General features: G+C 40.9%; 2 protein-coding genes across 2 annotated transcripts; both read left to right on the forward strand.

Moving 5' to 3' along the window:
- Positions 1-5,949: 5,949 nt before the first annotated feature.
- Positions 5,950-10,496, forward strand: LYZ (lysozyme). The gene is made up of 4 exons (XM_037132145.2): positions 5,950-6,133; positions 7,088-7,252; positions 8,965-9,043; positions 9,585-10,496. The coding sequence occupies exons 1-4, from the start codon at positions 5,998-6,000 to the stop codon at positions 9,649-9,651; spliced, it is 447 nt and encodes a 148-aa protein (XP_036988040.2). The 5' UTR covers positions 5,950-5,997; the 3' UTR covers positions 9,652-10,496.
- Positions 10,497-22,176: 11,680 nt separating this feature from the next.
- YEATS4 (YEATS domain containing 4) lies at positions 22,177-54,208 on the forward strand. The gene is made up of 7 exons (XM_037132165.2): positions 22,177-22,477; positions 25,917-26,036; positions 28,508-28,574; positions 28,670-28,764; positions 36,296-36,388; positions 36,478-36,565; positions 53,563-54,208. The coding sequence occupies exons 1-7, from the start codon at positions 22,427-22,429 to the stop codon at positions 53,730-53,732; spliced, it is 684 nt and encodes a 227-aa protein (XP_036988060.1). The 5' UTR covers positions 22,177-22,426; the 3' UTR covers positions 53,733-54,208.
- The last annotated feature ends 17,881 nt before the right edge of the window (positions 54,209-72,089 follow it).

Below are 72,089 nucleotides of genomic sequence, written 5' to 3' on the forward strand. Positions count from 1 at the left end.
GTCTCCTTCTGCCTCCATTTCCCCTTCTGCCCGTCACTGCCTACACCTCACCCCTTTCCATCTGGCTACCACTGCTCTGCTGTCTATATGTTATGTGTATGTGCTTTGAGTTAATCCCTTCATCTTCTTTCATCCAGTTCCCCCAATCCTCCTCCCCTCTAACAGCTGCCAGTCTGTTCCATGCTTCTATGCCTCTATTTCCGGTTTGTGTATCAGTTTATTTGGTTCATTAGATTCCACATATAGGTGAGATCATATGGTATTTGGTTTTCTCTGACTGGCTTACTTTCCTTGGCATAATAATCTCCAGGTCCATCCATGCTGTCACAAAAAGTAAGATTCCATTTTCATTTTATGGCTGAGTAGTATTCCACTGTGTAAATGCACCATAGTTTTTCTATTCACTCATCTACTGATGGGCACTTAGGCTGTTTCCAGATTGTGGCTATTGTAAATAACACTGCCATGAATGTAGGGTGCATATTTTTTTTGGATTAGTGGTTCGGATTTCTTAGGGTATTTTTGCAGAAGCGGAATCACTGAGTCAAAAGGCAGTTTCATTTTTAATTTTTTGAGGGAACTCCATACTTTTAGATGTGGAAGGACAGATATTCAAAGACATACACATTTCAATTGTGACTGCTCGCCAATAAGCCTTTTAATGGCTTAAACGTGGACACAAGAGCTGTCTCCAAAGAGCATGTGAAAAATGCAGCTTTCTCAATACGCAGGGCCACTCCAAAGATAACCGAAGAAAGCAAAGACCTCATTGTCACAGATAGTAAAGGAACTACTTTTTCTCACAAAGTGACACACTTTAATCACAGGCCCATTAATGTGTGTTCAGAAAGGTGATGTAGATAGAGATGGGAATTCTTCCAGCACAAACAAAGGAACAAAGGTAGAGATGACAATGGCCCTTTATATACTGGGACTCTTTATTAAGACAAATGCCCCTGAAAGTTGGCATGGTTGGACAAGGAGAATGCTGCTTGTCCCATGTCTTAGGCTCCTAGCAAGGTAGTTATTTGCCCTGTGCAAACTTGATCATCTAAGACCCTCCCCGACCCTCAAGTGGTAGAAACCAGAGAATATTCTCACTGGTTACAAAGCCAGGTTTTTTGTACATAAAATAAGATAAATGGAGATGCACACATTATGATTTTTACCCTCACGAAAAATGACGCAAAAGACAAACAAAAGAAAACACAACTATTTTTGGCAGACTAAGAATCAATAACTTACGGGTACCCCCAACCAAATTTACAGGAGTCATAACTCAAGATCTATTTTTACAAATGTTTTTCTCCTGCCATTATAAATATGGAAAGGAGGGAAAAAGGAGAAATTTTTATCCTCCTCTCTTTACATCAGACGTGGGACATTGACATGGGGAGAGCTCCTTACCTTCTGCCGTCTGTCATCAGTTACCCCATGTCTCACCTGCAGTCTCTAGAGACGATGGGGTATCCCAGTCTTTTACTGCCCCATCCTCATTGCCAGAAACTGTACAGGAGGAAAAGAATCTCTCCCCTTCTACCCTTTCAGGGTTTCATCTGGGTCTCTGTAACAAAAGATAGATTAACAAGAGAAAACAAGCATGTTTATTTTTTTGTTATGTTTTTCTTATTATGCTATTATAGTTGTCCTGATTTTCCCCCCTTTGACCCCCTTCACCCAGCATGCTCCACTCCCTCAAGCAATCCCCACACCACTGGGTCAGGTGTGTAAGTTCTTTGGCTACTCCATTTCCTAGACTGTACTTTACATCCCCATGGCTATTCTGTAACTACCTATTTCTACTTCTTTTTTTAAATAATTTTATTTAGTTATTTTTCAAGTACAGTTTTTTGTCTATTTCTCCCATCCCAGCCCCACCCCCGCCCCGTGCTCCCCACCTCCCTCCCATTTCCACCCCCCTTAGTTCTCGTCCCTGTGTCCTTCCTATTTGTTCCTCCCTATTTCTACTTCTTAATCCACTTCTTCACCATTTCTCTCCCTTGCTCCCTTGCCTCCCATCTAGCAACCATCAAGTAACTAACTTCTTTTTTCTTGCAGCTTTTAAGAGTCTCTCTTTGTCTTTAACCTTTGTCCTTTTAATTATGATGTGCCTTGGAGTGGGCCTCTTTGTATCTTTCATAATTGGGACTCTGTGCTTCCTGGACTTTCACGTCTATTTCCTTCACCAAATTAGGGAAGTTTTCTTTCACTATTTTTTCAAATAGATTTCCAATTTATTGGCCTTTCTCTTCTCCTTCTGGCACCCCTATGATACAAATGTTGGACCTCTTGAATTTGTCCCCGAGGCTGTTTATACTATCCTCATTTTTTTGGATTGTTTTTTCTTCCTTTTGTTCTGATTGGTTGTTTTTTTGGTTCCTTATGTTCCAAATCATCGATTTGATTCTTGGCTTCATCCACTCTACTGTTGTTTCCCTGTAAATTGTTATTTACTTCAATTAGTGTATCCTTTGTTTCTGACCGGATCTTTTTTATGCTGCTGAGGTCCTCCCTAATTTCCTTGAGGATCCTCATAACCAGTGTTTTGAACTCTGCATCTGAAGATTGCTTATCTCCATTTCATTTAGCTCTTTCTCTGGAGTTTTGATCTGTTCTTTCATTTGGGCCACTTTTCTTTGTCTCCTCATTTTGGCAGCCTCCCTGTGTTTGTTTCTGTGTCTTAGGTAGAGCTGCTATGACTCCCTGTCTGGGTGGTGTGGCCTAGTGTAGTAGGTGTCCCATAGGGCCCAGTAGCACAGCCTCCCCTATCGCTTGAGCTGGGTACCCAAGGTGCATCTTTTGTGTGGGCTGAGTACACCCTCCTCTTGTAGTTGAGCCTTGACTGCTGTTGGCATGTCAATGGGAGGGATTTACCTAGGCCAGTCAGCTGCAGGTGTTACCAAACAGAGGTCCAGGAGGCAGCGATATTTGGCTCGCCTCCCGGGATGCCAAAAACTGGTACAGAACAGGGGTCCCTCCCAAGGACAGAATACTAATATCTACTGGGCTCTTCTGTCCGCCGCCAATTGGAAAGACATCTCTCAATGCCAGAGATTTGTGAAAAGGAAACAAAATGTTTATTTAATGCTATTCAGGCCTAATGCCTCCACTAAAATATCAAAGTTTTTTAGGGTATACACCTACACCCACAAAGCGCTCCCTTCTCCCACTGTCCCAACTCCGGGTACCGGAAATCAGGAAAAGAGCACACGTCTGTGTTGCAGGCCGCTGGCACCGTCAGCTGTGTCAGGCAGGATCTCTACTTAATCCAAAGTACTGTGGTACCCTCTCATGGTCCACTGGCAAGAGTTCTTTGTACCCAGTTCCAGTCAAAGTCTCTTCTGCTTTCCAGGCCACGTGGCCAAAGGGGGCACCCCAAAGCCGCGTGGGCCTCTTCTACCAAAGCTGCAGGAGTCCGTACTCCACCAAAAGCCTGTGGCTTTCTTCTTCACCTGGCTGCAGGGATCTCCATTCTGGCAAAGCCGAGTGGTACTCTCACTCTGCTGAAAAACCGTGTTGCTCTCCCTTCTACATGACTGCAGGGGTCCTCACTCTGCCCCAAACCATGTGGCTCTCTCCTCACCTGGGCAGTTATCCCCTCGTGTCCCAGAGCCAATCTTTTCCAAGCTCTCACACAGGCCGGTTGTAACTCAGGGGATCAGCCCCTCGTTACATCCTGGGTAGAAGCCACTCCCTTCTCCCTGGCTCAAAAAATGGCCACAGCTATTTAACATATCTATGAAACCAGTTAAAGGTTATAGATATGTTAAATAATCATTCCAGAGGTTAGCTGCAAAACTGTTGCTATTAAAAACAGCTCTCAATGGCCCTGGCTCTATTTGTCCCTTCCCCCTGGGTGGGGGGTGGTGGTGAGGACATCTTAATATGTCTCTCTAATATTCCTATACACTTTGAATTCTGGACCTCATCCCAAACCCTTTTCTGGGGCCCCCCCTTGGCTGCACCCTGTATCACAAGGACTAGCTATGACCACTGACCACCAACCTCTGCCCTCTGTAAGAGGATCAGCCATGCAGGGGGCAGGGTGGTGGTGCTCTGCTGTGGTCTATAGCTATCCACTGGATGGGCTGGCCCTGGGGTTTCCTGTGTTTTTTCTGGGCTACCCTGCATCAGTTGGAAAGCAATTTGAGATGGCTGCTATTTGTGCTGGACTTGGAGATTCCTAGGTGAAGCCAAGCTATGATTCTAATCTGGCTGCTACTAGGGCTCACTGAAGCCAGCCACTGCTTGCTTGATAGGATTTAGGAGCCTCAACCAGCCATTCATATTGAAAAGCACCTTGGGTAGGCCCAAAGGTTGGGTAGGGCAAAGCCTGTGGGAATCTCCAAGGCAGGTCACACAGTGTTAGCCAGGTTGTTGGAATTTCAGATATGGGAGCCAGCTTACTGGCTCTGTGGGGGGAGGGTTTAGCAAGGGGACAATGACCTCTGCTTGCCTGGATGCCAGACACTTAAGTTTCTCCCTGTATGCCTTTAAATTGCTACCATGGTGCTGGAGCTCAGAGGGAATGAGTCTGAGTAGATGAGTCTGTGTGTGGGTTCTTTAAGAGGAACTGCTTGGGGCTCCAGCAGTTTCTTTCCCTGATTCAATCTCTGTTGGTTTTTGCAGTCAGAACTTGTGGGGACTTATCATCCTGGCACTGGGATCCAAGGACCAGGGGCCTGGTGTGAGATGGGACTCCTTGCTCCAAGACGTCCCTCCCGAATTTTTATTCACGTGGGTGTGGGACCAGCCTGTCCTTTGTCTGTGCCCCTCCTACCAGTTTGGATGGATATGGTTTCTTTGACTCCATAGTTGTCAGACTTCATTCAGCTCAATTTCTGATGTCCCTGCGTGACGGTTGTTCTATATTTAAGTTGTAATTTTGATTTGGTTTTGTGAAGAGGTGAGCCATGTCTGCCTACACCTTTGTCTTGACCGGAAGTTCAGAGATATGTCTATTAATATGCACATCTCATATATATTCAAAGATGTGGCTAAAACTTGGACTTACGTAGCATCTTCACCAAGAACAATACATTTTAGAGAAATGACAAGATAGAGGAAATGAGTCTCAGACTTTAAAGTGCAACATAACCATGGGCGCTAAATTTACAAGGGGCTAATGGAAAATAGTGGCTGTCAGTAAAGTTTGTTATGTAGCACCCTCAACACTGCCTTGGGGTTGATAAGCATCTAGGATTGTAGGTGGTTAATTGCTGTATGGATTTATGATCTGCTTTCAGGCAAATAGCACAGAGAGGTTTTCATGAATATGAAGAACTCAGTTGCCTTCAGCTCAACATATTGCTTATGGTAAAGGGGCATATTCTGCTATTCTGCAGATTTCGTTATAATGCTCTTCTACATTATGATGACCCCTATGTTGTAAGGTGAAAATCTGAGGTAAGTCATTGTTGAAAAGGAGTTAGGAATGTTGTTCACATGAGGCTTATTTATAAACAAAAAAATTATCACAGTAACAAAAAAAAGTAAAACTAGAAATCTGGCTGAACAGCATGGTGTTGGGCTATATACCCATTAAAATGACAGACAGTGTGGCATATTCTTTTGTGCAAAGAATATATAAAATAATGTCAAGTGAAAAAGATTAGACAACATAGTGCACACGGAACAATTTAATGAAATGAGTGTCAATCAAAAATCAGAGCTCATTTTCAGTTGTGTAAAGTAATTCATTTGTTTTTCTTTTCTTTCTAGTTGCTTAAACGATAATAGGAGGAAGTTCCTGTTTGGGAAACAGTGCTTATACCAATTCTTCCTGAGCCAAGTCTTTAAACCATCTCATTTCTTCATTTTCCTCTAGGTTAATTCTTTTAACCTTTTAAAGTCAGTGAACCAAAAACCGATTCCTGTTTTCCACATATCTACGAGGGCGGGACCTCCAAACCATTAGGAGAAGAAGGAAGTTAAGAGGCGTTAAATACTGGGGCCAGACTACGCTGGCCAGGCTAGAGGTCTAGCTTTCCAGTCAACATGAAGGCTCTCCTTGTTCTGGGGCTTGTCCTGCTTTCTGTCACCGTCCAGGGCAAGGTCTTTGAAAGGTGCGAGCTGGCCAGGACTCTAAAAAGGCTTGGAATGGATGGCTACAGGGGAATCAGCCTGGCCAACTGTAAGTTAACTCTTTTTCAGATGTCCAAGTAGTCAGCCAGGTGTGGAACAGATTCTAATAGATTCTAATAAAATCTAATAGAATCTAATAGAGTCTAACAGATTCTAATAAAAAAAGGGGTTTTGAGCGAATGGACTCTAAAAAAATTTCTTTGAGGGTTTGTAGTCTTAAAATGGTTAAAAATAGAAACTTGTTCCTTTAGAATCAGATACACCAATAAAGGAATGAGGGCATGGGTGGGGAGGTGCAAAATTCCATGCCGTTCTAAAGAAACCACAGCCCATTGGACCTTTTGAGTGCCACTAAATTTGCCATTTGACTCAGACTCAGTGGCACATGACCGATGCATCTGAGCACCTGAGGAATCTCTGTGAAGTCTTTGGTACTCGATTCCAGCCATTTTTCATGTGGAACTGGGGTTCTGTGAGTGTAGAGTAATGCAGCATTTTTCTTTTTTTTTTTTTAATTCCCCTGCATGACACAGGGCTTTTAATAGCAAAGTTTAAAAAAAATTATGTTGAACTCTCAACACAGAAACAGTAGGAACCTGTCTCCCTTCAGTCATTGTTTAAAGAAGGGTCCTGGAAATGCAGCATGAAATGACATTTTGTTATTCTTACTCACTCTAGTTGATTAACTGTTTTCATTTTCTTTCATGCAATCCAACAGGCACCTGTGTAAAAGCTACTTTATGTGTTAGTCCACATTTTACAATGTAATCGCTGTATTTTTAGATTGAATTCAGACATTTTCCCTTAATAACTATTTTCAAATGAATGAGTGAATAGTCTGATGTATATATGGATGGATGGACAGATGAAATAGTCTTTCTGCTGTACATTTTTATACTAATAAAGTCGCTAATAAAAAAGAAATTAGCCATATAGAACTGATTATTGTATGCAGTATGTCATGTGATGTTGCTCTTTGTTACTAAAAATCAGTTCTTTTCAGGGATGTGCTTGGCCAGATGGGAAAGCAGCTACAACACACGAGCTACAAACTACAATCCTTCAAGCCGAAGCACCGACTACGGGATATTTCAGATCAATAGCCGCTACTGGTGTAATGACGGCAAAACCCCACGAGCAGTGAACGCCTGCGGCATATCCTGCAACGGTAAGACAGAGTCTCGTCTGAGTGATGACCCAGGACCCGGCAGGTTACACTCACAGGACACATTCAATACAAATGAAAAGTTTTGAAAAATTCATCAGAGACCTAGACTCTATCAAAACTTCTAGAAACTCTTTATTCTCCTCCTCATAATTTCCTAAGTCAGAAATTAGGAGCTGGTATCATAAAAGTTTTCTGTTTTCTCATACACAAAAGTCCTGGAATGACCCACACTTATTTGAGGATGTTTAGGGATAATTTGGTTGCGTGGTCCTTTTTTAAAAAGTTGCTTTTGCTTTTTAAATACGAAATGTTCTAAATACATAGAAAATTCGAGACATTTGTGTAATAAGATGTCACGTGCCCATCACATACTTTAACAGTTGTTAACATCTTGCCATATTTATTTATGTGCACATATGTACATTTTTTTGCTGAGTGATTTTGAAGTAAATTAGAAACATGATATTTCATTAGTAAATTCTTTAGCTTTCATCTCCAAAAAATACAGTGCCTATATAATTATTGTCATATCGAACAAGGTAATGAACTAATTTGTTTAATGGGGTGAAACAAATGTTCTATTAAACTCATAAAAATGAATAATCTGTGGAATCTTTAGTGCATAAAATATTGGAGCAGTATTGTAAAATTGATGTTAAATTTCTAAATCTTAAAAATTCCTCATAGAGAAGGTTATTCTTAGAATATTCTTTTGAAACCAGTTAATTTATTTAAAAATATTTCTGTGGTCACTGAATAAAGATTCTCACAGCCAAAAGACATATGACCACCTGTAACTTTTGGTATACATTCTTCTGGCTCATATATCAATCATGCATATGAATGTAAAGCTGTATCACACACATGTATATATACAAACAGGCAATCAATGTGTGTTTTAACAAGAATGAATGAGACTGTATATGCTGTTTTACAGTTTGCTCTTTCATACACAATTATTTCTATTTTAACAAGTACCAATCTTTATTATTTTAAAAGGATGAATAGAACTCCACTATATAAATAGTCTCCAATTCATTTTTTATTTTTTATTTTAATAATGTATTTTATTTATCCCACTAGATTAAAATCTCATTATTTAACATAATATAAAATTATTAATTTATGTTCATAATAGGTCTTTTAAATCCAGTTTGTAGTCTAAGTTTGTAACACTCAATCTGGACTAGCCACATTTCGAGTACTCAGCACATCCTGGTGATGAAATAAATATTTAAATACCATATCCCACCTAACGAGGCTTAGTCTCTACTTTATTGATTCAACCTTTTGCTGTTAAGCACTCAGGCTGCTTTCCATGTTCTGCTTTTATTAATCGCAATGAAAGAAACGCCTTGTGAGCACTTCTTATTGTTGCTTTAGGGGAAATTTCTAGTAGTAGAATTGCTCATTTAAAAATTGCTAGGTTGGTTCCTGTTTTTTTTTTTAATTTTATTTTTTATAGTGCCTATTACAAAGCAAAGCATCATATTGGTTAATAATTCCGGAGCTTCCAATGACTTTGGTAAATGAGAAACAGAATGGTTTAGGTCATGCCAAATGGGACAGAATGAAGAAAACATTTCCCCCCACCATTCACAGATACATGGACTCATGAAAAATAATTATAGTGTCCATTTAGCTTAAGGGAATAAAACTTACAATGAAATTTCTGTGACAGTTGTTTTCATTCCTCACCACCTCTTTTTCAGTTTTGCTGCAAGACGACATCACTCAAGCCGTAGACTGTGCAAAGAGGGTTGTCAGGGATCCACAAGGCATCAGAGCCTGGTACGTTTTAAGCATTTAAGGGGAAAAAGCTATTTCACCCTACTGTTAGGAGAGAAGCCAGAGAAGGTTTTCAGAGGCCACGGTCTGCTGCTGAGAACTGAAAGTCGTAGCTTTAGATTTAATGCTAAATAAACAAAGTGTCACTTAGGCGCAACAACTTCCAACTAATTCAGAATCTTTTTCTTTTACTTCTCAATTAATTTTAGGGGATTCTAGAATTTTTAAGATACTCTACATTCTACCAGTTCCTTCTGATATTTTGAAAACTTTGGGAGTGAGGTAAATGTGGAATGCACTTTGCAGTCGCTGTCAGGGAATGCCCATGCCTGTTGGGTTCCGCATTCCACGTTAGCGAGGGCTCGGGGAGAAGGGAAGTACTTGGTGTGCGTTGCTCCATTTAGTATGGCAACATCTGCATCTACCAGTCGTCTGTATGTCATACATTGATAAAATGTTTTGTTCTCCCAAAGCATGGGGCATGTGTGTATTATCATAAGACATGCTTTAACCTGGTCACCGATTGCTTTGCCTTTCCCCACAGGGTGGCGTGGAGAAATCGTTGTCAGAACCAAGATGTCTCTTCGTATGTTCAGGGTTGTAGATTGTAACTGGAATTGTCCTTCTGCAGCTCATTTTGTCTCTTTTTTATATTAAGAGAGTAGTTGAGTGAAACAAACTGTCCTTTCAAACAAATCATGTTTTTACAGAAGCAGGAGCAAAATGCAGTCTTTCTTCTAAGAGGCTAATGTTTTCCAATGTGTTTATTATGGGGTAGTAAGCCTAGAATACTTCTCGGTTTGCTAAGAACTAATGCTGGTGAAAATTTATCTAAAATATTGATTATCAAATACCTCTCCAGTATGTTCAGTTCTTAATCAAAGAAATAACCCAGACTTCATCTTGAATGATATAGGTATGCCTCAATATTTGATAAATATGTAGCAAAAGACTGTTGTAAAACACACTGATCTTAGGCAAAATCTCAGTTGTGTAGGCATTTGATGTCTTCATCTGTTTGGTCACCTCTCCAAATAGCGAACGATAAATAATCATTCTTTGTTGCGCAATATATAATTTACAAAGAGCAGAGTGCCAAATGCCTTGAAATGGAAACAGCCTGAATCAAGAGTTTTGTTTTCACAAAGCATGACCTTTGGTTTAAATGTTTTCTTAGAAATGTTGCTTTTATACAGCTTTAAAAATGAACTCAATTTATATATCCATCTATTTTAGCCCTTTAAAGTACTCTTTTATGCATCTTGCTAATCATGAAGGAATTTGAAGAAGGATTAGATGTACTGTTCCTGTTTCTTAATTTTATAAGCTTAGATTCAAGCATTATGACTAAACTGGAGGCAGATGAGTTTGCAAGCATTTAAGTAATTGCTAATCAATCGCCAGTGTGATATTATCATGTAAAAAAAAGCATTATCAATAAAGTCTTTGCAACTCATACCTTGTCTGTCTTTGTTTAGAGCCCTCTAGTGTCTGAAGAAAAAAATATATATATTCGAAATAAATGACTTGGACCTCTTAATATTTTCTTATATCCTCATCTGTACCCAAACAGCTGGGTATTGCCAGGAAAAAATCCACGAGCATGCTGACATATCTCACTTCAAATTCACAACCACAAGTCCCATGGGGCCCTCAAGTCTGCCGGGCCATCTGAGTCACTTCCCCGGTCCTTCACTGTCAGTGTCCCCGCTCTCCAAAATAGCTATCACTGTTTGACTTTCCTTCTCTCTCCAAAGCCCCGACACACATATCCAACCGCTCACCTTGGCCTCATCTCTGCTCTCAGCATTGGCCTCATATTGAGACAGGATAGTGAGAATTTGGCAAGCGGCACAGGAAACAGACAGGGAGCTGGACACAACGGCGGAGCAATTTACAGCCGGGCGCAGATGGTAACCTCCCTGGACTTAGTTGTATTTCAGCTTTGGGCCCAGAAAATCAGCAAAACCGGGTGGGTGACACCAGGACCAACTGCAATGACTAAAGACGCCCTGCGCTGCCACTGGCCAATCAGAGGAGACCATGATCTTGAAAGGGCACTCCTGGAAAAATGAATATTCTACTGAAATCCTCTCATGAAGACTCCCCTAAGGCTTCTGCCTGCAAGAGAGGGATGAAAGCCTCAAGACAAAGGACGCAGGGATGCTCTCCACGTTCTTCCTTTGGGGAGCAGCCTGTGCCATTGCCTTTCCCTTCTCCCCACTTCCCCTTCCCTTGTTTCCCCACAGGCACTCGCCTCCTAAACTCTAAGGCAGTAGGCAGTTGGCAGCTTGTCCCAGGCTCATCCCCGACCCTGTTCCCAGAGCCCCCTTTGCTCTGACTTCCCAGTGAACCAAGGCAGCCCAGACTAGGCTCTCCTATTGCTTCCTCTATGCTAAGCCCTTCCTTGTTTCACTGTCCCGGCTTTAATAAATGCATCCTCACAGTCACCTGGACTCTGTTCTGAAATCTTTCCTACACGAAGTCAAAGACCCACGCACTGTAGCTGGCCTTAGGCAGACCCATGCAGGGCCAGGCCCCTGTCCTGTGAGAGAATAGAAGCAGTCTCATACAAAAACTCTCCCCTCCTTGTCACCATAACGGGTAACACTGCCACAGGAGAAACTCCCAGACATTTGGTTCTTCTTGCCAAGGCAGTAAAGAATTTAAGATTGGGAAGCCAATTAGCGTGCAAGCAGGGCTTATTGGTGACCAGTCCACATGGAAGAGAATGGGCCTAGCTAAGGTGCGATCGGAGGCCGAAAGGCAGGTAGCAGGATAAGGGTGGCGAAGGTAATGGTGGCCAAAGGCCAGGGTGGTACGGGAATGTACACACGGCCAGCGGCCAGGTGATGTGGGGCCATGCAGCCTGGCCAGGCAGCCAGAGAGTCAGGAGCGCCAAGCCCGAGTCCTTCGTTCTAAGGACCTATATATAGTTGGCAGGGCATGGGGTGAGGTGGTTGCATACTGACTGCCAGTAAAGGTGGTGCCAGCTTTTTCCAAGTCAGGGCGGAACTACCCAAAGGTATTAATGGGCTTCTTCCTTTAGGCCCTACGGGCCCTTTCAGGCCTTTGAGGCCCTGGGACGAAAGCACAGTTTCAAAGGCTTTCTTTCCCAGATAATGGAAAAGCTACAGAAAATTTCAAAAACTGCTGAGTCAGTGGGTGGGCTATGTATCCCTCCTCCTCCCTGCCTTTGTTTCCCCTCTGGCTGCTCATTCCAAGAAGGTGGTACCTTGGGAGCTCTGTCCATAGCCACCGCACGGGAGAAGGCAGCCACGCCGCACCGCCCGCCCTGCACAGCCGGCACAGAGGCCTGCAGGTTTCGGTGTGGCCCAGCACCCACCTGCAGCCACAGATGTGGAGCAGCCTGATAAACACCCTTCGGACACAAGCGAAGGTAAAAAAAAACGAAGGCACCATTTAAAAAGGCAAAAAGACTATTTCGTTGGTTCAGAAGCTGTAGATGTCATTTTTTCTCACCCAATTCAGAATAAATATTGTGGTGATGTAGACATTCCTCAGGTCAAAGTGGTAAGAATGTGTCAAGCGCTTACGAACTACAAAGTATTTGAAGCAGTTCCTACCAAAGTTTTTAGAAAAGACAAAAACCCTGCGTTTGAAGATAGTAGTTGCAGCCCTTATGGATTCACAACAATACCTAATGAAGACAGTCAGTTTGGCAAAGAGAGGTAACTACATTCACGTTCCAGGTAAACAGATACATTATTTAAGTCATCTGATATCAGATCGGCAAGTTTAGAGGATCTCTGGGGAAATCTGAGTTTAAAGCCTGCTAACTGCCCTCCTGTAAACTGGAACAACACTTTCCCTAGGTCCACTCTTCCTTCCTTCCCTGCTGTTACTGGGAGGAAGGCTTCGGGTCCTGCCAAAGGCAGCGTCTCCACATGCAATCTCCATCACCTCCCTCTCAGGGCCCTCAAGTTAGTCTGAGTGTGTCCTGCATCCTGAGTTTCTCCCTCTTTGCTGAGTCACCCCGTCATTGTCCAAACTGCCCCAGTAACCTCCATTACAAAGAACTTTCCGTTGACCCCACACAACCCTCCAACTGCTACACCATTCTCTGCTCTGTTTACAGCAACCCTTCGAAAGTGCGATGTCTCTCCTCACCAATTCCACATCTTCACCTCCCAGCCTCTTTTCACCCTTTCTTAATCCACCTGTTATTCCGACTGTGCTAAACTGCGACTCCATGACTTCTCTCATGGCTCCCTGTGGCCAATGTCAGTGACCACCTGTTCTCTGTTCATCTGCAAAGTGAGCCATTTTATGCTTCTAGAAAACTGTTCCTCCTTTCGCTTCTCCCCGTTCACATCCTGCCTCCCTGGTTGCTCCTTCTCACTCCCTGGTTGGCTCTTCCTCTGCCGCTTAATTTCTAACTGTGGGAGTGTGTCCCAAGGCCCAAGCTTCTAACCATTTGGTAGACTAATATTTTACTTATTTTCTAATTTGTCTCTTCTTGCTGAAATATAACTTTCAAAAGAAACATTTTCCCATTTTTCAAAGACATTGAAATAATCTAAATCTTTCCTAAACCGTGCAAGCACAGTACTGAGTCCTTTTATTTATTAATAATTTGAGAGCAAATTATCAACACAGTGTCCAGTGGCCCTGAATCATTCAGCGTGTAATTCCTAAAAATCTCAAAACATCATATAAATCAGGAACTTAACGTTGATACACTACTGCCACCTAATCATCATCAGATCCCATTCATTTCATAATTGTCCCCATAAGTACTTTTTGTAATAAAAAGGTCTAATTCAGAATTATGTGTTGTATTTGGTTGGCATGTTTCTCTTTTGTTTTTGTTTTTTTTTTAGTTGTCTTTAATCTGGATCATTTCTTCAGTTTCCTTCTTACTTTTTTTTTTAATCTTAAAAGATTTTATTTATTTATCTTTAGAGGGGAAGGGAGGGAGAGAGGGAGAGAAACATCAATGTGTGGTTGCCTCTCATGCGTCCCCTGCTGGGAACTGGTCTGCAACCCAGGCATGTGCCCTGACTGGGAATCAATTGCGATCCCTTAGTTCGCAGGCCTGCACTCAATCCACTGAGCTATACCAGCTAGGGCTCTTCAGTTTAAGACTTTCACACTTTTTAAAAAAGATTTTACTTATTTATTTTTAGAGAGAGGGAGAGAAAGATCAGTATGTGGTTGCCTCTCACGTGGCCCCCAGTGGGGACCTGGCCCACAACCCTGGCATGTGCCCTGACTAGGAATCCAACCGGCAACCCTTTGGTTCACAGGCCAGCACTCAATCCCCTGAGCCACACCAGCCAGGGCAAGACTTTCACACTTTCGACGGCTATAGGCCTGTGATGTTGTAAAATGTCCTAAGTTTTTTTCTGATGCTCCCTTGATTAGATTAGGTTATGGGTCTTTGGCAGGAATAGCACAGAAGTAATGCTGTGCTCTCCTCATTGCATCCTCTCAGGTGGCATGTAGTTTTGAACATGCTCTGTTACGGATAATGTTCACTCTGATCACTTGATTAAGGTGATATTCACAAGTTACCTCCACTGTAAAGTATTTGAGGGGGTTAAGGTACTTTGAGACTGTTCCTTATTAAAATTTAAATTTATATATTATTTATTATATCAGTATGGCCAAATGATTTCCTACTTGACTCAGATTATAATGGGCTATAATCCATTACTATCATTTATTTTGATGGTCACACTGTCCCTGATTTGGCCAGTGGAAACCCTGCAAGATAGATTCTGTGTCATTTTGCAATGTCTCCATAATTCTCTGAGCACTCTCTTATTTTTCAGCACGAGATATTCCAAGGCTCACCTCGTTCTGTTCCCATTCCAGCCCTGAAATCAGCCATTTCTCTAACAAGCCTTGATTCCTCAGAGTGGATAATGGTATTTAAAAAAACAAGATCTGGGCACTGGCGTTTCACTGGCCCCACCAATGGACAGAGCTAGAAGATACATGTATTTATACAACATTTATCTCTGTATCCACCTATTTATGTTGAACTCACATCAATATCTCCAATTCTGATCCCACATCACAGCGCGTTACTCAAGTTTTCTCCTTTTCCATGTTGGTAACTCCTTTCTCTGACACTGACAAACCTGGCTTCCATTGTCCTTAGCATCCGTAAAATGTAGTCTTCGTACGTGTATGTATTTGATTAGTTTGCCTGTTGGCAACCTGTCTCCCAACACTGCCACATCATGGAATAGACGGGTTCCAATACCCATCATTGGGCTTCCTCTTCTCCCACTGGGCACCGTATTTGCTATGTTACATCTTTCACATGTCACGCTGGGCCACTGTTCTTTCCCATGTTGAAATCATTGTTTGTTTTTGCTCATATTTCAGACACCTGGAGCAGTGCCTGGTGATGAGGTCACCAGCCAGCAGTGTCCACAGCACTATGGGTGAGACAGGACAAATTCACACGGACTACTGAGTTCTGTGGAGGAAAAGGGATGGCACAGCCACTCTCTCAAGGGGAGAGTGCACTGACCCTGGCCTTGACAAACCTTTATTGCTTTTCTGGGCACATTACATTGAGGGTGGTCCTCATTTACTATGCACAGGTTGGTTTTAGGTGGTTGCTTTTATAGAAAATAAAGGAAAGGATCTTGCTAATTACATCAATAAAGAAGGATATTTTCAAATGTAAAGGGAAAAGTGGTTGAACTGGTTACACTTCTCCTTGGAAGGTTTAACATTGATTTTAGGAAGTTACTTTAAAGATATGCAGTAAATGTTTGCTGCCTCAATTCCGGGTGACGGAGTTTTAGCAAAAAGCAAGTCTCATAGCAGTCTAGGTACAATGCAGGCCTGATTCCCCATGGGAGAACCTATCTGTGGGCATGCGCCCTGTGTATCAGACCTCACTTTCCACTGGCCTTGCCGAGTGGGAGCTGGGCCCATCCCATGCAGAACAGTCTCCTATAGCCTAGAACATGATACACAAGCAGTAAATATCAGCTGACTTCATCTTTTTTTGATTATTTAGTATATCCCCCAATGTTAAGCAATCTAAGATTTTTTCTAATTTATCAAGTCCATATGAACCCAGTACAACAGCTTCTGGGATTCCTAGGTTCAAGCCCCAAGTCTATGTGACTGCAGTGACTAGACCAACCATGGGAGGGCAGCAGAGGGACCCAATACAGGTGCCACCTTATGCTTCAAGATTCTGGGACCATTCAGATATGTGAAGAAACCCAGAAAGAATATAGGTTTATTCATATCAGGATATCCAGAGGTGTGTGAAGAATGGGTCAATGTAGGGGAGAGAGACTTGAAGACTGATAAGTCAGTTGCAGAGATGGAAGGTGTTCAAGAAGCACCAGGATGGCCCAGCAGCACAGGCTGACCGGAGAAACCACCAGAGATTAGCAAAAGTTGGCTGAAGAAAGTGATGTTCGTTGGAGATTTTGCTTAGAGTTTTTGATAACACACTATTTTTTAGCTATACCTGTTGTTTTAGTACAATCAACTTCTCAAAACAAATTCTGTTTTTATTACGGAAGTGGAATAAAAATCAATATCAATGTTAGATCATTTTTAAAAGAAACTCAGTTCTTGTGTTGTTTAGCTCCACCCCAGTATAGTATTTCAAATGGAGAGTGATATTCCAGATAACTGAGCTCTTCATGTGGCTATAATTGTTTTTTAAGTGTATTTTATTGATTATGCTATTCTAGTCATCCTTTTTTCCTCCCTACTATGCCTCTTCCCCTGCACCCCCTACGCACCAGCGTACCCCTCCTTTAGTTCACATCCATGGGTCGTACATATAGTTCTTTTGCTTCTCCATTTCCTATACTATTCTTAATTTTTCCCTGTCTATTTGTACCTACCATTCATGCTTCTTATTCCCTGTACCTTTTCCCCTATCCTCCCCTCACCCCCTTGACACTGATAACCTTTCCTGTGTTCTCTATTTCTGTGATTCTGTTCCTGTTCTAATTGTTTAGTTTGTTTTTGTTTTATTTAGGTCCAGTTGTTGATAACTGTCAGTTTATCATTTTACTGTTCATAGTTCTGAGCTTCTTTTTTTGGATAAATCTCTTTAACATTTCATATAGTAAGGCCTTGGTGATGACAAACTCCTTTAATTTGACCTTATCTGGGAAGCACTTTATCTGCCCTGCCATTCTAAATGAAAGCTTTGTTGGATAGAGTAATCTTGGATATAGGTCTCTGGCTTTCATGACTCCGTATGCTTTTTTCCAGCCCCTTCTTGCCTGCAAGGTTTCTTTTGAGAAATCAGCTGAGAGTCTTCTGGGAACTCCTTGCTAGGTAACTGTCTCCTTTTCTCTTGCTGCTTTTAAGATTCTCTCCTTATGTTTCATTGTGGGTAATGTAATTATTATGTGCCTTGGTGTGTGTTTCCTTAGGTCCAACTTCTTTGGGACTCTCTGAGCTTCCTAGACTTCCTGGAAGTCTATTTTTTTTTTTTTTGCCAGATTAGGGAAGTTCTCTTTTATTATGTTTTCAAATAAGTTTTCAATTTCTTGGTGTTCCTCTTCTCCTTCTGGCACCCCTATGGTTCGGATGTTGGAACATTTAAAGTTCTCCCAGAGGTTCCTAAACCTCTCCTCATTTTTTGAATTCTTGTTTCTTCATTCTGTTCTAGTTGAATGTTTATTTCTTCCTTCTACTTCGAATCGTTGATTTGAGTCCTGATTTGAGTCCTGGTTCCTTTATTCTCACTATTGGTTTCTTGTATATTTTTATTTCACTTTTCCCTTTATTTTTGTGACCATTCTAAACCATTTCTGTGAGCATCCTTCTTACCAGTGTTCTGAACTCCTCATCCTATAGGTTGGCTATCTCTTTGTTGCTTAGTTGTTTTTGTGGAGTTTTGATCTCTTCTTTCATATGGGCCATAGTTTTTTGTCTTAGCACACCTGTTACATTGTAAGGGGTGGAGCCCTAGGTATTCACTAGCACAAGGCAACCCACTTCTGTATGTGAGGAATGGTCTGTGAGGGAACAATGCTGCTTGCTTGGCTTTCAGCTTTCAGTCACTTCCTCCGCTACCCACAAGCAAATTGGACCCTTGTGGTGCTGATTCCCAGGTGGGTGGGTTTGTACATTCTAGGACCCCGTGGGTGTCTCCAATGAACAGACCACAAGGGTGGGAGTTTCTCCTGCTGCTGCAACCCCTATAAGTTTTTACAGCCAGAGGTTTTGAGGCTTTCTTTTCCCATCCTGGAACCCTGGGTTGCATGGTCTGTCTCACTCTCTAGTTGTTCCTCTCGGTTTATCTGCACACAAATGTGGGACTGCCTGGTCCATCGGGTCCTCCAACTGCCAACTCACACACACCTTCTCCACCCTGGTGGCCCATCTCTGCCTCTCCTACCAGTCTGGATGAATGTTTCTTCTTTAACTCCTTGATTGTTGGACTTCCACACAATTTGATTTTCTGGCAGTTCTGGTTGTTTTTTGTTTTTAAATTTGTTGTTCTTCTTTTGGTTGTGCAAGGAGGCAAAATGTATCTACCTATGCTTCCATCTTGGCCAGAAGTCTTCATGTGGCTTTAATTGTAAGGAAGCCCTAAGAGCACATTTCTTACATTTCTATTTATCAGACTCAATTAAAAAAATATTTTCTTAGAAGTTACTAAAGGGAATTACTAAAAATTATAATCAGAAATGACTAGTATCATTGATAGACATGTTTTTTAATTAAAGATATGTCCATTATGCAAATTATCTTAAAATCATTTTTTAAAAATTTTCCTTACCCAAGGACTTGCTTATTGATTTTAGAGGGAGAAAGAAAAGGGAGGGAGAAAAACCGGGAGGGAAGAGAAACATTGATGCAAAAGAGAAACATCGATCAGTTGCCTTTTATAGGTCCTTTGACCTGGGACTGAACCTGCAACCCAGGCATGAGCCCTGACCAGGAATCAAACCTCCAATCTCTTGGTTTGCAGGACGACACCCAAACAACTGAGTCACAATGTACAGAGCTAAATCATTTTTAATTTTAACAAGGTTATGAATTCTCAGTCTTTACAGAGAAGATAGTTCTGCAAGATTTGTTATGAAAGATCTACCTCCCCATTCTCCCCGTCACATGCAGCCACTTTCTACTCTTTTAGCTTAATATTAATAATTTCATATTTAGTTGCATGCTTTAAGTATTAGGCTTGTATTTCTCCTTCTTGTTTTTTTTTTATTTTAGGATATTGACTTATCACTACAAAAGTTAAGGATTAAGTTCTATTTCCTCCTTCCCCATGTCCATCACGCATGTCACCCTTCCCCAAAGCCCATTCTTTTATGTTATTATTTTATTTCCAATGTATATTATTTTGTTAAATACTCAGCATTTACATAGCCATAAATAAAATTACTTTCTCATATTATACAAGATTTTATTTATCCTAAGGCTAATAACTGCATATTACTTTAATTGGATAGTTTTCTATGTATCTGTCATTAGTCCGACCCCCCAAATCTAGTTATAATGTTTAACTCTCAAGGCTTCAGATGCTGCTAGAATTTTGTCAATATTGTCTTTCTAAAGTAGTAATTCCCAAAGATTTCTGACCAGCTCTAATTAGGACTGGTCGCTGTCTATGCCTAATACATAACTGCTATCCTGGGCTCTTTCTTTCAACATCATCTTGTGATTTTCTTCTTTTTCTCTCATATTTGATATTTATTGTGTTTTCTGTGTTTCATAATCCCCTTCTTTTTGGTTTATTCTCTCATTTTGTGGATCATGTATCCAGAATCTTCCTGCAAAAGAGTGCATGAGAGGTATTTTTTTTTTGAGACTTGACATGTCTGAAATTGTCTTTATTCTATTCACACCATTTGTTGAGAATTGGCTAAGTATGGAATACTAAGTTGGAATCAATTTTCCCTCAGAATTTTGAAGGTGATCCATTGCAATGGACCACCTATGCAACTGAATTTAAGGAAGTCCATTGCTCCTTAGATTCCAATGTTACTAGAAGCTAATCTGAAGCTAATCTGATCTTGGCGCTTTTATAACCTGGAGGCATGTGGGATCTTCTCTTTATTTCCGATGTTCTAAAAGTTCACAATGATGTGCTTTCATGTGGACCTGTCTTCATCTTTCTTCTGAGTGCTTGGTAGGATCTTTCAGTTTGGAAGTGATATATTATAAGATAAATAAGATATGGTTATTGTCTTTATGGAGTTCACAAATAATTAATATATAACATGGTAAGTGTTATAATCCCTTAGGCACTATGGAAATATAGAGTGACTCCACCTGGAAATCAGCTGCCAGGTAAATAGGAGAAGAACTAAGAGCATGTAGCACCAGGAAAGGAGGCAGTGGATAGATAGCACTGTCAGATCCTGCCAAGAAGTCAAGTGAATTAAGGGGACGTGGCTAATGGATTTTTGGGTAGAGAAGTCAGTAACTGGTCAGAGAGGTTTCATTGAGGGTGAAATTCAGAAGGTGATGGATTGAGGAGCAAATAGAAACAGATGGGAAATGTTGACAGCCTTTGACAATACAGAGGTAGAAATATGCAGGATTAAAGATGTATTTGGTTGGAAAGGTGGGTGGAGGGAGAAAGGAGAGAGTAAAGGGGGATAAATGGTGATGGAAAGAGACATGACTTGGGGTGGTGAACACACAATACAATATATAGATGATGTATTATAGAATTGTATACCTCAAATCTATATGATTTTATTAATCAATATAACCCCAATAAATTCAAATTTTAAAAATGTATTTTATATTTTTTACCATTTTAAAGTTCAATTAAGTAATTTATTTTCATTATCATTGACATAAAACATTTTATTACTTACAGGTGCACAACATAGTGACTCAACCTTTATATAGTTTATGATGTGATCACCACAATAAGTCTAGTAACTATCAGTTCACTGTACAAAGTTATTACAATATTACTGACTACATTCCCTGGACTGTACGTTACATCCCCATGACTTATTTTATAGCTACAAGTTTGTATCTCTTGTTCTCCGTCATCTTTTTCACCTATCCCCCACCTCTTACCCCCCCTCACCTCTGGCAACCATCAGGTTGTTCTTCTTATGAGTCTGTTTCTGTTTTGTTTGTTTTGTATTTTTAGATTCCACATATAAGTGAATTTTAGATTCCACATACAGTATTTGACTTATTTTACTCAGCATAATATCCTCTGGGTCTATCCATGTTGTTGCAAATTGGAAGATTTTATTCTTTTTCATTCCTCAGTAATGAATATCAGATGTGATATATGTGTATATATATATATATATATATATGATATCAGATACACACACATATCACATCTTCGTTACCCATTCATCTGTAAATAATACTGCAATGGACCTGGGGTGAAATATCTTTTCAAATGAGTGTTTTTGTTTTCTTCAGGTAAGTACCCAGATGTGGAATTGCTGGGTCCCAAGGTAGTTATATTTTTTTGAAGAGTCTCCATATTGTTGTCCAATTTACAATCCCTCCAACAGTGTGCAAAATTCCTTTTCTCCACATCCTTGTTAACACTTGTTTTTTGACTTTTTGATACCAGCCCTTCTGACAGGTGAGATTTAAGTTTGTTTAACTCTCCTCATGGGAGAGCCAAAAAAGGAAAGTTGAAGATATAGGACGGATTGGGGGTGGCTGATGGGGCAAAATCCTTGAAAAAGCCAAAAAGAATAAGATCAGGTACACAGAATGAAGGATTGATTTTAAACTGGAAGGAGATTCCATTTGATTAAACAGTACAAATTGCCAGTTATAAAAACAGTCAGAGGGACGTAAAGTACAGTATAGGGAATATAGTCAATAATATTGTAACTGTATGGTGTCAGATGGGTACTGAAAAGGAAGAAGTTACATAAGGAATATCGGTTCAAGCACTGAGGTCTGAATGAAGACAACGAAAAGCTGTTCGTTGAACAGCTGGGCGAGATTTCGGAACTTGATTTCAGAATTACAATGCTTTGGCGATGACAAGGTATTGCCTCCTGGGGCCATTTCCTCAAACTTTAAGAAGCTAAGGCATCAGGGCTGATGGCAGACGAACAGAAGGGACTCCAGCGTCTCCCGACACCCAGACGACGAAAGGCCCGCCCGGGCGCTGCGCGCTGCGCGCGCGCGTGCGCGGGGTACTCGTCGCGCCTGCGCACCGCGTCCCTGGCGCCCTTCCCGTTCCGCTCTCGGCCCGCGCGCTGGCTAAATGGGCTTCTGATAGCCGCCCCCTGCGAGTAGTTGGCGGGTCCTCCTCTTTGCGAGCTCCAGTGAGTTGTCCTCCCTCGCCCAGAAACTCTCCGCCTGGGCCCGCGCAGGAGGAGCGGGGCCTCTGAAGGGAGCGGCGACCCCGCCGGCCTCGGTCTCTTTCCCTGGCGGCGGCGGCTTCTTCCGTAGGACAATATGTTCAAGAGAATGGCCGAATTTGGGCCTGACTCCGGCGGGAGAGTGAAGGTCAGTGCCCGGCCCGCGCCTTCTGTCCGGGAGTGGCTCTCTCGCCCCAACCTCTCTGCGGGGCGGGGAGAGGGCCCGCGCGTTTCCGTCTCGCGCCTTCTCGCCCCGGGTTTGAACCGTGGTTTCTAGGCGGAGAGCGAGCCATTGGGCCCCAAGTTCCTGGCGTCACCTCCTCCCTCCCATTCCCGCCAAAAAACAAACGTAGTAGTGGCTTGCGGAAAGCTGGACATTGATGCCTAGGAAACAAGCCATTCTGAGGGCTGAGATATTCTGGCTTGGTGCTGGCAGCTCAGGTCACCTGTAAGCAGGGGATGCCACCCACCTGATTGTGAGGGTTAAGAACAGTAGTAAATGTTTACTAAGCGCTTCCCGCTTGCCGAGCACAGGGCTGAAAGCTTTACCTGCCTCTCTGAGTCAGTTCCTAAGGCAATTGTTACCCACCGTGTTTACAAGTGTAACAAAGGCAGTTGTTACCCACCGTGTTTACAAGTGCGATAACTGAAGAACTGGGGGTGGGTGTGTGTGCGAGGCGGGGCGGAGGGGGGGAGCGGGCGGGTGGTGGGTAGAAAGGTCAGAAAACGTGCCCAACTTCATGGTGGTTACGAAGCCCCAAAGCTACAGCCAGGATGTATTTACTACTCAAGGCATGCAAAGAACATGCCTGGCACCCGGGGAACCTAGTATTAGCTTCTTCTGTTTTTAATTAAAGTTAGTATCATAGAGCCTAACATAATGTTTGATGCGGTGACACATTTCCCTCCCACTTTCTCACATCTCCTGGCACATTAATTTTTTAAGGCAGGACCCACCGGTTCCCGATATAACGCCTATTTTTACCCCTTAATGATTTTTATTTATCCTAGAAAGAAAATTTTTCTTTAAAAAGAAATCACCCACTTTTGCACCTGTCTAGTTAGTATAGATTTTTTAAAGACTCTTTATCTGTCATTGTTTTCACATAATTTTGATCATACACTGTGTATGCAACTATCGTACACAGTGCTTTAATAAGACATAAAGTGAGAGTTCTTCGAAAATTTCAAAAGCTGAAATTTAATATAAGGGTAAAAAGATGCCAGGTAAAATTCACAGACCCACGTATATTGCCTAGGTTTTGGGGCAGGTTTTGGACTGATAGGAAAGTTCTACCAAACAAAGGGTTAAAACACTTTGGAGAACATACAGAACTTATCCCTGTGACGTCCCTCTGATACCATACATAGTACTTGTTATGTTAGTACTAATCATGTTAGGCTCCAAAAGTTTGTAAGCTTACGTCCTAGGTGACTTGAGGGGATTAAGCCCGTTGTTTTCAAATGCTTTTAACAAAAATCGGATGTGAGATAGTCATGTAAAGCTTTAAAATTAGAGTTGTCTTCTCCTCCTCAGTAATTGTTATGTGGTCTTGTAGGCATCTTTTTCCAATTTAGGTAAATTTTATCCAGGTAGAAAGTCTGTTGACAGATGAGCCCCCTTTTTATAACTGAGGAACTCTGCAAGTTTCTGCCACACCATAGCAGACACAGGGTCTCTTACCCACTCACCAGGTCAGTGCTCCTTGTACTCATTCATTCCAAGGCCTTGAATGTGAGGCCCCATTTGGATAACAGACCCTGTTAAAGTGTCAGTAGCACTTTGATTATTTAAGTTCTCATACAAACTGTTTGCCTTCTACATTAACTTTAGGCTAACGGGTATTGGGTTTATTTATTAATTATTCATCTTCATTTAAAAGTTTTTCCATCTGTTTACTGCTTTTCCTTATTATTGATTATTGATTACACTGGCACAGCGCTTATCACATGTGGTTTATCTTGCTCTTTGACCTTTAGGTACATTCTTACTATTAAACAGTTGGTGTGAAGTTCATGTACAACATTCAGCACTTTGTCTTCATTTGAATTTTTTCCTCCTCTCCATCATAATCTGTCAACACTCACTGCCTTTACATTCACCAGATGTGATGAGAAACATGTATGTACATCTCGGAATTGAACACAAATGTAGCAAACAAGTGTCAGTCATCCAAGTGCCACTTCAGCATTCATGATCTGAATCCATTTGTAATATTTAACATGTTTATTTAGTTCAATTCTTAAAAGCCCATTTCTAAGCATTAATATTTTTGAAATTATGGGTTTGACTTGCTAGTTGTAGTTATGGTTTTTCTAATACTGATTAAAGTAAACCTACAAATAATAGCATGGAAAATCTTTGACCCTATTCCACTTAAAATCCTCTCCCAAGCTGCCTTTAATGTTTGTACTGTGCTTTGGAAAACACTGCCATAAGCTAGTGACAAAGGACATTACCATCAGATAATTGCAGTCGAAGTTGGCTGGCTATCTTTGTTCCAGAGCTTCACTTTAAAGTTTGTGAATAAAGAGTCTTTTGTGTCTCTTTTCTGGAAAACTCTCAAAGTACTTTACATGTTTTAAATAGACATTTTCAAAGAGGGAACATTGTAATTAATCTGGTATTTAGTTATTTGTATTAATATGAAATGAGGATAATTCTCTAAAGTTGATTTATTGAGAGAAGTCCATGTTATAAGCAAAATCTAGGTTTTTTTAATTTTTATTTTTCACTTACAGTTGACATACAATGTTATATTAGTTTCAATTGTATGACAGAGCAATTAGACATTTTTATAACTGAGAAGTGATCATCTTGATAAATCTCATATCCCTCTGACACCATACATAGTACAGTATTGTTGACTCTATTCCCTATGCTGCACTTTACATCCCTGTGGTTATTGATACATCTTTTGTAACTTATAGTTTGTACTTAAACCCTTCCCCCTTTCACCAGTTCCCCCATACTCCCTGCAGTCTGCCAACCATCAAAATATTCTCTCTGTCTGTGACTTTGTTTCCTGTTTTGTTTGTTTGTTTTGGTTTTTGGATTCCACATATAGGTGAAGTCATATGGTATATGTCTCCCTCCGTCTGATTTCACATAGCAAGTACCCTCTGACGTCCATCCATGTTATTGCAGATGACAAGGTTTCGTTCTTTTTTATGGCTGAATAATATTCCATTTATCTATTGATGGGCACATAGGTAGGTTCCATATCTTGGCTATTTTTAATAATGCTGCAGTGAACATGTGGATACATATCTCTTTTTCATATTAGAGTTTTTTATTTCCTCAAGTAAATACCCAGAGGTGGAATTGCTGGGTCCTTCTTTGTCTCTTGTTATATAGACTTTGTTTTAAAGTCTATTTTGTCTGATATTAATATTGTTGCCCAGCTCTTTTTGCTTGTTTCCATTTTCATGAGTATCATATCCCTTTACTTTCAGTCTGTGTATCTTGTTCTGAAGTGAGTCCATTGTGTGCCTGCCATTTCTTAAAACGGGCTTTCAGAACTCTTATTCTCTTTGTTTGGATAATGATACAATATTAATTGGTGTTTAAATTATTTTTCCTTAAGGGGGTTACTATCGTTAAACCAATAGTTTATGGCAATGTTGCTCGATATTTTGGAAAGAAAAGAGAAGAGGACGGCCATACCCACCAGTGGACAGTATATGTGAAACCGTACAGAAATGAGGTATACATTGTGTTTTCCTATAACTTTTTTGAAGCTACAGTTTGTTTTGCTTGAGGATAAATTGTAATGTTATTTTGTAGTGACTTTTTTAATGTAAAGTTGGTTCTTAATAGAAATGATATGCCCCCAAATTTGAAAGAATAAAGTGAGAAGCTGTCATCTTAATGCAATTGTTCAGTAGAAGTCAATTTCCCAAAAATGTTTTCTAATTAAAATTAAGTTACACTAACAAGAATTATGCTATAAATACAGCACACCTTCTAATCACCATGTCTTAAATCAGCCTAGTGTTCACTCAGATGTTTCAGGAATAGTAGTTACAGTATTTTGCCAAGTAAAATGTGCATACATGCTTTAGTGCTAATTCCCATGTATAATGGGTATCCTTATTTTTCCCTCAAAAATTTGGGCAAAAAACAGTGCACATTATACACAGTGGAATATAGTAATTTTCAAGCGGTAATTTGGTAATAAGACCATAAGAAGAGATGGAAGACAAAACTGTCAGTTATAACCTGACAGCTGGTAATGTTGTTTTGTTACTGAATTTCTAATGCCTGGAATGCAGCCAGTACCTAGTAGGTCTTCAACAGATATTTATTGAATGAATAAACTGTTCCTCTATTTAAACCTTTCAAAGTTCACACAGAGACTTCTCTATGAATGTTCATAGTAGCCAAAAGAATGGAAACAACTCAATGTCTCTCAGCTGATGAATGAATAAACAAAATGTGGTATAGCCATACAGTGAACTACTATTAGGCAATAAAATGAAATGAAGTATTGGTACATGCTACTACCACATGTAGAACTTTAAAACATTATGGTAAGAGAAAGAGGCCAGACACAAAGGCCACATATTGTATGATTAAAAATGTTTTGAAAATGATTATGGTGATGGTTGTACAACTCAATATACTAAAAATCAATGAATGGTACATTTTAAATGGATGAATTATATGGTATGTGAATATCTCAATAAAGCTGTATTTTAAAGAAAAACAAACCTTCAGTGACTATCTGTTGCCTTAATAAAGTTAAAACTGTCTTATGGGGACTGGGTGAAAGAAGGTGAAGAGATTAGCCAAAGAACATATCTGTATAACCCACGGACACAGACAATAGTGTGGTGATGGCCTGAGGGAAGGGGGAGTAGAGGCTGAGAGGAGGGGTCAAAGTGGACGGAAATGAGGACATCTGCAGTAGTGTCAAAATAAAAATAGAGAAAAAAAATACCATGTTTTAGAAGGCACGCCATGGTCTTTCCTTATCCTGTCTCTGAAGTGTACAGCTTATTTCTGTTTGCCTCATCATTCCCTTACACCCTACATTCTGCCAATACTAAATTACTGTCAATTTCCCAAAGAAGCACTCTTAAACCCCCTCATTCTCATTCTTTCCCACCCACTCTATTCTTACTGTTCCCTTAGTCTTAGTTCAACAGTATTTTCTTTAGAACTACTTTCTTGATCTGTAGACTGCTATGTTAGCCCCTCCTACAGTCTTGTACCTCGTACCTTTATAACACAGATTACACTGAAATGCTGTTCTTGGCTGCCCCTTAATCCACACAGAGGTCCTGAGGGCAAGACTCATTATTAGTTACCATTATAGCATCTGGTACTCCATATTGGTAGTCACACACATTTGTAGGAAAAAAATGAATGAAGTATTTCCAAGAGAGTCTTCAAAAATACTTTTAAAAATCTGCCTCAAAAAATGTTCATAATATAATGTTAAGTAATGAAAACCAATACTGTATATCATTACAGTATGATTGTAATTTAGAAATACATATGTAAAAATAAATAAAATTCAAAAATATATATGTAGGTAATAAAAAGTTCCTGAAAGAAAAAAAAAAAGATTAATAAACATTACTGTCGAGTGCCTCTTACTCTGTTTTGCATTTTTCTATTTTTCTTTAATGAAGTATTTTTGAAAAAGCCATGTTCTCTAGGAGAATCCCTTTTATGTGTCAGAGCTTATGAATATGTTTATGTGCTTCAAAATAAAGAAAAGTTTTATATCCAACAGTTTTAGGTCACTTAGTTTAGTTGAATTTAGTTTTACATAACATAATTTTGTTCTTTGAAGTTGCTTAGTTCTTAAATTTGCTTTGGTTTATATGGTTATTTCTATAAAAAATATTGATAGTGTACTATTGTTTTTATGGAAAAAGCAATTGGTTTAGAGTATTATCTAGATAAATATATAAAAATGATTTGTAAAACAAGTGAATTGATGTGTATATTTCTATATATTATGAATTATGAAAGAATTCAGCACAGGCTTCCTTGTTTAAAATAAAAAACAAACCTCCCAAGTATAATGCATGTTTTTTAGAAAATTGGATTCCATAATACTTGAGGGGAAGTGTATTTTATAAAATTATATATGCATGCTCAGTGAATTGCCCTCCTAGTTTTTATATGTAGATGGCAGAACTAATTAATTCCTCTATATTTTAGGATATGTCAGCATACGTGAAGAAAATTCAATTTAAATTACATGAGAGCTATGGCAATCCTTTAAGAGGTACAGTGTAGTTTTTTTATTTGTACAAATTTAAAAAAAGGAAACTGCATCAGTAATTTACACTTAATAATTGCTTTATTCTTTTTCTTTTTCAGTTGTTACTAAGCCTCCATATGAAATTACTGAAACAGGATGGGGTGAATTCGAAATAATCATCAAAATATTTTTCATTGATCCTAATGAAAGGCCTGTGAGTAATGGTAATTTTTGTAAATATAAAATAAATTATTTAGTAATTGTGAAAATGTAACAATACTTAATGAAGAGCTTATTATATGTTGACATTTTTATTTATTATATGTTGACACTTAAGTATGGTGTATCTTGCCATGAGTAAAGATTTTTCATTTTTAAATGATGTGCTTTCCAAAATTTGTATTTTTCTATATCGAAATAAGGAATACAATGTGAACATGTATTGGAAATGAACCATGAAAATTTTATGGTTACAGCAAAAATTTTAAATTCATTAGTATCGTTTGGTTATTAGTAATAAACAGGTTGAGGCCATATGTTGTCCGAATTGGGAGTATCCAGTTTTTTATAGTTAGAAGCCCTAAAAGCCATCTTTCTGCTTTTTCAAGCTGCCATCAGTACTAGCAGCTTTACTTTATATCTTTTTCGTGAGTTGGTGATCACTGACTTTTTCATCTTTTGGTCTCTTCTTATCAGATTATTGCTTGACATTGTAAAAAGTCCCTCAAAGCTTTCACTTTTTATTCCTTAGCAAGTTTGTGAATTGGAGATGTCCTCATTTTAGATATGAGGGCACTGAGGCTCAGAGTTCAAGGCACAGGCTCAAAAACACAGTTAGTGGTGGCAGAGCTAGTTTTGCACCCAAGTATTTGCATTTAGACCCCACACTCTTTCAATTACACTTTCTTTAGACTAAAACCACTATGCCTCTTTCATTTTTAACCCACAGAGTCAGAACTCAGTTACAGCTCTCTGATTTCTCATTGGTGTGCCTGGTATTTAACTAATTTCAGGTCTTTTACCAGTCATCACCATTAATTTTCATCTTGATAGATTCAGGCTCATTCCTTTAGCACCAAACATTTACACTTCAGTTATCAGATTACATTTTTAAAACTGTATGTGCTTTTAAAGGACTTGAATATCACCTGGGCCAGGGGTTCAGAGACTTAGTGTCTAACTGGCTGCATCAGACGTACCTGGGGTGTTTTTTAAAAATTCAAACAAATAGTCCTACTTTCCTGGAGAATCTGATTCAGTGGGTATGGAGAGGGGGCAGCACCCCAAGTGATTTTAATTCATGGTAAGATCTAGAACCCAGTGATGTAGGCCGTACTCTGAGCTGTAGGACTGCCAGTAGGCCATCTCTCAAATGAGAATCTCTGGATTTGTCAACTTCAGTATGGAGGGTATTGACTTCTCTCTTAAGTGAAACATCCTGTTCAGGTTTGAGGTAGTTCTAGTTTTAAGAGAGCTCTACTTTATTTTAAGTTTCTTCGAACTTTTTATTGATAACTGTTTATACATCAGTTTTATTTTCTCCCAAATAAAACATCTGTAGCTCATTTAAATATTTTCCATGGGATAAAGGTTCCAGCATTCATACCATTCTTACTGTCTTTCTAGAATACTCTCACAACCTTTATATTTTGTTTGGTAAGAAATTCTTAAATGTTTATTATTTGTTAGATATTGTTCAAATGTCTTGACACAAAGTTCAGTCGTTAATGAAAATAGTCTGCAAGGGAGAATAGAGCACTGAATTTAGCAGATACCATATTTTGCTGTGTATAATGCTCACTTTTTTGCCCAAATTTTTGAGGGAAAAATAAGGATGTGCATTATACATGGGCCGTACTAATTCTGTATCTATATAAATGTTTTTAATTCTTTTATTTATGCTTATGTGTTAAAAGTGTAACTCTAGAAAGCAATAATGATATCTGTATGCAAAATAATACCCTGGAATACAATAATCAGATTGTTTCTAAATACAAAAAATAAATAATTAAATTGAAAATTAAAATGAAAGATTTTTTTTCCCTAAAAGTTTGGGCCAAAAACGTGGGTGTGCATTATACACAGGAGCACATTATACACAGTAAAATATGGTATTGAGAGAGAGGGTAATGTTGCAAGAGCAGAAGATCTTTTTAATTTTGTAGGATTGCTTTGAATTGATTCTTATTTTGAGAACTGTGGCCTTACTTGTCTATCTCTTCATCTGTCATTCCCTCCTATCCCAGTTGGGAAGTACATTTCTGAAAAAAGTCTTCATATCATGTAATTTTATTATGAGCTGACTCTCAAAGTCCACTCTTGGAAAAGTAAGGCAATATGATCTTTTACACCTTTGCAATGATTAATTTATTAAATAGGTTTCTATGTAGACCTACATGGGCATGAATTTTATTTCCCCAAAACTATTGTAGTGTTCTTTTAGTAAAATGAAACCATTATATTTTTTAATAGTTGGCTCTTGCAGAAAATAAGTCATGTGAAGGTTTATTTAAAGTGTAAAAGAAAGACATAGATAGCTTGTGATTTACTTCTGTTATCCAATAACCTGTTATAGGCCAAGCCATTGTAAAAAGAATGGTTGTTTTTTTTTTTTTTAAATTAAATAAATTTATTTATTTTTTTGAATTGTTTATGCTGTTACAGTTGTTCTATTCCCCCCTTCATTCCCCTCCACCCTGCCCCCCCAACCCCCCCATTACCCCCCCTTTAGCTTATGTCCATGTGTCTCAAGTCCTTTAGGTTCTGTATTTCCCATACTATTCTTGCCCCCCCATCTATTTTCTATCTACTGTCTATGCTACTTGTTTTCTGTACCTTCTCTCCCCGTCTTCTCCTCCCACTCCCTGTTGCTAACCCTACTTGAGATCTTCATTTCTATGTTTCCACTCCTGATCTAGCTGTCCTTTTAGTTTGCTTTCGTTTTAGGTGTGGTTGTTAATAACTGTGAGCTTGTTGTCCTTTCACTGTTCATGTTTCTTTAACTTCTTTTTCTTAGATAAGTCCCTTTAACATTTCATATAATAAGGGCTTGGTGATGATGAACTCCTTGAATTTGGTCTTATCTGAGAAGCACCTTATCTGTCCTTCCGTTCTAAATGAAAGTTTTGCTGGGTAGAGCAATCTTGGTTGTAGGTCTTTAGTTTTCATGACTTGGAATATTTCTTTCCAGCCCCTTCTTGCCTGTAAGGTCTCTTTTGAGAAATCTGCTGACAGCCTGATGGGGACTCCTTTGTAGGTGATTGTCCCCTTAGCTCTTGCTGCTTCCAGGATTCTCTCCTTCGTTTTAATTTTGGCTAATGTAATTATGATATGCCTTGGTGTGTTTCTTCTTGAGTCCAACTTTTTTGGTACTCTCTGGGCTTCTTGGATTTCTTGGAAGTCTGTTTCCTTTGCCAGATTGGGGAAATTTTCTTTTATTATTTGTTCAAATAGTTCTTCCACTGGTGGTTGTGTCTTTCCCCCTTCTGGTACCCCTATAATTCGGATATTGGAGCGTTTATAGATGTCCTGGAAGTTCCTAAGCTTCTCCTCATTTTTCTGAATTCTTATTTCTTCATTCCTTTCTGTTTGATCATTTTTTTCTTCCTTCTGGTTCACTCCATTGAGTTGAGTCCCAGTTTTTTTTTCATCTCTATGGGTTTCCTGTGGAATTCCATTCATTTCCCTTAATTTAGCCTTCATATGTTTCTCTAATTTGTGGCTATAGTCCACCAGATCTGTGAGGAAGCTGACGACCAGTGTTTTAAACTGTGCGTCTGAGAGATTTGCTATTTCTTCGTCACTTAGATTTATCTCCGGGACTTTGAGGTCCCCCTGCGACATTTTTGGTCTGTTCTGGCCCTTTAAGTGAGAGAAGCGGCGCCTTGGAGTCCCAGGTCGCTGGGTTGTGACGCTGTATGTGGGGGCGTGGTCAGAGCGGGGAAAATGGCGCCGCCGCAGCCGGTCCCCCGCTCACTCCCTCACCCGCGCGTAACCGGGCACCCACAGTCAACTCGCTGCCACCGCCTCCCCACTGACTCCTCCGTAGTCGCTCACCCGGTGGGCTGCTCACTAGGTCCAATCCTGGGTTTGGAACCCGTGCGTCTGGATTCGCGCGTCTGGATTCCGCGCCCGCGCCCGGGTCGATCGAGTTCTCCTTTGTAACTCAAAGAATGGTTGTTTCTAAACACAAAATGCTAAAATTGGGTTTTTATGCCTAGAAATATTGATACTGGACAGCCTTGTTCTGTTCTAGAACAGTCAGTGAGGTTCTATTGCTTGCCGCCTAGAGACATAATTCTGGAGACAGGAGTCTGGTGAAAAGGAAAGGGGTCCTTTATTTAAAGGTTACATAGTTTTGGAATGATGGTAGGTTTCTGCCAAAGGGCCCCACCCCCTTTAAAATATCGGGAGACAAACAGCCCTGCCACACTCTGCCAGCTTGAGAATGCCCCTGAATCCCTTTTCCCACTCCTGAAAGTACCGTCCTTTATGAAATGCAGCTAACTGCAGCAGGATTATGCAGGTGGCTTGGCAGGTTCTCCGTCGCAATTCAGCTAGTGCTGCCACTTTCTGTGTGGGAGAAGTGCAGGGCCTTGGAGCGCGGCCAGGACATCTCCAGGGACCTCTGGTCTCAGGAATCCAGGCTCCCTGTGGCCAACCAGGCTCGCCAGGGAGGGGAAAGAGAGGACCCATTTTGGCACATTCTATTTTAAAGACTTGGCCCAGAAATCCCTGTGTGTTATAACACCTGGCTTTTTAACCATGTGTGTTAATATTTGCCATGTTTGCCTTTTCCCCTCATCTGGCCGCCATTTTGCACAAGGGGACAGAAGCCTTGAACCATGTGTGCTCTGTATGAGCTTCTTTCTACTGAGTCCTGAGCTGCTTGGTTGCTGGCAGCCACACACACAGACGTGGCCAGGCTGATTGAAGTTGCTTTCAGTTTATAGTTGCTTTGAGCAATATTCATTCTCTGGCAGCCCCTCCCTTGGAAGGGAAGGCTTCAATCTTCAATTCTGCCTTCGGGTTTTCTCACCACCCCTTGCCTTCTCCCAGGATCTGGTCTGACCACTCCATTACACTATCTCTGTAGCAAGTATAGGCATTTTCATTGCTCTAACAATCAGCAAACACAGCTTAGAATTGGAGACATCTGTCTTGAAATATTTCATTGCCTATATATGCATGAATGCCCCTGGTAGTCTAATAAATTTAGGGGAGGGGCAGTTTTATGATGTAGTTTTAAATTTTTCTTAAATTATAAAAGTCAAACATGCACATGCCTTTTTTTTTTAAATCCTCAGTGGTGATATGTTCATTGATTCCAGACAGAGGAAGGGAGATAGAGAGATAAACATCAATCCATTGCCTTCTAAACGTGCCCTGCCAAGGACACCTAACCTACAACCTAGGCATGTGCCCTGATTGGGAGTTGAACCTATAACCTTCAGCTTTATTGAACAGTGCTCCAACCAACTGAGCCACACCAGCCAGGGCAAACAAGCACATGATTTTTTTTTTAAGTCTTTAAAAATAAAAAGTACAAGTCTTCTGTATTAGTTTTCTTGGGCTGCCATAACAAAGTACCACAAACTGAGTGGCTAGACCACAAAAATTTATTCTCACAGTTCCAGAAGCTACAAGTTCAAAATCAAGGTGTTGGACATGCTCTCTCCAGAGCCAGTAGGGGAGATTCTTCCTTGCCTTTCCTAGTTCCTAGTAGCCCCAGGCATCCCCATTTTGTGGCAGCATAACTTCATTCTCCATCTTTATTGTCACATGGCCTTTCTCCGTGTCTCCTCTTATGAGGACACTAGTCATATTGGATCAGGGCACACCCTAAGGACTTCATCTTGATTTGATTACATCTGCGAAGGCCCTATTTCCAGGTAAGGTAACATCCACAGGCACTGAGGGTTAGGACTTCAACATCTTTTGGGGGGACACAACTCAACCCATAACATCCTCTTTTTCCCCATATCTGGCCCTTTTCCCAGGAAAACCATAGTTACTATTTTCTGTTTCTCCAGAAATAATTCCCATGCATCTCATATATTTAAATCTCTGGATTTGAGTTTTTTGATTTTTAGGTAGTACTTGTCAACTCCTAAAGATGACAGGTGACCCTTTACCATTTCAGGGTTGTCGTTGTTGTTTTCATTTTACTGGAGGAATTTCTTCAGAAAGGATGTCTGAGAAATAAACTTTCAGAGCCATTACTCTCAGAAAATATCTTGATTTTTACGTAGTACTTGATTGTTTGGGTGAAAATTTCTAGATTCCACAGGAGGATATGCCCTCTTGTCTTTGAACAAAGGGAGATTAACAGGCTGAGCCAGCGACAGCATTCTTGATTCCTGCACCTGCCAACTGAGCATAGAACCGCTCTGGGGCTGTACTGGGAGTGCTGGCTCCTACCCGTGATGCAGTTCTCTTCCTTACGTTTTCAGGTTGGGGGTTTCTCTGTTCTAGAGTATCCATCATGTAGTCTCATCTACTTTCTGTCTGTTTCATGAATTTGTTGTATTATCTGCTTGAAATATGGCCTGTGATTAATGTGTGCTCTTTGGAATGATATTTGCTAAGTTTTGGGACATTTTTTGAGGCCTCTGAATTGGTTTCTCCAACATGAACTGTGATGTTTTTCCAGCTGGATTTTCTTTTCTTTTTTTAAAGAAGATTTTCTTTATTTTTAGAGAGATGTGCAGGAAGGGAGAAAGAGAGTGAGAAAAGCAGCTATGTGTGAGAGATAGATTGACTAGTTGCCTTTCACACGCCCCCAACCAGGGACCTGGCCTGCAACCCAGGCATGTGCCCTGACTGGGAATCGAACCAGCAGCCGTTGGTTTTCATGCCAGTGCTCGATCCACTGAGCCATACCAGCTAGGGCTGCCAACTGAGCTTTATTTCGCTGAAGTAATCACACATCGTGTCGCACAACTTTTCCCTTGATACCTTACTGCACCTGTTTTTAAGTATTTTGAAGACATGTTGCTCTTGCCAAAGTGAGTTATCTTTGACTTTTTTTACTTATATAATAATCTTATAGATCACAAAAGAAATGATCTTACCCTCACTGAGCATTTGAAAGTATCAAACCTTTTTTCCCATAATAAATTTGTAAACTTGAATCTTCACAGTAAAACTGTTTCATAATCTAATATCACTTGTGTTAGTAAAAGAATTTGTCTTTTTTAGAAAAAGAACGTATGTTTTAGTGATTTCCCAGTTTAATTTACATAGCCGCATCTTATGTTATTTTTATATATAGTTACTCTCTAGAAATGCTTTGTAACAGACTCCTACTTACCTTCAAAACATCCATGTTTCCTTGTCCCTTTACAGGCCACGCCCATGCCTTTTCCCACCACCTCCCCCTGGTGCGTTTTCTGCGCATCCCTCTCTTCTGAGCTCCAGGGGCCCTTCTTTTGCTTCTGTAACTTGTTCCCTGAGGCCTTTTTTCCTTGAAGTTCACTTCTACCCCCGTGTCTTTCTAAATAGACTTTCTCTTATTTTAAAAAGAATTCATGTTTAGAGTAAATGGATGGTGATGCCTAGTAGGAAAATGAAAGTACACAGAGTTTGAGTAATTCACCACCGAAAATTGTAATTGTAACAGATAAGGTCGTGAATTTGGTATGTTTACTAATTCCAGTCTTTAATTCAGTTACGGAAATGACAGTGTTTCACTGTGATGAAGGTAACCATTGCACAGATGTGTTACGTCTGTTTTTATCTCACAGGTGACCCTGTATCATTTATTAAAGCTGTTTCAATCAGACACCAATGCAATGCTGGGAAAAAAGACAGTGGTTTCAGAGTTCTATGATGAAATGGTAAGAAGATTTTATAACAAGAGCTTTAAAAGCATTCTGAATTATAGAACTTTGAAGTTATTGGGCCTTTTTCCATTTTATCCCATTAGATATTTCAAGACCCAACAGCAATGATGCAGCAATTATTAACAACATCTCGTCAGCTAACATTAGGAGCTTATAAGCATGAAACAGAATGTAAGTGCCATGAGTTCATAATTAATACTGAAAAATAATGTGTTATGTGATGATGAGATGATTGATTAGTAACTTTTAAGTTTTTTCTAATGCTATATATACATAAATTTTTCGGGAGTTAAAAAAATGAGTTGTACATTACTGTAGAACATGTAAGCAGGATATTATAAATTGTTCCCAAAGTAGGCCTACTTTCAAAAAGGTAACAAGCTTCTCATAGTCTCTGAAATACTGTTTGTCTTTTATTCTCTAATTACACTTCTGAGTTCTGTGATCTTGTTTGTTTGTTTTTCAACCTATGTCATTTTATATAATTTCAGATTAATACTGAGGTGAAAAATGCCAGAATGCCACATTGATTTCAGTCACAGTGTATTTCCCTCTAACCCGGCAGTGCCCCAGAATACCCTGCCCATCACTCTGTGCAGCTGTTGTCCATTGTTTGCAGTTGCCACTCAAGATGACAGTTATTTGCCATCCTGTGTTAACATTTATGTCACTGTTCATTTGCCCACAGGATAAGGGGGGACCCCCCCCAAAATGGAATTTATTTTAAAAAAATGTGTATTTATTCTTACATGTTTAAACTTCAGTCACCTTCAAAGTACTCTCCATTTGATGCAGTACACCTGTCAAGACTTTTTCACTGCTCAGAAGAGCTTTGGAACATGTTGATTTTGATGCCTCTTAGTGCTCCTGCTGTGTTTTTGTTTTACCTCTTCCACATCAGCAAAATGTTTCCCTTTGAGAACTTTTTTCTTCTGTGGAACAAAAATAAAGTCACTCAGGGTACAGTCAGGTGAATAGGGAGACTGGGGCTGGGGTGGTCATACCATTTTTGGTCAAAAACTGCTGGACATTCAGCACGGTGTAGGCAGGTGCACTCAAAAATCACCCATTATGAAATGGGAAAACACATTGAAAGAGTCTCCCAAAATAGTCACAGAAGCCCAACTCAGCTCTCACCACAGCGCCAGCTGGTAGGTACATTGATATAGATGGGTTCCTAGAGCACTCACCTAGTGGGGGAAGCCTGTACTATAAGGGGTCTGCCCTCCAGAAGATAATTGTTTTGTTTTAGGTTTTTGCATCCCGTCTCATAGGTATTGATTACTAGTTTTATGCTGGGCATTGTTCAAGGTTCTAAGGATAGAGCAGTGTCCAAACCAGACAAAAAGGCCTGTTCTCATGGAGCTCACATTCTAGTGGTAGAAAGACAGATTTTATAAAGTGTAATGTAGTGATTGGATGGCATGGAGACAAGTAAAGCAGGGAAGGAAGCGCCTTTGGTGGGAGGAGATGATGATGGGCAGTTTTTAAAGATCAGGTCACAAAAGGCTTTCTGAGGTTGTAGGATTTGAGTGAATACCTAAAGGAGTAAAGAATGTGATCCTTGGAGCTGAGATAAGAATGTTATGTGTAGAGGGAGCAGCAAGGACAAAAGTCCCGAGGCAGGAGCGGGCTAGGCTTGTCAGAAACAGTAAGGAGCCAGTAAGATTGGAGTAAAGTAAACAAGGGGACAAGAAGTCAGGGGTGAGGCCAGAGAAGTTAATAGGGGACCAGATCATGTAGAAATCTGGGGATAACTGAGGAATTCAAGGGGGGGTAAAGGACATGTAAAGTCATTTGTGGGTTTTGAGCCAAAGAATGAAAATACAGGACTAACATTAAAAGGTCAATCAGCCTGGCTGCTGTGTTGAGAATAGACTATAAGGCAGAAAAGGAAGAAGCAGAGAGGCCATTAAAATAACCTAGATGTGATAGAATGGTGGGTGGTAGCAGAGTGATAGCAGTGTAGGGTAGTGAGGAAGGGTCATATTCTGGATCTATTTTGAAGATAGACACAATGGGATTTGCTGATGGTTTGAATAAAAAGATAGAAGAACAACAGCCAAGAATGACTCTTAAGGTTTGGGGCCTAAGAAACCAAAAAATTGTCATTGCTTTCTCTAGGGAATGGGGGAAGTCTGGGAGGGGCAGGCTTTGGGGAAAGATTAGTTAATACAGTTTTGGACATGTTGGCTCTAAGACATCTAAGTGGTTACATTGAGAAGGCAGCTGCACCCAAAAGTCTAGTATTCAAGGAGAGGCTGAAGACAAAAATTTAGAAGGTAATAAATAGATGGATTTGTAATTTGCGAGACCCAACAATCAAAGGAGTGAGTGAAATAGAAGAGGTCCAAGGACTGAGCCATGATCACTGCAACATTTAGAGATTTAAGGGGGTGATTAGCAAAGGAAATGAAAAAAACGAGTATGGAGGAAGAAAAACCAGATGCCTATAATGTCCTACAGCCAAGGGTAGAAAGTACATCAAGAAATCATCAGCCACGTCCAGTACTGCTGAGAGGTTAAGTTAGATGAGGGCCGAGAAATGGGCTATAGCAAGTTAGAGGTCCTTGATTGCCTTAATAGGAGCAGTCGAAGGAGAATAGTGAGGACAGAAGATAGTTGAAGTGGATCGAGAGAAACTGGAGACACTTGCAGTGGTAGCAGAAGCAGGATACAGGGTGAGGGCAGTGTTTTCAGGGGAAATAAACCAGTATATTTATAGGTTGAAAGAAGTGATCCAGTAAAAGAACAGGTGGGGGATGAGTACAGGGGAGAAAGCAGTTGCTATTTAACCACGATTTGTTATAGTAGTGTTACATTTTTATGAAACCTATGACTAGAAGCTAAAAGATCTGAATACTAATTTTAATTTTTCCACTTGATAGTCATTTAAGGTTTAAAATCATATTTAAAATTTTTATGCTTCACTTTCTGATTTGCTTACTTTATAATGAACATAAAACATATATGTATATGATTACTTTGAAAAGGTAAAAAAGTACCTAATATGCTATTTTTAATAATGTCCTATTCTGTTAACATTTATCCCAATTTTCACCCCTTCATCCCACTTACCAGCCCATCCCCCTACTTCCATAGTCCATCCCCACACCATTGCCCCAGTCCAGGGGTCCTTCATATATTCTGACTAATCCCTTTACTTTCTTTCAAACTGTCCCTACCTGTCCCCTCCCCTCTCACAGCTGTCAGTCTATTCTGTGATTCAATGCCTCTGGTTCTCTTCTGCTCATTAGTTTATTTTGTTCATTAGATCCTCTTATAAGTGAAATCATGTGGTAAATGTCTATCACTGACTGGCTTATTTCATTTAGCATAATAGTTTCCAGTTCCATCTGTGCTGTTGGAAAGGTCAGAATTCCTTATTTTATTTTGCTGCATAGTATTCTACTGTGTAAATATAGTTTTTTACTCTACTCATCTGCTGATGGGCACTTAGGCTGTTTCCAACTCTTGGCTATTGTAAATAGCACTATTCTGAACATAGGGGTGCATAAATTTTTTTGAATTGGTGTTTTGGGAATCTTAGGGTATAATCCCACCAGTAGAATTGCTGGGTCAAAAGGTAGCCCAATTTTTTATTTTTTGAGGAAATTCCATACTGTTTTCCACAGTGGTTGCACCAGTCTGCATTCCTACCAACAGTGCACTAGGGTTCCCTTTTCTCCAAATGCTCACCAGCACTTGTTTGTTGATTTATTAATAATAGCCATTTTGGCAGATGTGAAGTGATACCTCATTGTGGTTTTAATTTACATCTCTCTGATGGCTAGTGATGTTGAGCATTTTTTTTCATATGTCTATGGGCCTCTGTATGTCCTCCTTAAAAAAGTGTCTATTCAGGTCCTTTGCTCATTTTTTAAAAAGATTTTATTTATCTGTAGAGGGTAAGGGAAGGAGAGAGGGAGAGAAATATCAGTGTATGGTTGCCTCTCGTGCGTCCCCTGCTGGGAACTGGCCTGCAACCCAGGCACGTGCCCTGACTGGGAACTGAACTGCAGTTTGGTTCGCAGGCCCACACTCGATCCACTGAGCTACACCTTTGCTCGTTTTTTAATTGGATTGTTTGTCTTCCTGGTGTTGAATGATATGAGTTCTTGATATATTTTGGAGATTAAAGCCTTGTGTATATTCTCCCATACAGTCAGTTCCCTTTTCATTTTGTTGATGGTTTCTTTAGCCGTGCAGAAGCTTTATAATTTGACGTAGACACATTTGTTTATTTTTTCTTTATTTCCTTGCCCTAGGAGATATATCAGCAAAATACAGCTATGTGAGATATTTGAAATTTTACTGCCTCTCTATTCTGCAAAGCTCTTTATGGTATCATGACTTATATTTAAGTCTTTTATGCATTTTGAGTTTATTTTGGTATATGGTGTAAGCCGGTGGTCTAGTTTCTTTTTTTGCATGTTCTAGTCCAGTTTTCCCAAAACTGTTTTTACTCCATTGTATACTTCTTACCCCTTTGTCAAATATTAATTGACCATAGAGACATGGGTTTACTTCTGGGCTCTCTGTTCTGTTCCATTGATCTATGTGTCTGTTCTTATGCCAGTACCATAATGTTTTGGTTACAGTGGCCTTGTAATATAATTTGATATCAGGTATTGTGATCCTTCTGACTTTGTTCTTCCTCAAGTTTGCTGAGGTTATTTGGGTTTTTTTTTTTTTGGTTCCATATAAATTTGTGGAATTTCTTTGGTAGCAGTTGTTATTTCTCTTTCATTTCTGACTTTATTTATTTGGGTCCTCTCTCTTTTTTTTTCTTAATGAGTCTGGTTAAAGGTTTGTCAATTTTGTTTATCTTTTCAAAGAACCAGCACCGGGATTCATTGAGATTTTTAATTGTTTTTTTAGTCTCTATGTCAGTTAATTCTGCTCCTGATTTTGATTATTTCCTTCCTTCTATTCACTCTGGGCTCTGTTTATTGTGTTCCTCTAGTTCTTTTAGATACGGGATTAGGTTGTTTACTTGACATTTTTCTATATTCTCTAGGTAGGCCTTTAATGCTATGAACTTCCCTCTCAGGACTGCTTTCACTGTGTCCCATAGACTTGGGTTGTTGCGTGTTCATTTTAATTTGTTTTGAGCTACTTTTTAATTTCTTTCTTGATGCCGTTATTAACCCACTCATTATTTAATAACATGATATTTAGCTTTCGTGTATTTGAATGTTTTTGAGTTTTTTTCTTGAGGTTGGTTTCTAGTTTCAAGCCATTGTGATCTGAGAAGAAACTTGATAGGACTTCACTTTTCTTGAATTTGTTAAGGTTTGTTATGTGTGCTGCAGTGTTGTCTGCCTTTGAAAATAATCCATGTGCATTTGAGAAGAATGTGTATTTTGTATCTTTGGGGTGAAATGTTCTGTACATGTCAATTAAGTCCATTTAGTTTAGAGTATCATTTAATGCTGCAATAGTCTTGTTGATTTTTTGTTTGGAAATTCTGTCCATTGTTAACAGTGGGGGGTTAAAATTCCTTACAATGACTTTATTACTGTCAATCACTTTCTTAAAGTCCTCCATGATTTTCTTTATATATTTAGGTGCTCTTATATTGGGTTCATATATGTTTACAAGTGTTACATTCTCTTGTTGGACTACTCCCTTAAATATTATGTAGTGACCTTCTTTGTTTCTCATTATTGCCTTTGTTTTAAAGTCTATTTGTCCATTACAAAGGTTGCTACCCCAGCTTTTTTTTCATGTCCATTTGCACGGAATATTTTTTCCTTTCCTTCAATTTCAACTTGTGTAAATCTTTGTTCTGAGCTGGATCTCTTGTAGGCAGCATATATGGGGATTGTGTTATCCATTCAGCTACTCTGTGTATTTTGATTGGAACATTTAATCCATTTACATTTAAGGTAATCATTGATAGGTACTTATTCATTGCCATTTTTTCCCATTTAACCTGTGTTCTTTTCCATTTCTTCTTAAAGCAGTCTCTTGCAGTGCTGGTTTGGTACAGATGTACTCTTTTAGCCTTTGTCTGGTGTACTCCCCATTCTAAATGAGAACCTTACTGGACAGATTAGTCTTGGTTGCAGGTCTTTGCTTTTCATTCTTTGGAATATTTCATGTCAGTCGCTTCTGGCCTGTAGTGTTTTGTTGAGAAATCAGCTGATAGCCTTATTGGAGCTCCCTTGTATGTCACTAGCTGTTTCTCCCTGCTGCTTTTCAGATTCTCTCTTTGTCCTTAAATTTTGCCATTTTATTTATTTTTTTAAATATATTTTATTGATTATGCCATTACAGTTCTATTCCCTCCTTCATTCTCTTCCACCCTGCACACCCCTCCCCCACCATTCCCCCCCTTTAGTTTATGACCACGTGTCTCAAGTTCTTTAGATTCTATATTTCCCATACTATTCTTGCCCTCCCCCCTATCTATTTTCTACCTACCATCTATGCTACTTATTTTCTGCACCTTCTCCCCCCTTCTCCTTCTCCCACTCCCCTGTTGCTAACCCTCCATGTGATCTTCATTTCTATGGTTCTGTTCCTGATCTAGCTGTCCTCTTAGTTTGCTTTTGTTTTAGGTGTGGTTGTTAGTAACTGTGAGTTTGCTGTCCTTTCACTGTTCATCTTTTTTATCTTCTTTTTCTTAGGTAAGTCCCTTTAACATTTCATATAATAAGGACTTGGTGATGATGAACTCCTTGAATTTGATCTTATCTGAGAAGCACTTTATCTGTCCTTCCATTCTAAATGACATCTTTGCTGGATAGATCAATCTTGGATGTAGGTCTTTGGATTTCATGACCTGGAATACTTCTTTCCAGCCCCTTCTTGCCTGTAAGGTCTCTTTTGAGAAATCCACTGACAGTCTGATGGGACTCCTTTGTAGGTGACTGTCCCCTTATCTCTTGCTGCTTCTAGAATTCTCTCTTTCATTTTAATCTTGGCTAATGTAATGATGATGTGCCTTGGTGTGTTCCTTCTTGGGTCCAACTTCTTTGGGACTCTCTGAGCTTCCTGGATTTCCTGGAAGTCTATTTCCTTTGCCAGATTGGGGAAGTTCTCCTTTATTATTTGTTCATATAAGTTTTCCACTTGTGGCTGTTCCTCTTCCCCTTCTGGTACCCCGATAATTCGAATGTTGGAACATTTAAAGATGTCCTGGAGGTTCCTAAGCCTCTCCTCATTTTTTTGAATTCTTGTTTCTTCATCCTTTTCTGTTTGGTCATTTTTTTCCTCTTTCTGGTCCACTCCTTTGATTTGAGTCCCAGTTTCCTTTCCATTACTATTAGTTTCCTGTGTATTTCCATTCATTTCAATTAGTTTAGCCTTCATATGTTCCTCTAATTTGTGACTAAAATCAACCAGTTCTGTGAGCATCCTGATCACCAATGTTTTGAACTGTGCATCTGAAAGTTTGGCTATTGCTTCATCACTTAGATTTATCGGCTCTGGGGTTCTGAGTTGTTCTTGAGCCATGTTTTTATCTGTTCATGCCTGTTACGTATGAGGAGCAGAGCCTTAGGTGTTCACCAGGGCGGGGCCACCCAGGGCGCTGGTTTGTGACGCTGTATGTGGGGGCGGGGTCAGAGAGGGACAATGGCAGTCCCCTTTGCCACTTTCCACCACTGGGGCCTACGCGGTCTCTCTCACTGCTTTGCTCCTTCACCGGTTTATCTGCGTGCGAATGTGTGACTGTGGTCAGCCCTCATTGGGTCCACCTGCTACTCCACACCTGGGATCCACCTATGGCTGCCAGCACGCCTGGGTTGCATGCCCGGCTCAGTCCGGTGGATCTTTCCTGCCCAACCCCGCTCTGTTGCTGGCTCTGCCCCTCTTACCCGTTTGGCTGAAGGGTTCGTTGTTGTCAGACTTCCGTGTAGTTCAATTTTCTGTGGTTTGGCTGCATTTTTGTTGCTAAAACTTTGTTGTTTTTAAACTTGGTTGTGTGAGAAGGCATAGTACTTCCACCTACGCCTCCATCTTGGTGGAACTAAATTTTGCCATTTTAATTGTGATGTGCTTTACAGTTGGCCTCTGAGTTCATCTTGATTGGGACTTCTGTGCTTTCTGAACTTGCATGACTTTTTCCTTCATCAAATTAGGGAACTTTTCTCTCATTTTTTAAAGGAGATTTTCTCTCCCTTGTTCCCTTTCTTCTTCTGGTATCCCTGTGATGTGATATTGTTACATTTCATTTCATGTTGTCCCAAAGCTCTCTTCACTTTCCTCATACTTTTTGAGTTTTTTCTTATTTTGTTGCTCTGACTGGATGTGTTTTTCCTACTTTGTCTTCCAACTTGCTGCTTGCTGATTCAGTCCTCTGCTTCATCTAGCTGCTTTTAATTTCTTCTGGTGTATTCTTCATTTCAGATATTGTATTATTCATTTCCACCTAGTTCTTACTCATAGTTTCTATGTCCCTTTTTATTCTGGTATCGTTCCCACCAAGTTCCTTGTAGCTCCCATAAAGTTCCCTGTAGTTCTCATTAAGTTCCTTGAGCATCCTTATAATCATTACTTTGAACTTTGTATCTGATAAATTGCTTGCTTCAATTTCATTTAGCTCTTTTTCCGGGGATTCCTTTTTTCTCTTTGAATGAGGCTTGTGTCTTTGTCTCCCTATTTGAGGTGACTCTTTTTGTTTACTTCTGCATATGAGATATGCTTGGACTCCCTGCCTTCATGGGGTGGTTCTCTGTGGTAGGTGGCCTGTGGGACTCAGTGGTGTGTTCTCCTTCATCTCCTGACTTGGAGGTTTTAGGGATGCCCCTTATGCAGTTTACGTGGGCTTTCCTGTTGTATTTGGTGTTAATTGTTGGCTTCTTTGTTGGTGTGTTCTCCCCTCTGGCTGGCTGAGAGTCTCAGCCTCCACCATGTCTTGCATGCTTATGTACAGGTGCTGACAGAACAAAACTACACAACACAGAAAACAAATCTCACACCAACAAAAATGCCCCCTATAACAGCAAGCAATATCAACAACAAATGAGCAAAGATTAATAAAGGTGGTAATAGAAAAAATATTACAGAAAGAAAAAAAGAATATGAGATGACTAAAGGAAATAAAAAGATTTTGAGAGGATGGAGGGAGGATAAATAATAAGAGTAAGGAATAGAATCAAGGCAAGGGGAAAAATTAAAATGAAAAGGGAAGGAGGAAGGCAAAATAGAGTAAGAAAAGGGATTTAATAGAGTAAAATATAGGATTTGAAATTAAAAATAGTGAAAGATAGGAACCAAATTGAAGAAAAAGAAAAATGTTAAAAAGCTCTGCAAAAGAAAAAATAACAAAAATATTGAAAACGATTGAGGTGAAGCCCTGGCTGGTGTGGCTCAGTGGATTAAGAAAACGATTGAGGTGGAACTCATCCCAGCAGAGTTGAGTGCTTGCCTGCTGTTTTCTCCTTCTGGATATGCCTCTGGTGTTCTGAAGATGGTGTAAGCCAATGTCAGATACTGCCCCCATCTAGCTCTGGGCAGCCTGTTCGAAACTACAAGCTATCCATAGTCTGGCTGTCTCCTTCAGGCTTGGCTGCTTCAGGCTGGTCCTCATAGCTCTTCACTGCTGGCTTTTTATCATCACAAGGTCCAGGGTGGGTCAACTCATGGCCAAAAGCACTGTAGGTACCACTTCCCCACCTCTGCTTGCGGTCCTGCCATTAGTCTAGCTGCTGACCTCCGTTTCTGAGAGGGCTCCTAGTGGAGTTGGGAGGATGTGACCCCTGAATCTCCTGTGGAAGGTGTCGTTCGCACTTTCGGGAAGATGGTGGGCTGTTCACACGTCTGAGTCTGTCTGGGACTACTTCCCTGAACTCAGCAGGTCGAAGCTCCTGCTAGAGTAGCAGGTGGGCTCCTCAGATCCCAGAGTTCAGGGCTGATGACCTTCCTAGGCTCTCCTGTGGGGGGTGCCAGTCTGGTTCCCAGGAAGGTATATGGAAAGGCTGAGCCCTAAGACCAGTCTCTTAACACTGCTGAGTGCACCTGTGTTGTTGCAGGTTGGGGAAAGTAAGAAAACTGCTGGGTGGGCAAGTAGGATTTCAAAGGCTGTGACAAGTGGGATTGCAGAGGATAGGCTAGGAGGCTGGGAGAGCAGTTTTCCCACAGGCTGAGGTCGTTGTTTTTTCTCTGGGAGGGGCTTGCTTTTCTCAAGCAAAATGGCTGCTGTGTTACGGTGTTGAAAGCTCAGCACCAGGAGCGCAGCAGCCACTCCCCATGCCTGTCCCCTGAGCCTCGCACTCCAGACTCCCCTGGTATGACTGCGTGATGCCTTCCCTTCCCCTGAGCTAAGTAAGGTAAATGTCCAGGAGCGAGAAACCTGTGTGTTGGCCCCTTAGAACAAAAGAAAGTAAAAAGAAAAGGTGGCTTTGTCTCCAGCATGGTCTCTCTGGCACGCAAAAAACCCCGTGGCCTTTCACCGCAGGATGCTGTGTGGGTGGGCTCCAACCCTGGCTCTCTGTGCCTGGGAACCCCGTCTGATGCCCGTCTGATGCCCGAGCCTCACTCGCCTCTAGGGGAAGCTCCCTTCACTGCTGCCCATGAAAGTGGTACTGGCCCCATTGGGGTCCTCGCCCTGTCCACCAGTCACGAGGTGTTTTCTGTTTGTCCTTGGTTGAGTATCGCTTCCTCAGGCAGTCCTCAGTTGTTCATTTCAGGTGGATGTTCCCCCTCGTTATTTTTATTTTCACCTTTATTCTGGGAGGGGGTGCAAGATAAACTCTCCTACTCCACTGCCATCTTGCCACTCTAATGTATTTTAGTGTGTTAATGGTTATTTGCTCTCTATAGATCTTATTTCTCCCACACTGCAAATGTGCCCAACTCAGAGAAAAGTTCTCTTTTAAAATTCAAGTGACCACATTTTGGTGTTTTTCAACAAAACTAACAAATAACTCATGGATGTGTAACAAGTAGACACAATGTGTTTTATAAAAATACTTTTCTATAAATGTATTTTTATGCATTAAAGCTTATGTTTGGAGCTATATAACTTTGGGAACTTTTTTGCAGTAAATTGCATATTTTGTATTTTGTTTATTTTTTTAACAATGTCAAATCAATAAGAAAAAAAGATAATTCCAAAAGTGGTACTGTTACAGTTGATAAGCTTTTAAGAGCAAAACTTGATTTAGATTGTTGTTTCATAGCATTTATCAAAATAACTTACAGTTTAATTAAAAGTAGTTAAATAGTTTTTTCTTTTTTTAAATCAGTCAGACTGTTATTTAAAAAATTAGAGAAATGACTGTCCTGGCTAGGGTAGAGTTTTTAAATTTGAGATGTTAGAAGAAATTACATTAAAAGAAAGACATCTAATTTTGTAAAACGTATTTAACTTCTGCATTTCAAATGGACAAAGAAAAATAAATTTGCAGAAAATATGGCAAAAGACTAATATCTTATAAACCCCGAAATGGGCAAATAGAATAAAAAGGAATTTCAAACTTCAGTTGATAAATGGACAAAAGACATGGACAGCCGAAAGAAGAGATCACTAGTAAATAGGAAGGGAAAATATTTGGGCATGCTAGAAATTTAAGTTCTATGCAAACCAAACAATGGGTGACTATATGTGCATCAAATTTGCAAAAGGAACCTTTTAAAGAGTTGTTCATAGCAAGGGTGTGGTGAACCTTTTGTTTTTAGGCAGGTTAAATTTCTTGCCCACAAATGCAGATAATTCATGGTAGAGGCAGGACTATATCAGAACATAGGCTCTAAAAACTTTGAAATATTTTTAAATAAAGTAATAGTCAAGAGATAGAGCTTGCTCATTAGGAAGCATATTAAAAGTTTATAAAGATTTATACTAGTAACACATGGAAATTTACTTAAACACTAATGATCGAGGTTTTAAAAATAAGAACTGCTTCTATAAGGAATAATTAAAACAAACACTTAATGAGTGCTTACTGTGTACTAGACAAGCACTTAATATTTCTTACCTGTATTCCATAATAACCATAGGAGGTAGATACACTATTAACACCATGTTGTAGGTGTTAATCACGAAGTAGATTCCAGGATTTTAAACCCACAGTCCGTACTCTTAACCAACAAGCTGTTCGGTGTTTGTGTAAAGCTTACAGTCTGTGCTTTGAACCAGTAAGTTATTTTGGCGCTGCACAAATAATTCTTTGGATTGATTTGCTCCAAGCTGAAGCTTCATTTGAAAATTTAAAATAACAATTTTTAAATTTATTAAATCTTTTAAAAATACATTTTATTGATTTTCTATTTTCCCCTTTGCTTCACTCCACCCAGTATCCCCATTCCCTCCAGCATTCCCCCACCCTTAGTTTATGTCCATGAGGTTATGCACATAAGTTCTTTGGCTTCTCCATTTCCTATACTGTTCTTAACATCCCTCTCTCTATTTTGTACCTATCAATTTGTACTTCTTAATTTCTGCACCTTTTCCCCCTACCCCCTCCCAGCTAATAACCGTCCAAGTCATCTCCACATCTATGATTCTGGTTCTGTTTTGCTTGTTGGCTTAGTTTGTTTTTTTAGATTCAGTTGTTGATGGTTGTGAATTTGTTGTCATTTTAAAGTTCAGAGTTTTGATATACTTCTTTTTCTTTGATTTTCCCAATTTCTCCCTTTATCCCCCTTCCACCCTGTACCACCCAGCCCTCCAGCATTCCCTCCCTTAGTTCATGTTCATGAGTTGTACATGTAAGTTCTTTGTCTTCTGTTTCCTATACCATTCTTGACATCTCCCTGTCTATTTTATGCCTACCAATTATGCTGCTTCTTCCCTGCACCTTCTCCCTCATTCTTCTCCTCCTCCTCCCCCTTCCCACTGAAACCCTCCGTGTGATGTCTGTCCATTTCTCTGATTCTGTTCCTGTTCTAGTTGTTTGCTTAGTTTTTGTTTTCATTGTTTTTTTTCTTTTTTAGGTTAAGTTGTTGATAGTTGTCAGTTTGTTGTCATTTTACTGGTCATAGTTTTTTATCTTCAATTTCTTAAATAAGCCCCTTTAACATTTCATATAGTAAAGGGCTTGGTGATGATGAACTCCTTTAACTTCACCTTATCTGGGAAGCACTTTATCTCACCTTCCATTCTAAATGATAGCTTTGTTGGATAGGGTAATCTTGATGTAGGTCCTTGCCTTTCATGACTTCAAATACTTCTTTCCAACCCCTTACCTGTAAGGTTTCTTTAGAGAAATCAGCTCATAGTCTTATGGGAACTCCTTTGTAGGTAACTCTCTCCTTTTCTCTTGCTGCTTTTAAGATTCTCTCTTTATCTTTAATCTTGGGTAACAATAATGATGTGCCTTGGTGTGTTCCTCCTTGGGTCCACCTTCTTTGGGAGACTCTGGGCTTCCTGGACTTCCTGGAAGTCTATTTCCTTCACAGATTGGGGAAGTTCTCCTTCTTGCTCTTATTCTTCTCCTTCTGGCACCCTGATAATTCAGATATTGGAACATTTAAAGTTGTCCCAGAGGTTCCTAAGACTCTCTTCATTTTTTTGAATTCTTGTTTCTTCATTTTGTTCCAGTTGGATGTTTATTCTTCCTTTTGTTCCAAATTGTTGCTTTGAGTCCTGGTTTCCTTCCTGTTACTGTTGGTCCCCGAATATTTTGCTTTATTCCACTTTGGGTGTCTTTCATTTTTCAGCCAAGCTCAGTCAGTTCTGTGAGCATTTTGATGACCAGGGCTTTGAACTCTCCATCAGATAGGCTGGCTGTCTCCTCCTTGCTTAGCTCTCTTTCTGGAGTTTTGCTCTGTTCTTTCATTTGGGCCTTACTTCTTTGTTTCAGCTGTGCTTCCTGGACTTCTATGTTTATTTCCTCCACCAAATTAGGGAAGTTTCCTCTCATTTTTTCAAAGAAATTTTCAATTTCTTACTCTTTCTCTTTTCCTTCTGGCACCCCTAACATTTGGATGTTGGTACATTGGAGAAGTCCCAGGGGTGCTTTAGCCTATCCTCATTTTTGTGGATTCTTTTTTCTTACTGTTCTACTTTTTTTCTTATGTTCCAAATCATTGATTTGAATCTCTGCTTCATTCACTTTGATCTTGTTTCCCTGTAAATTGTTTTTTATTTTAGTTAGCATATCCTTCATTTCTGCCTGGGTCTTTTTTATGCTGTTGAGGTCCTCACTAAGTTCCTTATGCATCTTTATAACCAGTGTTTTCAACTCTGTGTCTGATAGGTTGCTTATCTCCATTTCGTTCAGTTCTTTTTCTGAAGTTTTGTTCTCTTATATTTGGGCCATGTTTCTTTGCTTATTCTGGTAGCCTTCCTGTGTTTGTTTCTATGTATTAAATAGAGCTACTATGAGTCCTTGTCTTGGTAGTGTGGCCTAATGTAGTAGGTGTCCTGTAGGGGTCAGTGGCACAGCCTCCCCTATCACCCAAGCTGGGTACTTGAGGTACACGCTTTGTGTGGGCTCCTCTTGTAGTTGAGCCTTGATTGCTAATGGGAGGGATTTGTCTAGGCCAGTCAGCTGCAAGGAGTGGCTGTGGCCACTGACAACCAACCTATGCCCTTTGTGAGCATCAGCTGCACAGGGGCCCCCTTCACAGAGCAGGACTTATTTCAGCAGGGCCCTGGAGCCCTCTGAGTCCACTGCTTGAGCATGTTGCTTGTGGAGGTGGTTGGGTGGTGGCGCCCCAATGTAGTCTTTAGCTGTCTACTTTGTGCACAGGCTCTAGAGTCTCCTGGATGATGCAGGCTAAGGTCAGCTACTGCCTGTGGTCTCTCTGGAACCACTTGGCGTAAGCTATAAAGCAGTCTACAGATGGCTTCTACTTGTGCTGGGCTTGGTGGTCCCAAGCAAGGCCAGGCTGTGAACCAAGGCCCGCTGATGCCTAATGCTGGGCCAGGTGCTGTTTCTTTGAGAAAACTTAGAAAAATCTGCAGCATAAACCAAGACAAGTCATTCATGTAGAAAAGCCTCTGGAAACAACTTGGGTGGGACAGAGCCTCAGGGAATCACCAGGGCAGCGTAAATAGTGTGAGCCAGGTTGATGGAGTCTCAGATAGGATACCCACCTGCCTGCTCTGTGGCTCTCTGGGTTGAAGGCTTAGAAAAGAAACAGTGGCCTCTGCCTGTAGTTCTGTGTGATATAAAGCTGTCCCCCAGCTCTCACTCTGTTGCCAGCCACATCAGTTTCTCCCTGTGTGCCACTGTAAGCCTTTCAAGCTGCTACCCTGGTGGCTCAGAGGGAGTGAGTCTAAGTTCCTGTGCGTCCCTCGAAGAGGAACTGCTTGGGAATCCAGCATTTTCTTCCAATGACTCAATCCCCTCTGATGTTTAAGTCAGAAGTCACAGGCATTTAATCTTTCTGGCACTGGAACCCTGGGCTGGGGGCCTGGTGTGGAGCTAGGACCCCTCACTCCCAAGATATCCCTCCTGATTTTTACCCTCCACACATGGGTGAGGGGCCAGCCTGTTCCGCATCTTTGCACCTCTTACCAGTCTGGGTGGATGTAGTTTCTTTGATTCTGTACTGGTTGGACTTCCATTCAGCTTGAAGTCCGATGATTCCGAGTGATGGTTGTTTTATATGTTAGTTGTAATTTTGCAGTGGTTGTGTGAGGAGGCGAGCCATGTTTACCTACACTTCCATCTTGACCAGAAGTGCAGTATAAATATTTACCTGTGTTACAAAATAGATCACAAAAAGAAAGTAACCAGCAATGAGCAGAATAACAAAACATTATCACATGTTTTTAATGTGCTAGATGCTTTACACATACATACTGTCTTCCCTCGCTGTTCCTTGGGGATTGGTTCCAGTACACCCTGAGGATACAATAATCCTCTGGTGCACACATTCGTTATATAAAATGGTGCAGTGTTTTCATATGGCCTGTGCATATTCTCCTGTACTCTTTAAATCATCTCTAGATTATTCATAACTCCTAATATAATGTAAATGTGTGTAAATTGTTAAACTGTATTGTTTAGGGAATAACAAGAAAAAGTGTGTACGTGTTCAGTGCAGATGCGGTGATCTAGGCTTAACTGCATAGTACACGTTACCAATAACATTACATTTTTCCCCCAGTACTTTTGATCTACAGGCACAGACCTCATGGATACAAAGTCAACTATATTGCTTAATCTTTATAAATCCTCTGAGAAATACAAAGTTTTAACCATATCACATAGAAAGACGAGATTGAGGGAGACTTAGAGATGTCATTGTTCAGCTAATAAGGGGCTGAGGGTGCATTTGAACTCGAGCCTTTCTTATTTCAAAGGGGTTTTATTTTTTTCCTTCACCAAACCATGCTGCTTCCAATTAGGGATCATTTTACGCTCTGCTTAAAGCATAAGTACAGCTATGCTTTTAATGTTCATCAGCAGCAATTACCTGAAATGTCCACAAGGTGGAGATGTTGGGTGAAAGTAGGCTTTTCTCTTTGTAAAAAACAGTGCCACGCACTAAGTGGAATGTTTAAGTAGATGAATTTTATTTTGCAGTAGTGACATTTTCCTAAGCAATTGGTTATATAGCCCACTAGAATGTTTTGGATGTCATTTAATGTTCCTCTGTCATAATAGTAGGTAATATGGCTTTTTTGTACCAGGTAGTATTCTGGTCACTTTATGTACATGAATTCATTTAAAATTCCCTCAACAAATAATATTGAGGTGTTTGCTATTATAATATCCATTTTTAAAAATGAGGAAATTAGGACAGTTCATTAATAACTTATCCAGAGTGGCACAGCTAACAAATGATAGAGCTGGAATTCAAACCTAGACAGTTATTGCTCTCTTTTTTGAAAAAAAGGATACAGGTTTGTTTTATCAATGGGATTTTGATTATGTAAGTTTTACCTGTACACAAATTTAAGAACACCATATATTTAGTGTTCTCATTAGCTGAATGTCTTTTGGATTGTATGGCTTGTTATTTCTAAATTAACATGTATATGGAGAAAAACAAAGGTATTATGTTATAAAGTCCTACTAACAAATTAAAATATTAGTGGCCATAATTTCATTATTAGTTACAGAAACATCTGAGGTCCTCTCTTGGGTATTCAGGTTTTCTTACCCACACCCCTATGTTTTGTGTTATATATCTTACATTGTCCACATTTCTTCTTGGAAATATTGACCTCAGGAAATGCCCTATTTATTACTCTGATATACCTTAGGCATTTAAGAAAAATGAAATAATCTAGTAATAGTATATGGCTTTTTTTTTAGTTGCAGAGCTTGAAGTGAAAACCAGAGAAAAATTAGAGGCTGCAAAGAAAAAAACAAGCTTTGAAATTGCAGAGCTTAAGGAGAGATTAAAAGCAAGCCGTGAAACTATAAATTGTTTAAAAAATGAAATCAGGAAACTCGAAGAAGACGACCAGACAAAAGAGATATGAACAGTTCTGAAGAGAACTTGACGGGAAGCTAAACTGAAAATCAGGTGGACTTCAGAGGAGGGACGGACTGCAAGCGCCTCCTAGAGGATCTGCATATGTAGCTGCTGGCACAGATTTCTCAGCAACAGGGTCGAAGGAGCTGTGCTTTTTAAGCAGTATGTAATGTAAAATACATGTCTAAAATAAACATGGATGCTGAGTAGGCATTTTATCAACCCATTTTAGGGTAATTCTATGATGTTAAGCACAATTGAAAATTTTTGATTACATTGTATGAATAGCTTATCCTTTTGACAGGCATCAAAATGCATTATAAATTATAACCTCCATTTTGTACTTCCCTGGTAGTTAGAATTAGTGGTAAGATTAATGCGTATATTTAATTTCTTCTTACCGTTCTTCATCCTGATTCTCTTGTATCTGAGGTGCCAGTACCCACCCAGTAAATCCTCAGTAAATGTAGTTTACTGATCCTATTCCTACCTCATGATGTGCTCCTTGCTTTCCCTTTGATGCACCTGGAGATCTCTCATTACAACTAATGTATCTTCATACTGTTGTGCTCACACATCTCTTATTGGCATCCATTGCACTATACAGAAACTCTTTGATGGCAAAGATCGCATCTTGAATATTGTTCTGCCTTGCTACTATAGTGTCATTGGTTTTCACATAGAAAAATTTTATCTCTCCTGCACGTTCCAAAAACACATAGGAAGCTCCTGTGCATCATCTTCAAACACTACCACTAATTTGAGTGTTTCTCAGTCTCTCCTGTTCAAATCCACATGGCGAGCCCTCCACTTTTGGCCTCACCTACTATAACTCAAACACTTAATGTACTTAATGTTTAAGGCCATGGTGGCTGAACCATCTTGGCAACCTAGGGACGACAGTAGATAGGAAAGTATTTTGGAAAACATGTAACATTAACAAATTATCAAGGTCCTAAAAATGCAACCATGCCTTTGCGTAATGCAGGGATTCTGTATTCTCTAGAGTTATAACTAGCCATTTGAGCACCTTTCTCTATCTGCACTGGTGGATCAGTCACTTTTTACTTCATCACTTTATTTTTTTATTTTATTTTTAAAACTTTTTGAACTATGCCATTTTTTAAAAAGATTTTATTTATTTTTAGACAGAGGGGAAGCAAGGGGGAAAGAGAGGGAGAAAACCATCAATGTGTGGTTATCTCTCACATGCCCCCAACTGGGGACCTGGCCTGCAGTCCAGGCATGTGCCCTGTCTGGGAATCCAACTGGTGATCCTTGCGTTTGCAGGTCGGTGCTCGGTCCACCGAGCTATACCAGCCAGGGCTGTACCTTTATTTTTTAAGTTGTGGCATTTAGAAGCATGGAGGTTGTGCAAAGTTCACTGGTCTGAAGTTTCTGCCAGAGGCCCTCTGGGGATTGGGGATACCACTTCTAATTGTGCCGGCATCACTCAGCTTTTTCTCTCACCCCAGTGCCTGCAGCGTGGGGTGGGGCCTGGGGATGGATCAGAAAAACTACTGGGGAAAGAGTAGTTTTTCCCATTCCAGAATCTACGCATCGGTGAATACAAGAGTTCAAAATCTGTCGTCATGGCTCAGTCTTACCCTCTGTCACCTCTTAGTTCTGGGTTGGCTTTCATCTAAGTAGGCTCCCATGATTATGCAGAGAAACTAACTGACAACTCAAAAATAAAAGGACACCCCAATTTTAAAATGGGCAAAGGATTAAATAGACATTTTTTCAAAGGAATGCAAATGGCCAATAAACACAGGAGGACATGCTCAACATGACTAATCATTAGAAAAATGCAAACCAGAATCACAAGATACTATTCCACTCCCACAGGATGGCTATAACTTTAAAATGATAAATTGGTGAGGATGTGTACACTTGGAACCCTCGTATGTTGCTGGTGGGAATGTGAAATGGGTGCAGTTACTTAGGAAAACAGTTTGGCAATTCCTGAAAAAGCTAAGCTTAGTTTCCCTAATGACCCAGCAGTTCCACTTGTGTGTGTCTACCTAAGAGAAATGAAAATATTTTTGTACAAAAACTTGCCCATGAATGTTTATGGCAGGCTTATGGATAATAAGCAAAAAAGATACAACCTAAATATCCATCAACTAATGAATAAATAAAATGTAGGATAGTCATACCATGGGAATAAGTAGATTCTGCTACAAGATGAACGAACCTGGAAAACAAATGGAAGAAGCCAGACACAAAAGCCACATGTTATGTGGTTCCATTTATATGAACTGTCTAGAATAAGCAACTCCATGAGAACAGAAAGTTGATGCCAGGGGGTGGGCCAAGGGGGGTCTCCGTGTGGGGGATGAAATGTTCTGGGATTGCTGGTGGTGATTGCACAATCTTGTGAATCTACCAAGAACACTGAGCTGCATATTTTAAAAGTGTTTGTAATGCTATTGAATTTTATCTCAAAAGATTTATTTTTATGTTTTTGGTTGAATAAATTCTATTTTTTAATATGTTTTTATTCTATTTTTTTCCATTACAATTATCCCTCTTATTCCCCCTCCCCCCCTGCAGTCACAATACTGCTGTCCATGTCCTTGAGTCCTTTTTCCAATTCGCTCAATCCCACCACCCCCTCACCTCCTCCCCACACCACTAGCTGTCATCCTCTTCTCCATGTGGGAATCTGTCCCCATTTTCCTCGTTAGTTCAGTTTGTTCATTAGATTCCACATATGAGTGAAATCAAATGTTATTTGTCTTTCTCTGACTGGCTTATTCACTTAGCATAATGATCTCCAGGTTCATCCATGCTGTCAGAGAGGGTAAAGTTTTCTTTTTCCGGCAAAGTAGAATTCCATTGTATAAATGTTCTATAGTTGTTTTATCCACTCATCTGATGGACATGAGCTGCTTCCATGGTTGGCGATTGTAAATAACGCTGTAGTGAACATAGGGGTGCTTATGTTTTTTCAATAGTGTTTTGAGTTTCTTCGGATATATTCCCAGAAGTGGGATTGCTGGGCCAAAAGGCAGATCCATTTTTAATTTTTTGAGGTATCTCCACACTGCTTTCCACAGCGGCTGCACCAGTCTGCATTCCCACCAACAGGTGCAAAAGTGTTCCCCTTTCTCCACATCCTCACCAGCACTCGTTTGTTGATTTATTGATGATGGCCATTCTGACAGATATTTTTGTCACCTGGGCCAGGGTTTTTATCACATAGATTGCCTCTATTTTTCTGTGGGGGAGGGGAATGAAGAGAACCCCGAGTGACAAATGACCTCATTGGTGTGGACCAGAACATTCCAGACTGGTTGATTGAGATGACATTTCTGGTGAAGGTTAAAACTGCAATTAGGTCATGGGACTTTTAACACAAGTGATGCCCTTTGGAGCCTGTGATTTTTCTCTTTAACACCCACAGATCAATATAAAAGTTAATTTAAAAATGGGCAAAGAGTATGATCACATAATTCACAGAGGGAAAATACAAATGGTGGTCCATAAATGTGATGATGTGTGAACTTAGTAATCAGGAATGCAAATGAATGCAAGACCATTTCTCATTCAGTGTAGAGACAACACTTAAAGAATTCTAATACACAAAAAGAGTGAAGGGAAATTGATAATCATACATTGGTAGTGTGCATTTAAGATTACTTACCAGCACTTTAATATTACATCAATTTAATATTACTTACCAGCACTTTAAATTAACCTATCATTTAACCAAATAATTGTACTGCTAGGAAACATTCTCATATATATATAAGGTTGTCCTTTGCTTGTTTGTAATAGTGAAAAGTTGGAGATAAACTAAGCACTTACCAATATGCATACAACTTAATTCTTGGAAAAGTTATTAACAGGAGTTACTTTTGAGGAAAACACAGATTTTGGAGTGGCTGTTGGGGAAGATGGGCAGAGAGTTAACAAAACCTCTTCCCTTTCTGCATGAGGATCTGAACCTTGATTAACTTTCTAGTTCTCTCTCGCAGACAACTCGACAAAATAGTGCGTCGGCCATGCTGCCAGGCAGCACAGCACCTGGGAGAGAGCACCCCAGTTTGGTGAACCACACTGTAGTGACAGAGAACTATCAGTCCCTGGCGGGGAGCCACAGCTTTGGACTTCCCTGAACGCTGTGGCTCTAGTAACGGGTGTGTCTCACAGAAACACTGGAAGCCATCTGTCCCTATGAAGTTGTTACAAGACACCCTGGTTCCCGTAGGGAGAGAGGCCCGGCTGCCTTGAACCTACACGGCACTGCTGAGTGGACAGCCACAGGGACTCCCTGGAGCACTTGCCGACACCCTGATGGCATCGGGCTCCCTGTGCTGTGCCACAGGGGGCACCCACGCGTGGGCTGCAGTTGAGCTGTAAGTCAGTGTGCAATTAAACCCAAGAAGACCTCCCCTGTGGGCCTTTTACATAATTGAAATAATTTTCATGGCAAATGGAAAATAAATGTATAAATTAAAAAATTAATTTACATACACCCTCCATTTCAACCTGTAGATCTTAAATTTTGAATATACCCTGCACTGCCATCTTTTTTGATGGTGTTAACATATTTCCTTCCTCCCAGTTCCAAATGTCCCTTTCCCCACTTCCAAGGAAGTTTACCTTCCTCTGAACTACCAGCGCATCTTGCCTGCTTCTGTTTTGTGCAGTAGAGTAGTTCCTCACTTGAAAAGGGAAAACTAGAATCCAAGATCTCCTGGGTCCAGCTGGGAAACTGTGGCATTAACCCTATATTCCTATTACCATTTTTCGGACTCTTCACTCTTGGTGAAAGAGGGGGAGTTAGTCTAGCCCATCTTGATCACTCAGCATGCCTAGCACACGGGAAAGGCTCAGTAAATGTTAGCTGGCGTTGTATTGTTCTCTGTCCCTGAGCTTCCCGACCTGCCCTGGGTCTGTTCCACACTGAGGCACTAGTCAAGTTGAGATCTTGACTTTTCCTCCATCTACTCTAGCCTTTCCAGGGCTAGGCACAGAGTCTTGCCCAGCAGTATCCCAAGATATCACAAATAATATAAACAAATCAAAGGTGAAAACCTCCTGGATTTGGCCTGAAATGGGGCGTTGATGTGGGTCTGTTTATGCTTGAGTTGTTCCTATACTGCAGACTTTAAGAGATCAGACACATTTATAGTAAGTTTTTATTGAGGTTTGATGACCAGACCTAAGCTATTTTCATATCTCTAAAAACAACCTAGCCCTGACCGGTGTGGCTCAGTTAGCTGGGCGCCATCCCACCCAGTGAAAGTTTGCTGGTTCGATTCCTGGTCCTGACCAGGTTGCGGGTTCAGCCCTGGGTCTGGGCAAATAGGAGAGGCAACTATTGATGTTTCTCTCTCTCTCTCTCCTTCCCTCTCTCTTAATTATTTAATTAATTAATTGAAAAAACCTCCAAAGTCTCGGGACTGTCCTGGCCAATCTTCTAGGACAGACATTTGGAGCCAGGCAGTGCATGTTTTAGGTGTTGTGAGCTGCACACTCTCTGCCACTGCTCCTGGACTCCACCTCTGTGGCCTGAAAGCAGCCATTCCTAAACAAATGAGCACCGTGTTATGTATTTATTTAATAACACTGAAATAATTTTCACATCACAAAATATTTCCTTTTATTTGATTTTTTTTTTAAACAATGAAAAACGTAAAAAGAAAATCCTCAGTTCACGGGCCACATAAAACCAGGCTGAGGGCCAGACACAAACCTAGGACTATACAGTTTGCTGATCCTTCTCAGGTTTCCTAGGCTAGTAATACCTAAAGATTGATGGCCTCAAGAGGGCGCTCTAGGTTTGCTCCATGAATTAGGAGGAAAAAAATCTGTCGGCCTGGGCCTTTGTAAACACCAGGAGCTGACCGGGTTAGTCTAGGCAACTCTATTCAAAAGAGATTTGCAGAGAAATTTTAAAGCACAAACTCCCTGACTTATTTCTTCTATTCAATCTCATCAAGGCTGTTCCCTGATTGGCCACAAAAGCATTAAACCCTGAGAAATTTATGCCATACCCTCCTCAACTCATTGAAGTTTGGTTTCTTCCTTCACTCTCATACCCACATCATCTGAGACCTTGGGACGATGTCCAACTGGACAGTTTTCGGGGTTTATCTTATCTAACAAAAGTGACCACTTTCTTGTCCTTGAAAATTTCTTTTTCCTCTCTTCATGATCTTTTTTCTTTCCCTCACCTGTCCATTTGGCCAGTTTTTCTCAGTCTCTTTTTAGGCTTTTATTTCCCTCTGTTTTTCCTGTAATTTTTTTTTATTCTCTAGAGTAAAATCAGCTATTTTTTCCTACCTATGGTTTCAAATTTTTGTTTTTTTAAATATATTTTATTGATTATGCCATTACAGTGGTCCTATTCTTCCCCATTCCCCTCCCCCCTGCACACCCCTCCCTCACTATCCCCCCCTTTAGTTTATGTCCACGTGTCTCAAGTTCTTTAGATTCTGTATTTCCCATACTCTTCTTGCCTTCTCCCCCCATCTATTTTCTACCTACCATCTATGCTACTTATTCTCTGTACCTCCTTCCCCCTTCTCCTTCTCCCACTCCCCTGTTGCTAACCCTCCATGTGATCTTCATTTCTATGGTTCTGTTCCTGATCTAGCTATCCTCTTAGTTTGCTTTTGTTTTAGGTGTGGTTCTTAGTAACTGTGAGTTTGCTGTCCTTTCACTGTTCATCTTTTTTATCTTCTTTTTCTTAGATAAGTCCCTTTAACATTTCATATAATAAGGGCTTGGTGATGATGAACTCCTTGAATTTGATCTTATCTGAGAAGCACTTTATCTGTCCTTCCATTCTAAATGAAAGCTTTGCTGGATAGAGCAATCTTGGATGTAGGTCTTTGGATTTCATGACCTGGAATACTTCTTTCCAGCCCTTTCTTGCCCGTAAGGTCTCTTTTGAGAAATCCACTGACAGTCTGATGGGAACTCCTTTGTAGGTGACTGTCCCCTTATCTCTTGCTGCTTTTAGGATTCTGTCCTTCATTTTAATCTTGGCTAATGTAATGATGATGTGCCTTGGTGTGTTCCTTCTTGGGTCCAACTTCTTTGGGACTCTCTGAGCTTCCTGGATTTCCTGGAAGTCTATTTCCTTTGCCAGATTGGGGAAGTTCTCCTTTATTATTTGTTCAGATAAGTTTCCCACTTGTTGCTCTTCCTCTTCCCCTTCTGGTACCCCTATAATTCAGATGTTGGAGTGTTTAAAGATGTCCTGGAGGGTCCTTAGCCTCTCCTCATTTTTTTGAATTCTTGTTTTTTCATATTTTTCTGTTTGGTCATTTTTTTCCTCTTTCTGGTTCACTCCTTGATTTGAGTCCCAGTTTCCTTTCCATCACTATTGGTTTCCTGTGCATTTCCCTTCATTTCAATTAGTTTAGCCTTCATATGTTCCTCTAATTTGTGACTAAAATCAACCAGTTCTGTGAGAATCCTGATCACCAGTGTTTTGAACTGTGCATCTGATAGGTTGGCTATCTCTTGGTTGCTTAAAGTTATCAGCTCTGGGGCTTTCAGTTCTTCTTAAGCCATAATGTTTTGGTCTGTTCACGCCTGTTACCTAAGAGGGGCAGAACCCTAGGTGTTCACCAGGGTGGGGACACCCAGGTCGCTGGGTTGTGATGTTGTATGTGGGGGCAGGGTCAGAGAGGGGCAATAACGGCCCCCTCTGCTGCTTCCCACAAACCGCTGGGGCCTGCACAGTCTGTCTCACTGCTCACTCCTTCACTGGTTTATCTGCGTGGGAATGTGACCTCAGTCAGCCTGCCACCTTGCGCCCTCACTGGGTCTGACCACGATAAGCCCACACCTGGGATCCACCAACCGCCGCCCATGTGCCTGGGTCAGTCTAGTGGAGTTTTCCTGCGCAACCCCGCTCCGCCAGTCACTGGCTCCACCCATCTTGCCCGTCTGGCTGAAGGGTTTGTTGTTGTTGGGCTTCTGTACAGTTCAATTTTCTGTGTTTTGTTATTAGAACTTTGTTGTCTTTAAACTTGCTTGTGTAAGGAGGCACAGTATTTCCACCTATGCCTCCATCTTGGCCAGAAGAATCAAAATTCTGTTTTTATTGCCCCAAGCCTAGATTTTTGGTCCAAATTCCCATGCTGAACTTTGGACTCTGTTCATTTACCTCCTCGACAATATATTTGGATGCTCTGTGGGCATCTCCATTAAACATGTCCAAAACTTCAGTTACCATCTTCCATTTCTATCTCCCTGTCATGAATTCCTACCTCGGTCGATGGCATCAGCACCAATCCAGTTTCCCATGTTGTCCCCACTCACAGGCCTGAGTCCTGTGGCCCTTCCCCTAACTGGAGATGATTGGATTTGTGTTGATGCTTAACCCAAAATCTGGATCAGTTTATCTCCTGGGATTATATTCGGCCATTACTGGTGCTTGAACTAGGGCTGGTGCAGATATGTGCTTGGAGAAGAATAGAAAGTTGGTCTACAGAGACAGATTGAAGTTGATACCCCAAAAGAAGCAGAGTAGCCTTCAGTAGAGTAATTTTGACTCTACCTTCCCAACACCCCTCCTGCCTATGCCTTGCATGCAGGGCTGCCTGTGTCCCTGAATCACCACCTTCTAGATATAAGATAGTTGGCCTCTACACTTTTGTACTGTGGTTCCTATATTCCCTCGTTGAATTATCTAACATGAGTTTTGTGTTCTTGGCTGGACGCTGACTAATGTAAATACATGTGTCAAAAAGCACCTAGAGAGCTACATCATTTATTACTTTAAGGGCTGCCTATGTTTTAATGTATGACTGTTCCATCACTTATTTAATTACTTAGCTATCGGTGAGGATTTAACTTGTTCCCGAGGTCTTTAGTGCTGTGATGAACATCTTTGCATGTACATGTGCGACGTCTATAGGACAAAGTAAAAATTGTCCTGTAGTAAAACGGTTAGAAATAACATTGCTAGGTCAAAAAGGGAGGTATGTATTTTTAAATTTTAATGATATTGCCAAATTTATGCTCAAAGTTTATATCAATTTATACTGGAAACCATATGTATTAGAGTGTCCTCTTCCCTGCCCTCTGGCTAACTTTTTGACAATCTCATAGATGAAAAATATTTCAGTGTTTTCTTTAAACAGTTACTGGGTTTGTTTTTTAAAGATTTTGTTCATTTATTTGTAGAGAGGGGAAGGGAAGGAGAAAGAGAGAGAAACACCCATGTGTGGCTGCCTCTCATGTGCCCCCTACTGGGGACCTGGCGTAAAACCCAGGCACGTGCCCTCACTGGGAATAGAACCTCCAGCCTGTTGGTTCCCAGGCCTGTGCTCAATCCACTGAGCCACACCAACCAGGGCTATTTCATTAGTTTCATAATTTCTTTAAATTCTGAATGAGACTGAGTGTTTTTCATAAACTTACCGGTAGTTTTTTTTCTGTGAACTGTCATATAATTGGTTTAATTTTTGCTTTTTTCACTTATTATAATGTGAAGATTGCCAAGAGAATAGATCTTGAAATTTCTCATCACGCACGCCTAAAAATGTTTTAGTAACTTTTTTTGTTAGGGTACAGTGATTAGACTTATAATTATTTTGCAGAGTATGCAAGTATCAAATCATTACTTTGGACACACAAAGCTAATAAAATGTATGTCAGTTATACCTCCGTGTGTGTGTGTGTGTGTGTGTGTGTGTGTAGAATTGTTGATGTAAGAAATGCCCAAACCTATACAAAATTTTTATAAGAATTTATCTGAGCCCAAACTGATGATAATTTCAGGGAAGGAAAATCTCAAATGCTCTGTAAAGTGACAATTTGAGGTTTCATTTAAGCACTTGAAATTAAGGAGGGAAAGTAAGATATGTTAATATTACAGAAGAGGTGGAGAAAGGTAGGGATTGGATTACAAGATTACGTGCGGTATTAAGGGTAGGTACACCTTCAAGCAGTATTCTGGCATTTCCAAGGCATGTTTCCCTGGCTGAGTGCTCAGTTGGTTAGAGTGTTGTCTGGTTACCCCAAGGCTGCATGCAGTTGGCTCCCTGGTCAGGGAACATATGAGAACCAACCAATGAATGGATAAAGAAGTGAAACAACAATCCATCAATCTCTCTCTCAAATCAATCAAAGGCATGTTAACCTGGGTGCACAAGAACAATGGGCAGGGCTGGCTTAAAAATCTTCCACTAAAGAAGTTATAGGCCTGCCCTGGCAGGGGCGTCAGTTGACTGGAGCGTCATCCCAAACACCAAAAGGTTGCAGGTGCAATTCCTGGGCAGAGCACATACCTAGGTTGGGGTTTTGATCATTGGCAGGGTCCCTGATGGGCGGTAACCAATCAATGTTTCTCACATGGATGTCTGTCTGTCTCCCTCTCTCTCTTTCTCTCTCCCTTTCTCTCTGTCTAAAGTCAATACACAGCCCTGTGGCTCAGTTGGTTGGGTGTCTTCCCAGAAAGCGAAGGGTCACTGGTTCAGTTCCTGGTCAAGGTACATGCCTGGGTTGCAGGTTTGGTGCCCAGTCTCTGCTCTTACAAGAAGCGATCAATCAATGTTTCTCTCTTGCATTGATATTTCTCTCCCTCTCTCTCTCCCTTCCCTTTTCTCTAAAAATAAACAAATAAAATCTTTAAAATCAATACACATATCCTCAGGTTAGAATTTTTAAAAGGTAAATAAATGAAGAGCTGACTGCTGGCATAAGGATTAAGAGCAGGGGCTCTGGAGTTGGACTCTTTGGTTCAAAGCACGGCTCCATTGTCTACTAGCTTTGTACCTAGCACCTAGTAAGTGCTCAATTAGTATGTTATTTTTAAACAGCTTCATTGCAATATAATTTACATACTGTTATGGGATTAACAGTGTCACCCCCAAATTTCATATGTTGAAGTCCTAACTCTTGATACCTCAGACTGGAACTGTATCTAAAGATAAGGCCTTTAAAGATGCAATTAAATTAAAAGTAGGTGATGTGGATGGGCCCTAATGCAATCTGACTGGTGTCCTTATAAGAAGAGGACGCTTGGACACACACCTGTACAGAGGGAAGGCGAGGTGAAGATCACGGGGAAAGATGACCACCTCTAAATAAGCCCAGGAAAGGGGCTGGGCAGCCCCCTCCCTGACAGCCCACATGGGGGATGCCCCTGCCTACATCTTGACCTCAGATTTCCACCCTCCAGAACTTGAGAAAACGCATTTCTGTAGTTTAAGCTCTCTCTAACCTGTGGTACTTTGCTATGGCAGCCCTAGGGAACTAATACACACACCATTAAATGCACCCATTTTACTTCACAATTCAATGCTTTTTTATTTGATTAATAGAGGTGCACCATCTAATATGAGAATATTCTCATCCCTCCTAAAAGAAACCCTGTCCCCATTCTTACCTGAAGCAACCACTCATTTTCTCTCTCTCCCTACAGATTTGACTTTTCTGGACATTTCATATAAATCACCTCCAATGACTAGGAAATTTTACATTTTATATTGTGTTGATCTGTTAAAGTTTCTTATTTTGAGTCCAACTGACTACCCTGTGACATATTCCTGCTATAATTTATGTGTAATACAAGGTAGACAGAAATTATTGTGTGTACTGCAGGCTCAGTTGAAATGGGATTGAAATATTCCATCCAAATGGCCTTTATAATCATAAATTAAGAAATGATCACTTTGTTTTTGCAATCAATAAGGGAAAAGATTGACAAAAGAGACTAGAGGGAGAATGCTTTTTGAGTTGCAGGAGGCTGGAGATAGCCGGAGAGGGCTTGCAGTACAGCTGCTAAAGAGAAACCCTTTCCCAGTGGAGAGACCTGAGCTGATGAGCTGCTGCCCCGGAGCTGCTCTGGCACATCTGACAGCTAATCAGCACATTCCATCAGGGGCGCGTGCTCGGGGCCACACCCAGATGCAGAGCCTGTTAACTGCCAAAGACTGGAGGCTGCACAGAGATGGGGCTTTGTGGGGCCATCGCCCCTGCGGTTGAGAAGATCCATTTAGTTGAAATCTGTCTAGGGCATTATGTCGAAACTGCTAATGAAGAAGTGTTTGCTTTTCTCACCTACACAAATTGGCCCTGCTGCTAACCTGACTGGTAACTATCAACTGAAACCACCCGTAATAGCTGTACATTCTCATGCATTGTAACCACTTGTTAGAGAATAGTTAGTTATTCAGGGCCTGGTGTGAGCTAGGGAGTGTTCTAAGCCCTGGGAATATATCCATGAATAAACAAGAGTCCCTGCACTTGTGGAGCTAGCATTCTGAAAGAGAGTCAGAGAAGAAACACTAAACATAATAAATAAGTTAAAGGAAATGTTAAATTGTAATGAATTAAATGAAGGAAATCAAAGAGGGTAAGAAGGATTGGATTGTTGAAGGTAAGCATAGACAAGGTTGCAATTTTGTGTTTTGCTTTTTTAAAAAATTACATTATTGAGGTGTGATCAACATACAACAAGCTGTACACATTTAATGTCCACGACCTGATGAGTTCGGAGATGCATATACATCAGTGAGGCCACCAGCACCGTCTGTGCCATAAACACACTCCTTTCCTTCTCCTTTCCTTTTTCTTCTTTCCTTGTGGTGAGGCTGCAATGTTAAACAAGGTAATTTATGGAGGTGTGATTGAGAAGGTGGCATTGGAGCAAGACATGAAGGAGGGGATGGAGTTAGTTCACAGTTATTGCTGAGAAGAGTGGTCCATGCAAAAGGAACAGGCAAGGTAAACTCCCTGGAGCAAAAGCATGCCTGGTATGTTCGAGGACCATCTGAGAGGCCAGTGCGGCTCAAGCCAAGTAAGCAAGAGGAGGCAGCAGAAGATGAGGCCCGGTGGAGAGCAGGGAGAGCAGGGAGCTAAGCTACGCAGAATTTTGGTGACTTGCAAGGACTTCAGCTGTTATTCCAAGTGAAGTGTGAAACTTGAAAAGCAAAATGATCTGACTTAAGTTTGGAAAAGACCCCTCTGGCTGGACTGCAGGGGAGCAAGGATAGAGCAGGAACATTACTCAGCACCTATTTCAGAATCCCGACCAGAGATAATGGCAGTTGGAATCAGGAGCTGTGGACATGCTGCGTTTGTGCAACTGGAGATTTATTTATTGAGCAAACATTTATAGGCGTGTGCAATGTGCAGGGATGCGGTGGTGACCGCCGAGTGACATACCTCCCCGATGACTATAAACAGTTGATGGTAATGGCTGATATGAGTCGGGGGCTTGCTGCAAGAGCAGTCCGCTCTACACTGGAAACGTGTTCTCTCAGTGATCCTGGACCTACCTCAAAGCTCAGGTGCCACGATGGTCCCTACTGAAAGGTGAGGAACGTCAAAAATGGAGAGGGTTGGCCCTGACTGGCATAACTCAGTTGGCTGGGTGTCATCCACAAAGCAAACGGTGGCTGGTTTGATTCCCAGTCAGGGTACACTCCTGGGTTTCCATTTTGGTCTTTGGTCAAGGCTCTCACGAGAGATAACTGATCGATGTTTCTCTTTCACATAGATGTTTCTCTCACTCTCTTTCTTCCTCCCTTCCCCTCTCTCAAAAAAACAAATAAAATGGAGAACTTAGTACATAGCCCAACCTTGCACTATCAGGCAAAGTCATATTCAGGTGCACAGGGTTGGGCTCCACAGTGCCTCCCTGAAAAACAGCGGGCGGGGTGGGGTTATAGTAGGATGCTATTCGAGTGTGGGAGGGGGAGATAACACTGGAGCTGAAACTTGACAGGAGGTCACCCCCAGAAGGTCGGGTATAGGTACAGAATAAAGCAGGGGTGGATGGGGAGTGCTCACGAACAGGAAGGACCAGTGCAAAGACACACCTCGAAGTGAGAAAGCAGGACCTTGGAAAGACTAAAAAGACAAACAAACCCCACAATGTTGTTGGATCCCAAGTGTTCAAGAAATGGTGGCTGTGGTGATTGAGAATGTACCAGAAAAGACTCAGAGAATAGAACTTTCAGTTACAAGTGTACAGATCAATAATCTATTAACTACGTACTTGTCTTTACATTTTTCTTCCTGAGATCTCATGTTGCAAATACATCGATGGGGAGAGAATGGATCTTGGAGTCAAAGAAGCAATGGCAGCCTGAGAAGTAGCTTGCCGTGGCAAGGCCAAAGGCCCCCGATTTCCATCAATCCTTCCATCTGGCCCAGAGAAATGTGCTCTGCAGAGCAATGAGCTAGCTATGCAAACACTTCTTCAGAGCAAGTCCCCTGCCCACATTTCATCGGACGCCGGCCTCTGTTACTGACAAGCCTGATGCCTGCTCTGCCATTGCTTAGCTTTGCAATAACATAGGAGTTATTTCACATCTATGAAATTCATTTACCAACTCTGTATAATTGGCATGCTGTGAGGATGAGTGTGAAGCTCATCACCACACTCAACCGAGTTAATGCATATAAATTGCTTATTTGATAGTTTCCAGTCGCTTGCAAACCTCAGATATCTAAATAACAATGGCATGTGCTGATAAGGAGCACGTTTTTTATTGTCCCATAAATTGGACAAATGGTTAGCTGGAATGGGAATAGAAAAAAGATTCAAACATTTGCATTCCATAAATTCTATCCACTTCTGTCCAAGACTTTCTATTTAATTTACTTCAAAATAAGGTGGGAATTTCTTGGCATACGATGTCTGGGAGTAAGAGAATGCACTGACTTCTTAAGCAGAGAATCCCCTGGACTTCCAGTGCAGGAGCTCGCTTGACCCACTGAGAAGTATGTAGACTTTAAAAAATGTTTTAATGTTTCTATTTATTGACTTTGAGAGGGAGAGATTCAATCTGTTGTTCCACTTATTTATGTATTCATTGGTGACTCCTGTCTGTGCCTGGACTGGGGATCCAACTGACAACCTTGCTGTATTGGGACAATGCTCTAACCAACTGAACTACCCGGCCAGACAATTGCCTAGACTTTGAAGCCAGACTGATTTGGGATTAACCATGGTGTTGTAGTTGATTGCCCATCAGTGGCATTGGGAATGAATTTGTACCGCCTTACACTTACATGGCTCTCTTTCTCAGGGGAAATGTTGCCATAAATGGTTTTGTGAGATATCGACAACTAGGCAAGGAAGAAAGTCTTCTACAAAGCAATGTAGTCACAGAGAGGGAAAGCCTCAGGAAATCCCACCCGCATTCTTGTGGGACGCAGACAGGTGTCCACAGAGCAGAGCCCATGGAGCCAGGGAGTCCCGCGTGCTGCCGGCCCCGGGAGCAGGACTTCGCCCTCAGAGCCAGGGACCCAGCAGGCGGTAAGGGGGAGACATGCGAACTTGACTCCCCCGTCGGCCTTTGTACCCCTGACTTCCAGTGATCCTAACTTAAGTTGTTAAGTGGGCAAAGTTCCAGCGTACTCCATGATTCCAAACCTACATTTAGTGTCACAAAGGGGAGCTAGGTAATGGGCCTAGGGACAGTGACAGTAACAATTTCAAAGCCAGCATGGACCCCCAAATAAGGGAGCTGTGGCCTCAATGCTTGGTAAAAAGTGGTACAGCTGCGAAACCCAGGACCGTGGTGGGGGAGCAGGGACAGATGGCAGAGCAGGTGTGTGGGGAGGTGACCACGTGTGAGAGGGATTCTGAGGCAAAAAGGTGTCTAAAAAGAGGCTGCCCAGGTGCCAGGTGGGAACGGCAGCCCTTCTTTAAATGTCATGTGCGTCACTGCCTGAAGGTGGCATCTCTCACTCTGAAGAATTCCTGCGAAGATTAAGAAGCCTTGAAATACATTTATGGAAGGTCAGTTCGCATCTGTTTTCTATTTGTCATGTTCTGTCAGCACTTCTGTGAGAACACAGCCATTACACAGCCTCAGAGGCCAGAGGCAGCCGGAGCCTCCAGGCCTGGCTCCGCCCGGGCCCTCGGTCCCACCTCAGGGGAAGGAGAGTGGAGAACGCAGTTGCACCCCAGCTTCAATTCTGTTTCTGTCACCCCCACAAACTCACCAGTACACAGGGCTTCAAAGAGCAAACAGGTGGGAGGGATTTGACCTGGTTAATCAAATGTTCTCTAGCCCATAAAATAGCAACAACAAACAACTTAGAGGCTTTTCAGACGTCTGATGTGTTTAATGTGTTATCTAGCAAGTACTAGAAAGAAAGAGAAGTTCTCCGGATTTTTACATTGACAGTCCTCTAGCTGGGGAACTGGAGATTTGACCAAGAGGCACGTTGCAAAGCGTTGGGCCTGGGGAAAGACCCAAAGCTCAGAAACAACACAGTGACCTAGTGATGTTTATCAGAATGAAGATTTCCAAACGCACTTATCAGTCTGTGGAGGCACTTATCACAGTGAAAAAATATTTCCATTGATTTGGTTCAAAGGGCAGCCCAAGACACACAGTGAGTCACATCCCTGCCTACCACCCTGCGATCCTCCCAGCAGCACTGGGTGACCCGGGCCGGCTTCCCCAGGGTCTGGCCGGACTGGAAATCACAGGGCATCTGTGACTCCACTTTCCACTTAGGTCAATGTGTAATAACTGACCCCCAGCGCTTAATTTTGATGATAAGAATGCTTGGCATGGAGACGGATGGTGAGGGCTAGATTATCAAGATCTTGGCTGAGTAACTTTCAAGCTTCCGAGCAGAGGAGAGAGAATGACCAACCACTAAGGCATAAAGGCTGCGTGGGTGGGAGACTAAACCCCCTGCGACTGTAAATCCTTTGCTTTTCAAGTCAAATTATTTGTGTTCTCTACTAGTGATTCCGTGATGTTTCAAAGCTAGCTTTAAAATGGAGAAATATTGATTTTTTTATTACTATCCATGTGATATGTTTCTAAGACTTTGTTTATTAGTGTTTCTGTAAAAACAACAGCAGCCACTTGTTATTGTGGAAATGGTCCCAGTGGAAATCAGCAGGAGTTCTTTTGATGTTGGCATTTTTGTTGCATGCCTCTCCAGAAATGCTTGACTTAATATTTTTATAATATAAAAAAAAAGCAATGAAGGATTTTGAAGCCAGATGTCCCTTAAAAAAAACTGCTGATGGGGAATCTTTTATCCTGTAGAAAGAGATTTCAGTTAAGATGATCAAATGAAATCAGTTATACTTAAAGTTCCTGGCTTTTAAAAAAATCTTAGGCAAATAAAGCTGTGTACTCTAGAAAGAAATCGAAGGTCATTCTTCTGGTAAGGGAAGATTCTGGGGATTGTCTGGGATCAGGGCAGGCATCTGAGCAGGGGCTTCAGCCTTGGCAGGTGATAACGCCGGTCAAGTGAGGTTCAGAGGACAGAAAAGCTCCCAAATCTAAGCGGGTCTGGGACTGTAGAACCATGCTTGCAGTTTGTCTAAGGTGCTCTCAGCTTATTTTGTGATCTGTACCAAACCTTGATTGCCAGCTCGGTCTGCCTTTCCACAGCGTCAGTAATAAGTGACTGCTGGTCTAAAACACCTGTCAACAATGCAATATAGGTGTTGGAGGGAGTCCACAACCAAGACTTAGAGCAGCTTTGTTTGGTCCCCCTCCCCATACTTTTCTTTGTAGCATCCATCCCTGGGTAACAGTTAACTCTCTTTCATCTGTTTAATACCAAAGCAAAACGTGCGTTTAGTCGAACCCTTCAGCCTTGCTACCTTACCACCATTCTAATTGCTGGAGTTGTAAATATAGCTGACCTAAGTTTCACGTCCATCATTTCTCTGACTCATCTGTCTGAGCATTCTTCCTTCAGTGCCCAGTTTAAATGTCACACCCTCTGAGGCCTCTCGTTCCCGTTCTCGGTCACCCCTCCCCGAGGAAAGTCTCCTTTACTTTGCATACACCCCCCTGTGCTCATCGAACTTTGTAGTCACGTGTTCACGTGTCATGCTCACCATTTGGGTGAGAACTCCATCAGGGCAGGGGCTGTGCCACATCCGTCTTTGTCTGACAGCACCTGCCTCACTGTCTGCCATTGTAGAAGGCTTGTCTCAGTGTTCGTTGACTGAAAGGGTGCCGCATGCTGGGCACTCTGATGGGATAAGAGGTGGGGAAGGAGTCAGTGCCTGCTCTCAAGGAGCACGCCATATGTGGGGCCAGAGAGGACCTGGCCATAGGTACAATGTAAGATTGCATGTGCAGGTGGCATTATCAATGAAACATTTGAGATGGGCCCTGAAGGATGCTGGGAGGACCCTCCAAACAGTGGACCTGCATCAGCAAAGGGAGAAAGCATGCGGTACCTTTAAGTTGTCTGGTGAATCTGAACTTATGATATTAGATAAGTGTCAAGAAGCAGTGGAAGATAAGGTTGGAAACCTGGGTGAGCCTAGATGACTGAAGGTCATAAGTTTTTAATTTCTTTCTTCAAATGATGGAGAATTACTAAAAGTCTCTGATGTACCAACAATGTTGTGGGTAGATGGACTGGCATCGCTTTGAGGATTAAA

The sequence above is a fragment of the Artibeus jamaicensis genome, unplaced genomic scaffold (assembly GCF_021234435.1).
Source record: "Artibeus jamaicensis isolate MK-2021 breed Jamaican fruit bat unplaced genomic scaffold, CSHL_Jam_final contig_233, whole genome shotgun sequence".
NCBI classification, from domain to species: Eukaryota; Metazoa; Chordata; class Mammalia; order Chiroptera; family Phyllostomidae; genus Artibeus; species Artibeus jamaicensis.

Coding starts and splice junctions, on each gene's coding strand:
- LYZ (XM_037132145.2), top strand. CDS start 5,998: ATGAAGGCTCTCCTTGTTCTGGGGCTTGTCCTGCTTTCTGTCACCGTC. Junction 6,134..7,087: donor GGGAATCAGCCTGGCCAACT/GTAAGTTAACTC, acceptor AGTTCTTTTCAG/GGATGTGCTTGGCCAGATGG. Junction 9,044..9,584: donor CCACAAGGCATCAGAGCCTG/GTACGTTTTAAG, acceptor CTTTCCCCACAG/GGTGGCGTGGAGAAATCGTT.
- YEATS4 (XM_037132165.2), top strand. CDS start 22,427: ATGTTCAAGAGAATGGCCGAATTTGGGCCTGACTCCGGCGGGAGAGTG. Junction 22,478..25,916: donor ACTCCGGCGGGAGAGTGAAG/GTCAGTGCCCGG, acceptor TTTTTCCTTAAG/GGGGTTACTATCGTTAAACC. Junction 26,037..28,507: donor TGAAACCGTACAGAAATGAG/GTATACATTGTG, acceptor TCTATATTTTAG/GATATGTCAGCATACGTGAA.